Source organism: Strix uralensis, chromosome 31 (assembly GCF_047716275.1).
Source record: "Strix uralensis isolate ZFMK-TIS-50842 chromosome 31, bStrUra1, whole genome shotgun sequence".
NCBI lineage: Eukaryota > Metazoa > Chordata > Aves > Strigiformes > Strigidae > Strix > Strix uralensis.
Genome location: NC_134002.1, coordinates 165241 through 237007, shown reverse-complemented (window position 1 = coordinate 237007; position 71767 = coordinate 165241). Strand labels below are relative to the sequence as shown.

Below are 71767 nucleotides of genomic sequence, written 5' to 3'. Positions count from 1 at the left end.
AATACTTTTTTTTTTTTTTTAAAGACCAATCTGTATAGGTATAATTAAACATCTAGTTCATCACCTCAGTAGGCAGCAATTCCACTCGTGTTCTTGTCTCATTGCACTGTCTGGTGACACCTGGTTAACATGTCAGCTGGACATTTGATCTGGTCAGTGGTGAAGTTCCCAAGATTGCCAAGTTCCTGCACTGTTTATACGAATACCAGCAATCCAGTATTACACACAAGCCTATGCTTTTAGTCTTTTCTTGATACAGAGAAACAACTCTGCTTTGTTTTCTGTCTACTCATACTGAGAAACTTAGCTTGGAAACAGAATTTATTTTTTCTTGGCAGTTTAGATCTTGAAGGAATGGTAAATACTGTGATCAGAGCAGGAAGTCTGAATTCATCCAGGAAAAATAGTGAAGCTCCTTTAACACGAGTCTTGCATAGCTTTGGAAAGAACAAAACCCAGGTGTGTTTATGTGTAGTGCTGGGTGTAACAGAATTCTAAGTGTGTATTTCCTACATCAGAAACATCTTTGACTATTGCAGCTCTGATATTAATGTTGGAAAAATACCAAGTAGAACTTCTGTGAGTTGTTGGGATAGGGGATGGTGTGCTCTTTGTTTATGCCAGATCTTTTCCAGTAAGGAAGAGTAAGTCCAGTGTCTTAGCTGAGGGTGTGCAGGAGACTCCTGTCAGCAGGTTGTTTGGAATGTGGTGAGGATGGTTACTAAGCTTTCTGTGCAAACATGCTCATCCCTTGGAAGTGATGTTGATGGCACAGGGGCTAGAGGATTCTCTTCTAACCAGGTCAGAGGTTAAAATTACTGCGTGGTTGCCCCACTGGGACACAACCCAGCATTTGAACAGTAACAACTGTAATGCTGTAGGAGTTCATCTGCAGGAAGAAAGCCTGCCTGCCTTGGAGTGGCTCCTGTGACATCTGAATTCAGCATGAAGGAATTGCCACTTGGGGAAAATGAACTGGCTTTCAGAAGATGGGTACAGCTGGTAAAAACTCTGCCTAGCATTGGTCAGATCCGAATCTGTTACAGTAAAACTGCAATTTACAGTGAGGGAGGCAAGAACAAGGGTTTGAAAGATCTTGCTTAGCTTGTGCTTCGGGTGAAATCAAAATCAGATGATAACCCTTTCCTTTTCTTTTCCTCCTAAAGTATCTGCTATTGTGCTTTTCTTTAAAAGACACCAAAAAAAAATCAAGTGAAATTGTTGCTTGAAAATTGGCGTGAGGTTCTTTGTGTGTTATTTACACAGAAATAGGCTCCAAAAGGAAGCCTTGTGGCTTTCTACCAGGGAATTGTATTTCCTTGTATTTGGTAATTGTAATGTTGTTAATTTTAATAACCTTACTTAAAATACTTTGTGTGTGTGTAACAATCACAAACTTTATGCAATGGGCTATATTATATTTTGTTACATTTTGGCAAAATGGTGAGTATGGATTTATTTTTTTCACATTTTAGTGTATTTTTTAAACTTTTCCTACTGGTGAAGGTCACGTGGTTAGCTTAACGCTAACTAAGCTTAATGTGGCCAAATGGAGGAATCTTCTGGGTTTAATCCCCTGACATGCTTCAGGAAACTTCCAGAATATTTCCTGCTACCCTCAAGATATGGTGGGCCACGTTCCTCAGATTTCTGAAATAATCTCTGTGTGGCATAGCAGATGGAGAATAATTTGGGAATGGTTGAACAATCTCCTGGAAATGATGTCTTCTCCATAACCCTTCCTAATCTCCTGGGTGGTTAAATGCCGGCTACGGGGTTCCACCTCTCTCGGGCTATAACGCTTTATGACGACTGCAGTGTTGGAATAATTTTGATACTTTTCAGCCCGGAGAGCAATGGCAGTGAGTTTGCTGTGGGTGTCTCAGCTTTATTGAACTGAAGTGTGACTTAAGACAGGAATTTAGTGGGAAAGAGGGGGCTTCTTGTCATCTCTGCTGCACGTCTGAGGTGGTGTGGAGTGAGCAGTGGGTGAGAATGGCATTTCTGCTGATGTTACTGGTGAAAGGGGAGTGTGTGTAGTAGAAAACCTGTTCTGGGTTACATGCTTGGAGGAGAGAGCGAGGTTTTATGTGGCAGCTGCCATCCTGGCTTACACGTGAGTGAGTGAACTGTCCTGTGAGTTATTCAGTGTTAGAGGCAGAACTGTGTACCTGCAGTGGTGGCGGATCCCGTTGGTACTGATTATCAGTAGGGGATGGGACATTTTGACACTGGTTGGCTGCTTCTTCAGGGAAGGTGAGGTGTGATGTAGAGGCGCAGCCTTCCAACGTGTTTCTTCAGTTTCACGAGCAAAGGGATAAATAGTCGTATTTCAGAATGTGTTTTGATTTTAAAGATGTGCATTTCTGAGGGGAAGAAGCATCCGCATCATCTAACTTCAGTCACAGAACTTGGATTCTTGTGTTAGAAGTCTGTTTTTCCTCTATGGTTGGTGCAGACAGAGCGGCTTTTCTGTAAAGCAATTAAGAACATCTAAATTGAATTACTTCCCTGCTTTGCTCCCTGATGGAGCCCACTGTCCTTCATAGAAGGAGCTTAGGGAAGCTGGATTCATAATATACTCTTAAGTCAGATATGGTGGAACTCCTCTAACCAACTTAATTATATATATTTGCATTAAAAACCACCCAAAATTCAGTATTATGACACCAAGTCTTTCCTTTTCATTTTAGAAAAACTTTTCCATAAAACACTGGTGATCAGCAGCAAGTATTGCAATGACCATGTAATGGTGCTTTCAGAATTTCTCAGTGTAACGTTATTGAAAGTAACAAGCTCCAGATGCCTTTGAACATCTCATTCAGGATGGGATCATCAAATACACTATTGTGCTACACGCTTGAAAATATTTATTATGACAAGGGGGCAAAAAGAACCTAGTCAGTTGTAAGGAATATGTGATTGTGTCTCTGCAAAAATAGTCTTGATGTCGTCCCTGACGCAGGTATTTCATTTTTGGACGTTTTGCAGTTGAGAGGGAGTGATGGTCAGAGACACTTTTTGAAAAGATTATACCCATGCTTTTGTTTTTATATAAAATAACTAGTTGCCTGATTTCAGTAAAACTTCCCTAGTGTGTGGGCTTTAAGGATGTGTGTACAAGTGTTTGGGTTCGTCTGACTTACTAACACATTAAAATGGCACCATTTACAGTGGATGGGAGAAGTGCTGCTGTTGGATCTCCATCCCTGACCAGCAGAGTTGGCACACAATGTCAAGGATGATTGCAAGCCGCCAGGCTTTCTCCCTGGCTGACAGTTAAGCAGATTTTTTAATAGTTCTGTTGAGCTGTGTGGGATCACTTTGTGTACTTGAAGTTAATCATTGGCAAAATTCTCTGTTGGATCAGTCACTGGTTCACTTCCTTAAAGGATCCCACCTCTATTTATCATCATCTGGTTTTCAGTCTGTCTGTAATTTCCAATTGAAAGGGGGGCCTGTTTTGTTGGGTTTTGCTGTTAGGAAAAAACCAGACTGGAAGAGGTGACCTCAGTATCAGGCATTTGCTAATAATTCATTTGGGCTTGTTCCATGTTCCCTGCAGTCCCAGGGGAGGGTTCCTGGCGCAGGGGTCGCAGCCTGCCGGGAGGCGATGGGAGCAGGGCGGCAGCGTTCAGCTGGCCCGGCCGGGAAGGACCCAGCGGTGGCTGCAGGAGGTCACAGGGTGACCCCAGGTCACTCCGTGTGCATCCTGATTCAGTTAGCCCGCTGGGACAGGAGTTGCTCACTAAGCTGAAACAAAATGTGCTGAAATGTAAAAATACATTCTTGGAACTTCTTGCTTCAGTGATTTTCATATGAAATAAGAAATGTTAAAACTCAGTCCCAAGCTGACAGTGTTTATACCATCTGCTGCTCTTGTTCCTCGCAGTAGCATTTTCTTAGTGATCTTGATCCAACAGCGGGTGTTTTCATGCCAAAGAAGTGTGCCGTGGAGAGCAGCAGAATGGCCAGAGACACTCTGGCTGGCGTTGGACAACAGGATTAAATGAGAAAATGTCTGTGTAGTCTGTTTGGATTTATATCTCTTTATAATCCCATAATGAAAATAAAATCAAATATATGAATCAGAGTGGTACATTCAGCTGACAACTGTGGCTTGTCAGAAAGGACAGAAAATAAAAAATATTTTAATGAACTGTAACTCTTTCCTGGGAATATTTGGGTTTACAGTAGAGGCCAACATAAATAAAATATTCTTAGAGTAATTTACATGATGCTAAGCTAGTGAGCTCTGAGGGCTTTCAAGGCTTCATCCCTTTGGAGGATAATACATACATACATCTGGAGATAAAAATACTTACAGTGTCTGAATGACTGATCTTAGGAGCTGTCTCATTGTCAGAAGCACAAATCTGCAGAATTAAAGAATTCAAGCCAAGGAATCCACTGGCTAATTCAATATGGAGCTAACTATAGACTGCCCAGGCCCTGACTTTGTATTTTGCTTCCTCCCGATCTGTGAAATCCCTGACACCAAACCCCAAGGTGTGTGACACTGCAGAAGGGCCCGAGAGCTCCGGCAGGAGCTGCCCGTGACCTTTCGTGTCCCTGGAGCTGGCAGCAGCCCCGGCTGGGCAGTGGGGTCTGGCCTGGCCGTGGGGCTCAGCGAGGCCTCTGTGCCACTGCCAGCTCAGCACAGCCTCTGCCTGGAGCCGCTCGGGGCTGGGCTGGAGCTGGCACCTTTCTGGGCAGCGCGTCCTGCGCCTGCAGAGCAGCCCCTGGGGAAAGGGCCCAGAACGGCCTGAGCTGGGTGAGCAGAGACTGGGAACGCTGGGCACGGAACGCTGGGCGTTGGGAGCAGGGACAGGGTATCCTGGATCTCACCGGGGGGGGTGTCTGCTCTGAGACAGCAAAGCACTGACATTGTGCCTACGAATGGAGATAGTCGTGCTTGAAGGCTCCTGTGAGAGTAGAGATGTCAGCTCTGCTTGGTACAACACCCCGAGCTGTGGGTGGGTCAGGGTGGCCAATGACACCAATTCGATAGCCAGCTGGGGGAAGCACCACTACAATACTTTTATTTGTCTTGATACAGTTGAAAGGCAGATGTTTGAAAGCAAGATCCTTCCGTCCCCTGCAATGCTTTGGTGGGGTTAAACCAACTCTTTTTCAACTGGACAAGAAATGTCTTGGCGACAGGCACTTCAGTCATGGGCTAGAACCCTCCTTCAGAAAGAAGGGGAGTGTTAAAAATTAAAGGCCCTGCCACAGTAGGAACCGCTTTTCTGTACAAAGAGGGAGTCTGGGAGGCGGAGTGTTGTTCCTCTGCTATTTCAAACACTCCCTGTCATTGAGGCATATTTTCAAAGGCGTCCATGGGCCTTATTTCAGTATTCGACAGCTGGTGCCTCCTGCATCGTGTTCAAAGGAAAATGGCTTCAGATGGGATAAACTTCTGTCTTCTTAATGAGAGGGGTGAAAAGTAGCTTGTAAACAGGATTGAACATGCCAAAAGAAATGCTTATAAGAATCTTCCCTTTTACTGCAGCCCCACATGGGTGCCTCTGTGTGTGTGAGGAGAGGCTGGGGGGGTGTAGGATCCAGCCTGCTGATAATAAGCTGTAGTGCTGCCAGAACCAAGGCAGCTGTGGGTGTACTGCTGTGGGATTGGGGTGTGTTTGTTTATTTAAAGTCTCACGAACAGCAGCTTGTAGTTGGCACCACCTGTCAGCTTTTCAGTGACCAGTATAAAAGGAGCTGATGCTCCTGGTTTGTTTCTTTGGGTGGAGGTAAGTGTGTGGTGTTTGTTATCTCTGTTGGCATCTGCTCTTAATACCTGTTTAACAGAGCATCTTCTCTCAGGGACTTCTTTTCTAATGCATATTAGGGGATGATTGCTGGAGTTCTGTGTTGTTACTTCATATCAGACTAGTTGTCAGCAAAATCCTTTTGAATATTGGAGCATTTTTAAGAAAGAAAAGAATGTGGTAGAGTTCTTGTAGCTTTTTTCTTTTCTTCAAGCAATTGCAGTAGAAGCCCTAAAAGCATAGATCTAGAATAAAAAAAATAAAAAACTTGTGTAAAACACGAAAAAATAAAAGGCAAAGCATTGAAGAAGTGGTCATAGGATTTGGAACTGGCCTTGTTTTGTTTCTGTTCTGATTTACCGAAAATATTCTGAAAATAAGAATTCAAAGCAGTAAGTGGAAACATGCATATACTGATTGTCCTTAAAGATTCTGTAAAAGTGTAGGGGAATTTTATTATAGCTGTGCTCCTAGAACAGGAAGAGGAAGATGTATCCTCAGGATATTTTCCTGCAATTTTAGAGCGTTTTTGCAGACTTCCAACAGTGATGTGATAAAAGCTTCCAGACCTCTCTGTTTGGAAGAGCTCTGTCTTGGGTAATTTTCCTGCCATCCTCAGCATGGGCCAAGGGGAGCTGGGGGGGCTGAAGCTTTGGCAAGAGCATGTTTGGTTTTTTTCCCCTGCAACTTTCTCTGTCAAATGGCCCTCAAGAAAAATAGCCTTCACTTGTGCCTTAGACCCAGAGCCAGCACATGATTCACCAAATGCATCTGTTATCTAAGTGCAGTGAAAGGTGGGGAAGGAGGGAAGAAAACAGGTGAAAAAAACGGAGTTTGGGTTTTGTGGGTTTTTTGTTTGTTTTGGTGGTGGTGTGGTTTGTTTTGGTTTTTTTTATAACTAGTTAAGTTCTCTGATTTGATTTATCCTATGCCCAGATAGCACCCATGCCAGCAGGAAAGGGTGAGGGGACGGTGAGCCCCTGGGTGGGAGAGGAGGCCGGAGCCCACCTGGGGAGGCAGGAGGGGTTGAAGTGTCTCCCCACTGTTGGCTGGGGGATTTGGCAGGGCCTGACAGCAAACAAAAAGGAAAATCAATGTTGTGTTTTGTTTCTACCCTCAAGAAAGGAAATATTTTAAAAGGGAAGAAAAAAAATCAAGAAAAGTGATGAATGTATTTCTTTCAGTACTGAAAACAAGGAGCAGATTCATACTGCCAGATTCGGTCTGCAATCACCCTTCACTTTCTGAATATTATTGAGGTACACATGGTTATGACTGATGAGCTTCCTTAATGGAAAGCAGCATGTCTGGCAGCAGTGTGACAGCCGCAGGGATTTCCAGCTGGTGCCCCGGCTGAGTAGGTAAATGGCTTAGGACGCAGGTTGCACCCCTCTGCAGATGTTGTTCTGAGCCTCTTGCAGTTCCAGACTGCACTGCACTCTTCGTGCTGGTCTTAGAGCCCTTCCCTCAGCTGGGCTCATGTGAAGAATTGCAGCAGAGGAGTGGGGGCTGCATGGGAATGTCCTTTGCTGAGACATCAGGGCTGGTCTGACCTGTGCTGTTGTGTTTTAGGGCACTGCCAAGCACAGGAGTGTTCTTCTGCCTGGCTGGGCCATTCCTGCCAGGTAGGATTCCCATTTCTTAGTCTGAAGGACTCTGTTTCAACAACCCAGTGAAGTTGTGTAAGATGGATTTAAACAAGCCCTTGAGCTGGCTCATGTGTTTTTGCAGTTAATTTAGTACTTTACTAAGCGCAGCTACACTGTTGGTTTCTAAATCTGGTGCATTTGGTGTCTTTTTTGGCCATACAGCACATTTGAAAAGGGTTTTACTAATTGCAGTTCAGTAGGTCAGACCTGTTGTATGTTGAGATCACTAATTGCATTCTCAGGGCATGCATAGAGCTTGATGGTGACACTTGTGATTTTTTTTTTGTTGAAATTGCTGCTCCCATCTCATCCATGGAAATGCTTTCTGTCTGAAACACAGCCGCATTGTGATTTGCTGTGATAAATGTCAATTGATAAATGAGAGTCAGGGTCTCTTATTTGAACCTTATTACAGATTCCAAATTAAAACTCATAAAGCATTTTTCTGGATGCATGAATGGTACAAGGTGTGGGGAAGAACAGGTTTTGGAAAATATGTAGAAGATCCCACAACTGGACAGGCATCATGTTTTTAGCACGGACTGATTCTTGCATTAATCATTAAAGCGAACACTAAAGTGACTCCCATGCCAATGGATTAAAGCAATACACTTAACAATGTGTATTTCCTGCTCATTGATGTGTGAAAAATCTTTGTTTCCATCTTTTGTGCATATATCTAGGAAGGAGGTGATTGATGCTGCTGCTACTTGCAGTTTTATTGCAACTCAGAGCTGCAGCTGCCACAAGTTCAGCAAACAGAATCTCCAAGTAAAGATTAAAAGCAGTTTCCGTCTGTGGGAATACAGTAATTCCTGAACTGGGAGAGGTCTGGGGCCCAGTGCTGGTGACCAGATCTCAAAATCATTGCACTTCAGCCAGCAGTGGGAGCTCTCTGGAGCAGATTTCTGTTTGTGGTCATTTATTAGCTAATATGAGCAGCTTCATTTTGCATGGATGATGTAGCTGATGCATGTGAGGTCCACAGTGCCTCACAGTCAGGTCTTACATGTTTATCCGCATTAGGAACCTTGTGGTGGGAGTACAAATGCACCATGATCACTTTGAAGACTTAGGAAATGACACAGCAGCTCTGATCTGTCAGTCCAGTTCATGATTTCAGTCGTTGTCAGTGCAAGATCTGCTGGATTCATATAAAGGTGTATTTCAACACCAGGTTTGTTTAGAAAGGGTAGGAGAGTGAATTTGTACTGATGTATATTCAAACTGTCCTGGCACCAGACTCTTCGGTTGATTTAACTCACCTTAATGCCATAATTCATTAGAACCAACTCCATGGATACGTGTACAGTAAGTGATGCTTTGTAGTGAGCAGTGGAAAAGGGTGGTTTTCTGTTTCTTTAACATGTTACAGCACACACAGGTTTGCTAATCTAGTTCTATGTACATATGGATCTATCTTAAGGTTAATTTTTTTGTGAGATGAACACCTGTAGTTCTGCATAGTGGAGCCTGTGGACTTCAGAAAGTATAATTGCATGTGAAATTGTCACACAACCCTTTCCACTTAGTTCTGTTTAAGAATTTTGCAGTAAGCAGGGTGCTTTATCCCAGCCTGTGAGATAGCGATGTTGGTTTGAGTTTAATAGGAGTGTGTTTAGTGTATGTGTTCAGAATGTAATATGTGTGGTTTTGTGGATGTTGACAGTGCTTACGTGTTGTATAATGAGCGTTGTCTGTTTTAAAGATTGGATAGAGGATTGCTAGGTTTTAAGAATGAGGGGGAATTGTTTCTGTTACTATTTGGTGCATCAGTGTCCCTTCCTTATGCCTCTGCATTGTCTATGTTTCTCTGTTCTTACTCCATTTATTGTAGAATGTGCTTCTTCCAAAAATTGTGTTCAGAAGACCGCTTACAGTATGGAATGTAAGGGCATAGGAATGCAAGACTAATTAAAATGAATGGATTGTGAGGATGTGGCTTGGGCTGGAGGAGAAGGAATGGGCGTACGTGGCAGGTGAACAAGGAGGCGGTGGTTGATACGGAGCTGTGGATGAGGTTGTGCTGTTCTAATAATGCCTTCTGTGTCCTTATTGATCAAACTGCTGTGGATTTTAGAAGGTGACTCAGGCTTTGTTTCTGTGGTCTAGTCTGTACAGATGTACAAGTGCAGTGCTTGGTTAAATTTGTGCCAGCTCCATGTAGGTGCTGGGATCTGTCCATGGGCAGCTGACAGGAGGCGGATTGGAGATAGCTGAGCTTCAAACATAGAGTGAGGAAAACAGAATTCTGCCTCTGCACTGCTCTGCCAGCAGGAAGGCTTTTTCTCTCTCTCCAGTGCTGTAGTCTTTGTCTCTTCTGATATTCCTCACTCTCCTCTCTGTAAGATCACTTTTGTCTGTAAAACTTATTTTCCCTTATCATCATCTTTTTTTCCTCTTTTTTTTCTTCAATCCTTTTCCTCAGGGTTCTTGTAGGATTCTTAGCTGTAACCTTTCCTGCTACCTCTGCTGTTTTTGCTTGCTGTCTCGTGATTGATGACTGTGCTTCTGACCTTACTCTTTAATTTCTACAAACCTGTGTGGCACCCCCCAGAAGTGCCTTTGAGTGGCTGGAGCTGAAACCTGGATGAACAGTTCTTGCTGAACCTGTTTGCCTTCGGGTGGCCATCATGAAATCGTAGTTGGTGGAACTTGGTCAAGAAACTCTGGTTTTCATTGTAATAACACTAAATAATTAAGTGTGCACACCAATCTGTGTGGACCAGAAATGCAGCAGCATAGTTTTCCATACCCTACTGCTTCATTTATTTATATATTTTTAACTATATTTAAATTTAAAGCTCTGCTTCTAGGAATACTTTTTCCATTACTTTTTATATTCCAACTATACTAATTTATTTCTTCATATGCTGTCCTGTTCTGCTTAATTCTGTAGTAAAACCTATGACAGACAACTTGCGTAAGAACAATACAGGTAAGTCCGTGTAGTTCAAAAGTAGTTACTTGTTTGAAAAGAACTTGTAACTTGAATGAGTATCATCTGACAGTATGTACAGTAAAGCTTTAAGGTGGTTTGCTCTTTCTCTTGTTTGAAGTAGAATAAGATTTTGCTTTAGGAAATTGGCTTCTTTAGAGCAGTTGAGTACTTTCAGAAGTATTCAGTGTGCACATCTATATATTACTGAGAGTGAAGCAGCAATAGGAGATTTATCAGCTGGCTGATGCTGATTACAGACATCTCATTCTGCAAATAATTTGTTTATTTTCTTTCAGGTAAAAAATGACGATACAGTAATTTTTCACCTGGTTAAATCCACAGTGTATTAACTTTCTTTGCTGGTATGGATTTTCTGTATCAATACTGATTTTGAGAAGATAGACCTTCTATTTGCTCGTGGAAGAGGCCAAGCAGCACACACTGACCCATTCCCTCATTCAGACTGCAGCTGGAATTGGGTAGTGAGGCTTGTAAGGGACTAATGAGCTGTCTGAACTTTGCACTCCCTGAATAAGATCCAGCAAGCTTTTTCCTGGTTTTTAGAAGAAAGAAAATGCTGAAAATTGAGATCTTCATGTACTTTGCCGTACAAGAAGGAAATTTAACTGAGGAGATCCACACATAGAGATGTACACACAGTTGCTGGAGTTTTAATTTTAACAATGAATGAATCTGATTCTAAAAATTCCCAAGTTTGTGGGAAATCCCAAATTCTGAAGTTGGAAATGGCTTTAAACTCTGACGCTGTTTTGGTGTTTGACCATCGGCGAGAACCTTGTATAACTTTGTGTGAAGTTATCCTTCTGTAATGTCATTGTCTGTAGGGTGGGTGTGTGGCTCCGGTAACACCTACAAACCACCCAGGGCATTTGGATGGAAAAAATCTGAGAAGTCTTTGAATGATGATGACTTTACAAGGTAGTTTGTAAAATAGCACTTTGAGGTTTGAGTGTTGTGGGGTGTTTCTGTTTGTTTGCTTTTTCTTTGTCTCCTCTTGAAACATTGTTTAAAATGGTGATAAAATGCGTTCCTCTGGCCTTGTGCAGTTTTTCTAAGTGTAAGGGGTTTGGGGGGTTTTTTTGGTAATGGTCTTTATTGGAGGTTCTTTGTTGCTTGCAAAGTTCATTTGATATGTCAGTTGAACCTGAATTTAGTTGTAAAACATGAGGCCTTGGTTTGTTCCTGTAAATTGCTGGGTCATCTTGTTTGACTGTACTATGAACTCTAGTATTTGGTGAACTCTGTAAGATAACTCTGCTTCAGAACAAGTAGAGAGACAGTGTGGTGCCACTGGCTCCTTGTGGACAAGCCCTTTGGAAGCTGCACTTCTGCTTTAGTTCAGGGGGTGGTTAAAGTGCTGCAGAGGCTCAGACAAGGCAAAGGCCTCCCTCGTGTTCTGCCACACAGGTCACACGATCTGCTACGCGCGGGGTTCTCCATCGTGCAGTGATGCAGTGGGATACTCACATCGACAAGGCTTTATTAAAGTACTTGTCATTTGAATCCAAAGGTAACAGAAAGACAAGCTTCAGGTTTCTCAGGAAAAGCCTGTGTGGTCATTTTATTATCAATTTAACATAGTCTTCTAAACCCAGACTCTGTTGTGGATTTAGTTTTAAGTTGATCTCTACTCAGTAAAATATTTAAACCTATGGTAGATTTTTGCTGCAAACAGTGGCTTAGGTGAGACTTTCCTTTTTCATAGTTGTTCTCCATTATGAGAAAGTAGAGATGTAAAGGAAACCAGGGGTGGTTTATGTATTAAAGCATCCCTAACTGTCACACCACCCGGTGGGTCCCTTGTCTGCCTCCTGCAGTTCCAGGTTCTGAGGAGTGCCAGCCAATTTGGATGTTCACATCATCTTGTGTGGTAGGAAGGAGTACTTGAGTGTGTGTTTTATCTTTACCACTTACCTGGAGTGAAGCAAGGAATTTATTTTTTTTCCTGTTTGGGTTTATTTGAAGGAGTAATTCTAGTAGTGAATCAAAGGCAACTTTTTTACCCATCTCCTGAAGCCATAGTTATAGGCAAATAACACTGTTTTTATCTGAAGTGAGAACATGTGTACATTGTGAGTGGTCCTGGTACAATGGAGGGTTGATTTCAACTATTTCCCTTGTTCTGATTTCTGCTGGCATTTAGCTTGTGCCTTAAGTACTTGGGGAGCAGCCTTTGATTATCTTCTAAAAAAGGTACTGTTATACCCTTAGAGATGAAGCATTGCAAGTATTAAGTGATTGTGGATGTAGTGTCAGAGGATTAAAGCCCAGAGCTCACTTTCCCTGTGCAGATACAGTGGTTCCTTGTTCTGGTCAGTGTGATGCCGTGGAAGAGACTGATCACTGCAATATCTCCCTGCACAAACTGCCCTGAGATCCTGCTGATGGCCAGGCTGCAGCATCAGGCTTCAAGTCCCTTGATGTGAGTCCTTCTGTTTGAAACCCTCAGGGAAGAAGTGTACCTGTGATAGTGCCTGGAAGAGTTAACTTGTTCAGTTTTGAAATTAGGGCAATTTTTCTAATTGTGCTACTTCCAAGAGCTGTTCTGTTGTTGGTTTACCTTTCATATATGGGAGGTTCTGCTTTTGAGAGGCAAAAAAGTTCTCAAGGATTTAAAAAGATCCATGTTTTATAACACTGATTTCTGATCAGGTGTACATAGGGAGGTGGCCAAAGGTAATACCAGCAGTGGTGGCTCTGTAAAATCTTGGAGTAAACAAAAGCCTTGTTCACATTTTTTGTATTTGATTAAACAGCTTAGAAGGATTTCCTGGTACAGTTATTTGGGCACTAACAAATGGTCAGGCTATTGTAATATGTGTGTTAAGCTCTCTCCAATGTTCAGGTGTAATCAGGATCTTGAACCTGGTATTAGCCCTCTCACTGATTATATGGGCCGGGTGTATCGATGGAGTGACACTGAATGTCTGCAGGTGCCTGACTTGTCACTGTTTTGCTGATTAGGGATATCAATTAAACTCAGACACCAGAGTGAAAAGAGCAGGCATATTTTACTAGAAATAACTAAATAATATAACAGAATAATACAGAAAACATACAGTAAGGAAAGACAGAATAGTGCAGTTAAATAGGAAAATACAGGATAATGCATCAAATCATTACTAGTTGAGAGAGAGAATAGTGATTAAGAAAGATCCATCCCCACTTGCACCCGTTCCCACCATCCAGACCCGCAGGCGCTGGGCAGCCCCGGTTACAGCGAGGATTTGGAGAGCCTGTCCCGGCAAGTGGGAAATCCTACGCGGTGTGTCCACCCGTAGGTGAGGCTTCCAAAGTCGCTGTGAGCGGGCCCAGCCTTATATATCTAAAAATCAATAAGCCAGAATAGCTGGCACCTTTTGTTTTGAGCGGAAATATCTGGTTTCCATCTCACATTAGGTTCCCCCCAGAGCCTGGCCAGGGCTTAAGGGAGAAGCTAAGGGAGTTTCCCTGCTGGTCTAGTTAATTTATGAGCAAGGTCACAAGGCCAGACAACTGTTTCTGTGGCCCTGTTATCTTGCCCACACATAAAGAAAGATAAGGATACATTCAAGATAGACATGTTTTATGATGTTTAAGCTACATCTTCTATGCATATTTCACTAATGACTACATACGGAGTTAGCAGTTTCAGTTCAGGGCCTGTTGCTCAGGCTTCAGTATTCCCACCTTTTACATCAGAATAGGTGGTTTGCTATAACTTAGTATAATACCTATTAGCACAGTGGTTATCAGTTATAAAATGTACAGGATTCATCTATAGGTCAACTCTGGCTTGGGCTTATTGTCCAAGCGTTAGCACTTCAGTCACACACACACGGCATCTCTGGACATGCGAAGCAGGTGGAGTCTGCAGGTGTGCAAGGGTCAGCAGGTGTGTATTGTATGAAAAAGGACCCATCAGTCACACAGTGTGTTCCCTGGGTTTTGGTGAGAGCATTTCATGGGTAGAGCATTACACCAATGATCCTTCTCCCAGAGGCAGGGAAGGCGAAGCACCGGGACACTGGTACCTGCCTAAAGTCACCAGAGAGTCCGCTGGCAGGAGCTGCCTCTGCATCTCATAAATCTCTTGTCCATTTTATGTCCACACAACCACAAGGAGACATTCATATTGAATTATTTTCTAAAAAACTCTGGAAGTGCTGCTCTATTGTTACAGGCATTGTATTTCAGAATGCTTTCAGGTGTTTTTAAGCATTATAATTCTCCATGTTCAGAGAAAAGAGGAAAAACCCAGACCCCTTTTTTTCTTGCACCGAAAAAGGCTTTCACACCCAGATGCAAAATCCCATCCCAGAGCAGATTTTACAGCTCAGTTATTAACCCCTGGAAAAGAATTCACACTGGGAGTGCTGACAGTTCCCTAATTACAGTGATTCTAATAGAACCCCTAATAATAAGGTAGCACCCAAGTTCGCTGAGCTGCTGTGTCAGCTGGCGAACCCAAGCTCACAGAAATCTCTTTCTGAGTGGCAATGTGGGGTGATGCCATTCAGGGCTGGTTTGCATCTGCTGTTCTCGGTGAGCATGCCGGCTGATGTATGAAACGGTGTTTTCCTGCCGTTAGGGCTGCCTGGCCTGCTGCTGGAGGCGTGTCTGAACACAGCTGAGGTTATCTCTGCGCCTTTGAAACAAAACCCAGCGCATTCTTAGACTAGATAAACACCAGTGTTATTCTGGGCAATTGAGGAAGGATTAGCAGTGTTAAAAATGGTCGTTTTTCACTAGAAAGATCCTTAAGGCAGACTTCACTTTGAAGCAGCGGTATTTCAGTTACTGTGTGATAGTCTCCACAGCAACACTTGCCCACATGGGGTGGGAAACTGATACACCAGTGACCCAATTTTTCAAGGTCTGTCCACTTTCCATTCTGCTGTGTCATAAGCTAAAGATTTTTCCAACTTGTTTACTTTAGACTATAGAAACTAGTTAATGAAGTTGGACTTGATGAGAGCAAGGGCCTTGAAGGGGCATTGCATGTGCGGTGCTGGAAGTTCCCCTGCGGAACAAATCCTGTCCCAGGTGAGCTGCCGTCCAGAAGTGAGCACTGGGTCACGCTGGGTGCTGTGGGCAGACCACAGTCTCTAGGAGCAGCTGGTACTTGGACTTTTTTTCTGGGCTGTGAACACACTGCCATCACAACACTTGGTAGTGCCAAACCAAACATCTGAGCCTGGGTCCTTCTAAGAATTGACCTGATTGAGCTGTAACTGGTAGTCTGGTGTGCTGCGAGACTTCTGGAGTAGGAGGAAGATAGAAAGGGTTGCTGCTAAAAACAAACATCTTCTGTGCTTGATTTGTAAAACATACTTTCAATAGGGGATGAAAAAGTACATTTTTGGAGTAATTTTGTGTAGTAAACAGGGCATTTGAGATAATAGTGATGACAGTGTTGATGTGTCTCCAGGGAGCTAATCTTTAACATAACGGCTTCTCTGATGGCTGCTCAGACAATCACATTGATCACTGAGTGCTGCTGAGACACAGACTGTGCTTCCAGCATTGATCCATGACAGCATGAGAATACTTTGGGTAAGTAGTCATGTATAAAATTAACTTCAGTTTTATTTTTCAAGTGATGTAATGTCAGGAAAAATAAAGAAGCCTTCACCCATATAAAAAAAATCAGTTTTATTTCATATTTATTGAGTATAGTGTTTTAATCAGCATGACTTCATTTCTAAAAAATTAGCAAAATTGTGTTGCTTTCCTGAAAGTAAGCAGTTAAGTACTAACTGAAACATAGTTACATTTCTTTGGCTCTCTTAGAGATGGAAAGAACAAGTTGTTTTTGCAGGTGGATTCATAACCATGGCTGTAATATCTAATAATGCAAAGTCTCTTTTATGTTATAAATTAAGACAAATGCCAGGATCTGGTTTTGATGCTACTGGATGTCCTCTCCTGCTAACATTCATTTGGGGGAAAAACGGCTGGAAAATGCTGAATAAAGCTTGAAGGCCTGAAGCCATAGGCTGGGGCTCTCCCAGGCAGCTGCTGCTTCAGCTGCAGCCATTGAGAACCCTCCGCAGAGCCGCCTCGGAAGGGCCAGGCGCTGCCTTGGGCTGGCAGCCGTTTTCAGGCTGTTCTAAAAGCCGGTGGGAGAGCAGTGCTTACCCCTGGAGCCCAGGCTGGGAGCGCTGTGTGCAGGTCATTGCTGCTGACCTAAATCCCAGCCCTGGGCTTCAGTGCTGTGCAGTGTGTGTGCTGCACAGCTCAGGGGGCAGCAGGCAGTCACTGCTAGTGCTTTGGGACTGGGACCACCAAAACTGCAGGTCAGGGGGAGACACGAAGGGAAAAGCTCTGCTGTGCCCTGCAGCCACTTACAGCTGCTGTACAGTTTTCTTACTGTTTCTGTTTGCCATGTCCTGATGGCTGTGGTAGTATGGTGTGTGCTATTTAAAGCTGACTGATAAACCAGAGCCAACCCAAGGTGTCGCAGGATCCCACTTCTCTTGTCCCTTAATCAGCAGACAAGCCATCGCCGTACTGTGGTGGGACAAAATTTCTTGTCCTTTCATGCTGCATCCCAGCAAGAACAATGCAAGAATAGAGCTCTGTCAATTTTTTCAGTACTTCAAGCTAAAATATCTCAGTTATTTTAAAACGTTCATTTTGAGATGTCAGTGATGATCCTTGAGGCTGGGAAGATTCTTAATTTATGAAACCAGTTTGGCTGTCACATCTCACTTTTCAAACTTAATGGATTCAAATTCCAGGTTATTTTCCCCTTGCATTCTGAGTTGCTCATTTTATTTTGCTGATCTGTGATAGAGAAGGTGGCTGAAATAAAACGAGAAGAAAAATAGCAAAAATTATTAATGTCCAAGTGGTAAGGATATGTTCTTGCCCTTATCTCTTCTTCTCGACACCCCTCACCACCTTTAGCCTCGCTTCTTTCTGCTTTCCATGCTTCCAGTTTGAAACTGGGTTTTTTATCTTTTTGGCCTGCATTTTCTTCCTGTTGCTCTTTGCTGTGCTCAGATCCTGGTTCTAGAAGAGATGGTGAGTCTTATTTTCAGCACTCTGTAAAGAATATGGTGGTGATTCGTGTTAAAATATGATGACTTTGTTAAGAGTTTACCATGTACATAAGTTAAAGGAGATTTGTCATAGTTTTATTGTTAAAAGGGGTTTGGAGGTTTTTTTTCCCCTCAGTGACAGATGCTAAGCAGGTGGAAAATTACTGGCAGGACCCCTGTCAGAAGTCCCCAGCAACACCGGATTGCGCAGGTGAAATATGATTGGAGGAATCCCTGCCAGGAGCCCCAGCAACACCAGAAAGCCCGGGAAAGTTTGAGGGACCCTGCTGCGCATGTGAAGGAGGGACTATAAAAGAGAGTGACGTAGCACCACCCGGTGCTCGTCGGTGCGGAGTGGGAAGCCCCCCCTGCCCCCCCTGCCCCCCGGCGTGCCTAGTTTTTTTTTTGCTTGTTCTTATTGCAAATAAATTTATTAAAGATATTTTCGCCTCTGCCTCGGCATTTATAACGACTCGATGACTGACAGTGGAATTTCTTTGATGAGGCAGACTGTGCCTGTGGAGTCTGTTCTTTGGCTCTGGCACCAGTACAAGCTTTCCCGAGGGCTCGCTGCTGAATGTGATGCTCATCTCTAGTCTGGACAAAACCTTGGCACTTTGATTCATTTACTGTCTCTTTTACATTTCCTTCCCTGTATATCCAAACGCTGATATTGCTTGGAGTCATGTTTAGAACATTTAGTGCAAGCAATTAGAGAGCTTTTTGGCTGCTGTCTTTTTATTTTTAGAATCTCTGTGAGGCAGAGTGAGGGAGTTACCTCTGGGGAGTGCAGCCGTCAGCATGTGTTTTAGATTCCATCTGTGGCAGAACTGAATTTCTGCATGGCTCACCAGACCAACCTGCAGCCAGAGGACTGGCTCTAAAGAAATCCATGCTTTTGGTTCCTGAGGTCTTTGACTCAGTCCTGAGTATTCTGGCAGCCGCAGCCACTGTTACACTAGCAAGCGCTGGTTTGGGGTCAAAAGATGTTGATGCATTTTATTGTGTTCTGTGTAACAGAAAAATCCAAACTATTGGGTAATGAATCTGTGTTTCAGATGGAGTTCAGTGTGCCTGAACTTGTAAAGCATGGGCACGAAACAAAGCTTCTCCCCGTCCTGAAGTGCAGGTGATGTGATCACACATTAACCTGAAATGATGGGTAGCTGGGCAAGCAGGGTACAACTGGGTGTAACTCAGCCTCCCCTGTGTGAAGGGGTGAGTTGGGCACTCTGTTATTGTGTGTCCTGTCCTGCCTGAGGCAGTTCTGATTGTGAGTTGTGGGCTGTGTTTACAGATGAAGTTCCATACAACCCTTGGTGCTGAATCCTGTCAGGCTGACGTCGTTTCAGCTGGTGTCTGACATTACCTCCTTGTGGCACGGCTGGGGCCGTCCTCTCTTGGGGGTGTTGTAGCTGTGGGCACCGTGGTGCCATCACTGCACCTGGCCTGTTACGCTCAGACGCTTCTCGGCACAATAAATGTTTCCTCCTTTCCTCGTAGGGAGGTTGCATATATTCTCAGAAGTAGGGGTTGATTTGACCTTTTACTCACCAAATGAGTAACTATACCGTAATGAGTTCCACTTTCCATCTGGCTTTTCCCATGCAATTTAAAGAGAGGTGATCAGAACAGGAGCTTGTCTGTGGGTTTCTATTTCTCTCAAGTATTTCTACCTCCCTTAAATAAAGAGACAAAATAGTTCATGTAGGCCAAAACAGAGCATCAGGGAACTGTTGCCAGCTTCTCTTAGAGTTTTTGCCCTGGAAATGCTTCCTATTACATATTGTGTTCCTGTACAGTCCGCTGCTAAACGGGGGAATGACTCAAGTAAGCATTCCTGGCCAGCCTTACCAGCCTTACCCTCTCTCATTCAACAATATGAATTCACAGAATCACAGACTGGTTTGGGTTGGAAGGGACCTTAAAGACCAACCAGTTCTACCCCCCTGCCCTGGGCAGGTTGCCCAAAGCCCAGTTCCACTAGCCCAGGTTGCCCAAAGCCCCGTCCAACCTGGCCTTGAACCCTTCCAGGGAGGGGGCAGCCACAGCTTCTCTGGGCAACCTGTGCCAGGGCCTCCCCACCCTCACAGGGAAGAATTTCTTTGTTGTATCTAAGGCTTTAAAATTTTACACGTGAACTTAAAATATCCATTAGATTAAAATATTCCTGGTATCATGCATCATAATTCTCTAATAACGCAAGCAATACTTCCCTGCAACGTTCCATCTAGTGTCTCAAGCTGCTTTTAAACGACAAAACTACACTGCCTAAGTATGATCCCCATGTTAAATGAGAGGGACGGGTTCTCATGGGTCCCTTGGGCACAGAGCAGATCATTGCTAAGTATCTGGGTATTTATTTAGTACTTGAGGTAAATGGAAACTGTAATGTTCCATCTTTTTGTAACTTCTCTGTGTTGAACTTTGTTTTGGATCCTGACATTAACAGAAGTCTGTGTTGTTTTGTGACTACAAAGCTGTGAATTCCCAAAGAGTTGGTTCCTAAATCCAGAGGAAAGCAAATGAAATTAGGTGTTTATTTTTCTAGGACTCCTATGAACTTATATGCTTTTTTAATCTTGTGAGGCAGCTCTGAGTTTGCAGGCTGATTTCTTCTTTCCCTTTCTGTGCTTGCTTTGGGGGCTTCAGTTTCATGCTTGGACCTTCTCAACCTTCATTTTTCAAAACCAAATGCAGGTCTTTACTGTCTGTGTGTAAACTTCGTGTGTGTGGTTCTGGGCATTAGTGCTGTGGCACTTGATTTCCCTGGAGTGTGCTGTAGTCGTTGCTGCAGGAATGTGAGCCACCGTGTTTTGATGTTTGATTAACAACTCGCGATCAGAATTTGAGTATACGAATATATTCACTTGTCTTGAGTTTTCTTCTCTGTCATTGTTTTTATTAGTGGGAAGATAGAAATGAGTCTGATAAATCCAGAAATAATTCTATTTTCAATATAACAAAGGGGGAATTGCCTGAGCCTTTGCTAAGATTCATGGAAGTCTTAGGTAGAATGTGATTTAATGATTTGTGAATCATGATTTATTTCTAAATGCAGTATGATTGATCCCTAAAAATGTATTTTTCTTGTAAGTGGTGTCCATTGGAGTACATTAACATATAAAGGAACTGAAGCCGTTAGTTTGCAGTTAAAATAGTAAAATTAGGCAGTATTAGGGGTGGTAATTATGAATGTATTTAATATTGAGCCCCTCGAGGCACGCATCTGATGTGTGGTAAAACCTGCGGGGAACAGGAATCACGTGGGTCCCTTTCATTAGAGTTTAGTGAGCTGTGAGTACTTTGCCTGGAGCAGTCAGACAGGATTGTAAGTTCATTTTGCACCACCAGACTTCTTCCAAGGCGTGAGTTGGGAACTGTTGTTCTCTAATGATGAGCTTAGGGGAACTTGGAAGAGCCTCCTTGCTCCTGTGGCTGTTAATGATCTGTTATTTCGTGGTAACTAGTCAACAGCTGCTGCAGTGGTGTACTACAGTTACCTTATTATTAATCAAAGACCAGTCTGTAAATTAGTCTGCCCAACGTTAGGCACAGCTTTCACTGTTTGCTTTCATGAATGCTGTTAGACACATTGATTTATTTTATTTTATTTTAAAATCATTTCACTTCTCTGGCTCCCCCAGAAGAGTTTTCATTGCTCAGCCCTATTCACTGTGAGGATGTAAGGTGGCCGTGGTCCCTCTGTCTCAGTGCTCTGTGTTCAGCAGCAGCTCTAAGCAGACGGTTGGGGAGAAGCAGGAATGGAGCACGGGTATATGGATCTTCAGAGCTGCATGATTAATTTGTTAGGGTTTTATCAATTTTCATTATAATTCATTAAGGGATTTTGTACCTGGTCAGCATAAAAAAAGGTGCTAACAAAATCCTGCTTCCATCCACTTCAGTTGGGAGTCTCTGTACTAGGAGTGATTAGATCCTACACATCCAAGTGTTGCTTTTGCACGAGTTAAAGAAGAATTACAGGTGGGGGGACTGAGGCTTGTAGGGATGAAAGGCCAAATGGTTGAAATCAGCATGAGTCACTTCAGTGGAGCCCATGAGTTTACACCAGATGAGGATTTGGTCCATGTTAATGCAGTTAAGGTCACACATTCCGCCGGTGGCAGTGCTCAGTGACCCCAGCCCTTGTTGTCACTGTGGTTGCCATGCACACATCAGAAACAGGCAGCACTTGAGACTGAAAAGCAGCTGGAAAATGTGCAGGAAGCTTTAGCATAAAAAATAAATTGTTGATGACGTGAAGTTGTGATTCTGGAAGATAAGAGGAATAGACCCAGGAGAGCACAGGACAAGTACTCGCAGCTCTGCTGGGACCATGCAGTGCTGAGCCAGCTGTGAGATGGTGCCTGAAGTGAGCAGAGGGACGCGTTTGGGGTGCACTGAGAGAGAGATTTCTAGAAGGAGCACATTAAAGCAGAACTTGTATTTGCACTGGCTGTACAAATCAACTGGATCGTGCTTTAGAGCCACTTACGGTGTCTTGTGAGCCAGCAGGATATTTTAAGGAAGTTGTTTGGGGTTTTTTTGTGGGGGACCTGATAGAGATGCTTTGAATGCCTGTAGGAATTGTAGCCAATATTGGTGCTTTGCTTCATGCTACCAACACATTTTAAGCAGTGAACAGCACGCCGTGGGTCTGGAGCCAGGGCCGTGTTATTGCCTGTATTTTCCTCGTGAGAACACCAGCTGGATTCCTCAGCGGTGATCTGTTCCACTCCAATTCCAGAACAAATGACAGGCAAGGAGTCTCTATCTCTCAGTGTCCTGGGCTGAGGCAAATGCTAGATCTGCTGCTCTCCAGTGTGCAGATGAGTGAGTGCTCTAGTGGGCACGTTACACCTATTTTTCCTGCATAAAGAAAAAAGAAGATCCTTGAATACAGCTGAATGTAGAGTTGCTGTCTATAAATGAACACATCCCATATTTATGACTAAATTCTACTATTTAGTGTGAAGACCAAGCAATTATTTTCCTTAAAGCCTTAATTGAACGAGATTTTCTGCTGTCTCTAAGCATCATAAAAACACAACCATGTGCATCATGAGTGGGGGTGAGAGGAGAGGAAGATGTGAGGGGAGATGGATGCCATTTGATCCTATTGAGTCCTCCCCAGTCACCAGACTACCACCGCCGTGTCCACCAAAGATGTCTCAACATCAGTCAATGTCTTTTTGTCCCGTTATGATACAATTTCCACGTGCACTCAGGGACCTGCGAAAGTCCAATTTACCTGTTAAAAGTGAATAATTCATTGCTGAAGCACGTTTGGGAAAGGTAATCGGGAGTGGATGCCATGACATTTGAATCACAAAGCAAGCATATACTCTTGGGTACTTCTATTTCCAGGTTGTTATTTATACTTGCAACTGTTTCTAATTAAACTATGAGTGTTGTGAATAGCAGGTGTTGTAGAAATGCACTGTACACTTCTCCAGAATCTGGGTGAGTGATACAGGCGAGATACACGGTTTGTCCTCTGTTAAAAACCAACACAACCCACCAAAAACCAGTGACATGGACGTGACTGCTGCTTCACTGGGGTGTGGTCATTGCCCTGTCTCTGACCTGTTTGTGTCTGATTGGTGACTAGGTGAGAGCTCGTTATTTCTCTTCTTCACACAATCAGCTTTTTGCCAGTACAGGATCCCAGCTCTTACTGAAGAGTAACTGGCTGCTGGGTGTGTGTAAAGACTGCCAGGAAGTTTGGGTCACTCTGTCCTGGTATTTAGTACATTATACAGAAGTGCTTTGATAACCTTTGATACAGAGGCTTCTGAAGTAGGGAATGATTGTAATGTAGGTAGGGGAGAGCTGTGGCCTCTAGGTTTCTATAGATGAGTTTCCCTGGTTCTCTTTTAGTAAACCCACAGTTTACCTGGTACAAGTGATTGACAGCCGGCTGAACATGAGCCAGCAGTGTGCCCAGGTGGCCAAGAAGGCCAATGGCATCCTGGCTTGCATCAGAAATAGCGTGGCCAGCAGGGACAGGGAAGTGATCCTGCCCCTGTATTCGGCACTGGTAAGGCCGCACCTCGATGACTGTGTTCAGTTTTGGGCCCCTCACTACAAAAAGGACATTGAATCACTTGAGCGTGTCCAAAGAAGGGCAACGAAGCTGGTGAAGGGTCTGGAGCACAGGTCGTACAAGGAGCGGCTGAGGGAACTGGGGTTGTTTAGTCTAGAGAAGAGGAGACTGAGGGGAGACCTCATGGCCCTCTACAACTCCCTGAAAGGAGGGTGCAGAGAGCTGGGGGCGAGTCTCTTTAACCAAGTGACAAGTGATAGGACAAGAGGTAATGGCCTCAAATTGCGCCAGGGAAGGTTTAGACTGGATATTAGGAAGCATTTCTTTACAGAACGGGTAGTCAGGCGTTGGAATGGGCTGCCCAGGGAGGTGGTGGAGTCCCCATCCCTGGAGGTGTTTAAGAGTAAAGTTGACTTAGCGCTGAGGGATCTGGTGTAGTTGGGAACTGTCAGTGTTGGGTCAATGGTTGGACTGGATGATCTTCAAGGTCTTTTCCAACCTAGACGATTCTGTGAAGTGGGATAAATTTACACACCCAGTGATGATGACTGAAAGAACGAGTCGTGTGTGACCTGTCTCATGCTAACGTTCGTCTTCTGTCAAATCTAAGGCCGTGAATGTTCACAGGTCAGTTATTAGGAATAATCTCTATTATTATTTAGACACAGCCTTTGTATTTCCAGTGGAAGTTACAATATGCGCTTTTTGCTCAGTTTTCTGCTTCCTTCTGCTCTCAGCTCGGAGAATCTTGTAATTATAAACCCAGCTGGTTTGTTCTCCGGTGAACTGACAGTTGAGGTGTGGGTAGGAAGGGGAGTAATGGGAGCAAATGTTTTGTCTGAGCAGAAAATGCCTGTAGTGATTTAATGTATTTTCAACATATTTTGCTCATCTACGGCAGCTGTAAAACTGCATTCTAAAGTCTGTTTTTCAGCAGTCATGATGTCTCCTTAACATGCCAGGAAAAGCCCTCCCCGTCTGTGTGTAACCCTGCGGGGGGTGCATGTCCGTCCCTATCGGCACGCCTGCAGGTGTGCGGTCACACAGGCAAAAACCCGACACACCAGGTCTGGGAGTGGTGAAAGAACCATGAGGGTTTGTAGGGGAGGGTGGAGAAGGCTGCAGGAGGCTTCCCAAGGCCTGTTGTGGGCAGACTGAACTGTGGGCAGAGGAGGCAGCGGGTGCAGTGACCCCTGGGTGAGTTCCCAGGGCTCTGCTGCCCTGTGCCGCGGGCTCTGCTCCCGCTCTGGCAGCGGGTGGGTGCGAACTGCCCCAGGGCCAGGGCAGGGGAGCAGCTGCCGGGCATCAGCTCAGCTGCTGGGGGGGTTGTTCTGGGCACGCCGGGGGGTGCCTGGGCCAGCGCCTCTGGCCCACTCAGACTGAGCTCAGCTCGGGGGTTCAGTCGCAGGACCTGGGTGTGGGCTGGGTCGGGTTGGAGCTTGTTATCAGAGATCACCAGTGACTTCTAGGAATTAGTGGTTGTTCCCGAGCTGTTTCTCTCCTCTTAAACTGCAAAATTGCTTATTGATTCCTGGGGCTTGGGAATGTTGTGGCTGCTTGGCAGTGCATGTTCAGACTGGAGCTGTACCAGCTTTTTAACAAAAAAAATTACCCGTGTAGAAAGTACAGTCCCATGTCTAGTCAGAAATAGTCTCTGAACTTACTTGTTACCCTTTTTTCACAGTAATGTAACATCTATATAGTTTTATTACTCCTTAAATATTCTGTTCCCATTTTGATTTTTATGTATGTGTGTATATACACACCGTATAAATACATATATTGTTCATAGATACTTGTTGTAGCCACATCACACACATTAAATTGCTCATTAGATGAATGAATTTGGTTTTGCACTTGACGTACAAACATCGTTTAGATAAATGACCTGATTTTTGTTCCTATGTGCTGAACACTTGCAGCTCACGAAGCTGCGCTCTGGCATTGTACCTACAGCCTCTCCTGTTCTTGTGATTATATATCACATGTTTTTATTGCTCCCTCTGTGGTCCTGTCTCTCACAGCAATAGTTTACTATCATGAGAACAAGAAGGAGATAGAACTGGTATATATTTCATAAAGATGAATTTTCTTCTAGTACATCTGCTGTGCTGATGAAAATATTTATGAAAAATGCCCAGTGTCTGGGTATGAAACACTTTTCGCTACTTTCAAAAAGCTGCAAAAATAGCTAATTATAAGCAAGTAAGCTACAAGAGGATTTCAGAGAAGTGTTCAAATGAAACATTAAAGTTCAAATCTAGAAACATGGTCCCGTATTTGACAGTGAATTCCTAGAACTTATAGTTCCTTAGGAAGAAGTTTTGGTGGTGTGTATTTTAGCTGGACTGCAGTGCCAGCATTTTCCCTGCTGTAAGGTGACACATACAGCCTTTAGCAGGAACACAGAAAGGGATTAAAAATCCATCTGAAAGTTCAGTGAAGATTGGAAAATTTAAATCCCCTTTTTTCTTGCAAAAAATCTGAGTATTTAGGAACACAAAATAATGTTTTGTTCTACTCAGATCATGAAAAATCAAGTCTCTAAGAGAGCTTACGGTTTATAAGACTTGTCCCAAGAACTTACAAAAACAAGGACATTTGGGTGATACATTTGTGTATCTTTTGGCATGTAGATTTTATACTGTTACCCAGGGTCATCTCATTGTATAATATATCATACCTAATGCTGTATCTCTCATCTATAGAACGTTTTCAGACACATCTTTGCTCAGCTGCTGGGTTTTCAGCGCTGCCTATTGAACATCACTTTGAAATTCTAAAAATCTTCAGTAAACAACTTGCAACTGTACATAAAATTGATGTTGGCATCTCGTGTATTTAGGCTGACTTAAAGTCTGTTCAAGTGGACTTTGAGGCTGAATCATTTATATATAATTTTTTTTCTTTTCTTTTTTTCCATCCCAGATTAGTTTATTGGCTGTGAAGAGCCACGGACACTTTGTGCCCTGATGGGGGACTCAGGATCCAGATGATCGACTCTAGTATCTCGGTTGCCAATATTCAGGAGAAGTATGAGCTGGAGACACGACTCCCTCCCTTCCTCACCTTCTCTGCTGATGCCACTGGTGCCCACGCCCCCTTCCCATCCAGCACTAACTCCAGCTCAGGGAGCACAGGCAAGTGCCGGAGTATTTTCCGCACTCCTTCCATCAGCTTCCGTAACAGAGAGGGAGTGAGCAGAAGCCTGACTCGGCTGGTCAGAATGTCAACATCTCAAATGGTGCCCAGTCCTCTCGTGGCACTGTTCAAAACCTGAGCTTAGAGGAACACATTAAAAGCAGAGGAAGGCATTCCGTTGGCTTTGGCAGCTCACGTAGCAAGGAGATAACAAGGTCTTTGACAGAGGAGTTTGAAGAGGGAAGGAGCCCTCAGCTGATAAGAATGTCTTTATCAATTGCATAACTCTGGGAAGAATGAGGGTGGCGATCCAGGCTTTGCAGAGGCGCAGAGCCGGTACTCTGTCAAACAATCCACACGGAAACTTCTCCCTAAATCTTTTTGATCACACCACGGGTTTTCCAGACCAGATCCGGAGAGTCAATCCGTTCCCTCCGTGCAGCAATCCAGGCACTTGCTGGAGGTTAAATCGCACGCAGAAAGTGAACCTGTGATGGCCGAGGCCTCTTCTCCGTGCTCGGCTCAGATGACAGAGGGCGTGGGAAGCTCCTTGCAGCCCCCGCTGCTCTCGGGGGACCTCACGGCTGCCCAGGCCCCTCCAGCTTTGTCGCCCTGACAGAGGATTCTGTTTCGGATCTCGATGCTCTGCCCAGTGGCGGGACTGGGGTGCTGCTCACAGAGGGGTTTGGCCACAAGGGCTCTACCTCTCGATCTTCTTTAATCCTGCTGCTGCTCCTGTGAGGAAATGGAGATTGTGGACAGTGCTGGCCATTCTGCTGGTGCATCTCCCGTGAGTCGTGCAAGCTCCTGTAGTGTTGAGTCTAATACCTTATTCAAAACCCCAGCTGCTAATCAAACAGAAGTATTGTTGCAAGCCAGTGAACTACACGTGAGCGATGCCAGGCACATAGGAGAAATTAACTCGGGAAATGCATGTTCAGAAACCTTTGCGTAGAGAAGAACCAGGGACGCTGTCTTCAAAAGCACAGGGGTTGGGTGGGGGCAGAAATGAAAGCACGGCGTCCAGGCACACGAGAGAGACAGTTCCTGTAATGGAGCCTAAGATTATTCCATGTTCTGAACCCCAGTCCTGTAAAACACAACAGGGTTATGAAACAAACCCTTCTAAAGGTATGTTTTGTGGTCTTGTCATTGTGGGGTTTGGTGGGGGTTTTTTGCCTCAGTTCTTCTGTAAGAATTGTTTGGTCATAAAGTGCTTTTGTAGAGTTGCAAGTGCTAGCTAGGAAGTACAACGCGTAACTTTTGAGTCCTCCTCCCAAAATTACAGGAATTAAACAAAAAGTCTATGATTTTAAGCTCCTGTCTTACAGTTTGCTAACACCCCCCAGTGCTGTTCATAGCTTTGCTTTCCTGTGGTGGAAAATGAATTCAGAGAGAGCACTGCTGCTCGTCTCTTGTTGAGGGCTGGAGCTGGGACTTTTGGGGCATGCCTAGTTTGGACTTGAGCCAAATAGTTGCATTGTTTGAGATGGAAACCTTGCCAGAGAAATACACCTTCTTTTAGTCTGGTTATGAAAAATAACACAGTTATCTGTATTGATCTGGGTTTTGAAATTTCCTGACTCTTTCCTGCTCTATTGAACTGATGGTCTAGAATAGCTTGGAGTAGCTGTTTCTGTGGCAGAGTGTGAGACGTCCTGTTTCTGCTTCCATCTGAAATAACACTGTGCAAGTTCTCATTATGTCATCTGTGAAACGGAGAGAGTTAATTACCATCTAAATTTCACACTGGATCTTTAGCTTATGAAGAGAAATTTGGAAATATTAACAAGATTAAGTGGAAAGGCTTTGCCTAGAAATGAGATGCAGATGGACAAAGGCACCAGGCCCCTGAGTGAAGGACACATGTCAGAAGGCATTTATCTCTGACAGTTTATTTTCTCAAACCAACCTAAACACTGGTGCTTTCTTGCATAATTCTGAGGCTGTATCTGGTGGGCCAGAATTTGTGAGTTAACAAGACTTCATTTCTAGTGTTTGTATTAAGAGACGAAAGGGTGTAAACTCATATGAATTCATACCCATCTTTTTGCTTGGACATTTATCCAGACATGCAGATTATAAGCAATCAAAAGCCATCTTGCTTTTTGAATTGTTTGTCAGTGCAGGGCTTGGTTGGCTATCTTGTACATAAATGGCAATATAAAGTCAAATCAATCTACTAGCTTAGCTTTCACCAGAAGGGACCTCTTTCCCTCACAACCTTAGTCAAAACATTTCCCTTGGTGTCTGTTCACAGTCCTGAGCACTTGGTTGGCTTCCTTGCAGCATTGACTCATCTGTGGGTGAGCTCATCCTTTTGAACAGGAGTTACCAGAGGGTACTGCAGAGCAGCCAGGGAGCAGCTCGCAGCGATGGTTGGGAACACACCGGGCATTTGGAACTCCCCCATTGGCAATTGGATGTGCGCTCGGTGTTTTTGGAAGGCAGCTCACCGGAGTTGAAACTGTGACAGAGGGATTTTTGTAAATGGGATTCATGTTCACAGAAACACTAGAGCTAATACGTAATAGAGCTAATACGTAAAAGTTGATGATTAATTGTTATGGTTCTATAGTGCTGTTCAAAATGCATTTTTTTTTTTACTTGTGTGATGAAGAATGTATTTAAAATTAGAAACTGGCCAAGCATACAAAAGGACCATTGAAAAAAGATACAAAATCCTGCCATATGAAAAGAAACAAATGTAGGAAAAGCTTACATGGCATTTGGTAAGATACGGTTATAAGTAGTTTTATCTGTTACAAACAGACTGGCTTGGACATTTGGTATTGCTAAAATAGTATTTAAAAACAGATGTGAATGCAAAATATTTCTGTGCATTTTTTTTAAATAGATATTTTCTGTAGCAGGATTCATAGCTGATGTCATTCTAGATAGCATTGTGAATGTGACATTAATGTATGAGCAGGTTGATGTCCCACAGATTTCTTAGTGTGCCTTTATGTATTTTTCTGTGATACGGATTTTTTTGAAAAGCCTTAGAGAAAATGTCTGTTCTCTCTCAAAAGGCAGAAGATAAGATTTTCTGTGTTACATTTATTATGCTATTATGTTTTTCTCTTTCCCCATCTCTAAATTTGCCCTAATGCCTCCAAATGTAATTTTTCCTCTTCTTTTCTGCTGTGTTATTGTTTAACAGCAGTAATTGGGACTGGGATTCAGCCTGCTGGCTGCAGGCTGGGTTTGGAGGGTGCGGGTGCAGAGCTGAGCTAGGAAGGGCAAACAGAAACCAAAACCAATGTGCATCCCTGTCCTATGCAGTGATAACAAAGCTGTGGCCTGGCCCTACAAAACCTGGACTCGCCTCTGGACACAGGGTGGGGCAGGCTGGGTTGTGGCAGCAGTGGACCAAGCGATAGTTTCTCTCGTGGATTTTACTGGACAGCAGTTTGGAAATGTCCTGGAACGAGGGAAGAAAGGAAAGGATGGAGCAAGGGTCCCTCTGGATTCTGCAAGGAGCTGTGGACTTGGCTGTAGCGTGCCGAGTGTGCTGGTCACTGGGGGCTGAGCAGTGGCGTGGTGGCCCAGGGGACAGTTTTATCTGGGTGAGCAGGATCTGCTTTCTGCAGAACATGCTCTGTGCCATCGCCTCTCAGCGTAAGCATTTCAAGCAAAGCAGTGTTCCCAGCAAGAAAATATTTGTAGAGAGTAGTTCTTTTGTAATGATTGCTGGTTCCTTCTTTATTTCTGGTTGACCTTGCCAACAGCTTCAGTCCATACCGAGAAGGCAGATTTGTTGAGAAACGACTGAGATCCTCTTCAGAGGTACTGCTGGAGGCAGTCGGCTGCTCATAAAACCAAAGGATGGAAATGCAGAAGAGCTGAACAGCCTACGGAAGAGAGAGCAAGCTCACCCTCTTCAGAAATGAACAGCATGGTGAGTTTTATTTCCATATGCCTAAGGTTTTGTTTTTCTGTGATTGGTGTAACTAGAATGAGAAGCAGCAACTTTACAAGTAATGGATGATAATAAAGGGGGGGAAAAAAACAACGAGCTGTCTCAGGCTTCCAAAATATGATCCAGGCTCAGCTACAGATATTAAAAAGTATTTTTTTCAGGACATGATGTTGTGAAAAGGTTTTCATATTTTCTGTGAAGAGATTCTTGTCATGCTTTGCTGATCAGCCTGGGAGAGGGAGACTGCAGCAAAATTCAGTGTGACTATTTCTGAGGTTAAATACAGTGAACTACTGTGTGGCAACGCTTGGTTGTTACTGTGGTAGTTGCTTCATGAACTCATGTCTGGTATGAGGAAGATGAGATTTCGATCAGAAGTTGGATAGAGAGGAAGTGATCTGGAAGGAGGCTCGTTTGAAAGGTCTGAGCGATCCCTTTCGAAACTAGTGACAAGTTTGAATGCTTTCACTCTGAGCACAGGGTACGGAGGAGAGGAAAGGATCTCTTGGACCCTTGAGGGTCCCGAGGACTGGAACAGCTAAGAGAGATCAGATAACTGCAGGAGAGGACTTCTGAAACCTCTTCTAGTGAAGCAATAGTAGAAGGAACTGACTGACTGACAAGTTTGTGTGTTCCTATAGCCAGGGAGAATAAACATTTCAAGGTGAGTGTAATTTATACTTACGCATGTGCTCTCCAGTGAGTGAAGGAAAGGAAATAGTAAGATTGAACATCTGCAGCAGTGGCATCTGCTCTTTAGCTTATGGGAATCACTAAAACAACTTTTATGGACATCATTAGATCAAAATATTTTATTCATCGTGCTAGCTGAAAAAAGGATTCACTTTGTACTCATATCTGAAAACAGCTTTTCACAGAAAGCCAGAAGCTCCAAGTTTCTTACCTCTGCCTAGAGTTTCTAAACAGGTGTGTAAATAAAGGGGCTTTTCTGTTTCAGGTTTACGTAATAGCTGTTATGTTACGATGATGCAAGACCAAACACACCCCTGAGAGACTCAGATGTGAGCACAACTGCTCTTTTGAAGAGAGAGTTTTTTTCAGTTTTTCGGAGATGTGAAACTGATTGGTTCAAACTGATGTTGGATTTCCAGTTACGTGCGCTTTTGGTGGAGTTTTACAGGCTAATGCCAAAACTCAACAACTCAATCTGTTGCTTAGACAACTTTTATGAGTGTGTGCTGCTTTGACTGCCCCTAAACGTAGAATCTTCTCTCTCAGCCGAGAAGTCAAGGAAGGCTAAAATTGTCTTCCTTTGTGCGATTTGCCCGTACGAGTTCCTGGTTGGTCATTTAAAAATAGCTTCCCGGAGAAGGAGCTAATTTAGTGTGAAATGCCCTTACGGAACCTGTGGTGGGAAAACGGGGTTTGGAAGTTTCTCAAGAGGATGTGAAGTCTGTGTTTTGCCTCGGTGTATCTCACCCCTGAGTCTGAACGTGGCATCCAAATGTTCCTTTGTGGCTGGGCTCACAAGTGCTGCTGTGGATGGCAGGAGAAAATGACATCAGCACTGAGCACATTCTGACTGTGCACGGCCCATGCACAGCAGGTTTTTCAGTGTGCCAGTGTCCTGAAGCAGTGCTCACTGAAAACACTCACCTGACATGGAGTTACTTGATGTCTTTTACAGAAACGCTTGCCCGTACGCTCACTTTGTGTAACCTGGGCAGGTTGGATTACCTGCACTTCAGTGACAGGATTATTCTCCTCTTAGCAGTATCAGATTGTGCAGATTTATCAGTATTCACTGATGAATTTTATACTCCCTGAGAGGGCAGGAGGCCAATTAATTTTAGGAAGGAAGCCTTTCTGGTTTAGATTGTTGCTAACTTGTCAGATAAAGTAGTACAGTAATGCAACACTTACTTCAAAAAAACCCTTGATTTTTTAATATTAATTCACCGGATTAATACACCCAGAGATACAGCATAGAAATAAAGAGGTAGAATTGCTAAATAGTAGAAGAAACCTTTGCACTATTAAAGCATATAGGTATAGCATGTTTCTCTGTTTCTGCAGGAAGTTCACATCTAAGTATCAGCGAATAACATTTTTCAAAGCCAGAAAGAACATGATGACATTTGAAGATGCTGTTTCATGTAGGCATGCACAGTGCTGCGCAGGTGTAGTTCCTGCCCTAAAAAGCTGGTTAGCTGTGGCTCCAGCCTGTAAACCTGATTTGGGTTGTTAGACCCAAGCTGTTAGGCAGATCTGTGTTAATGTTAATACTAGGCTGGACTGATGCCATAGGGCTTCATTCTGTTCAGCCCTGTGTTAATGATGGGACAACACAGTAACAGCAGGAGGTCAGCAAAATGTGCATGGGGGTGGGTGGTGATTTGAGTCTCTTCATGTTTTGTGTATGAAATCCACAGGGGTTTTTCCAGTTCCATTAGCAAGATTGTCCACAAATTCACAAGTGCTTGCTCACGCTTATTGGTATTACAGTCACAGACCGAGAACTTTTATGTCAAGGTAACTGTGCATGCTTATGCGTGAAGGCAAAATATATCCCAATAGCTATGGATATCACCTTCTTATGTTAAGAAAAAATGCTAGATAAAAGCTTTTTTAGTAAAAAGTGAGGTATAAGAAGTAAACCAACCAAAACCAACACTACACTCCCTCACCCCCTTTCACACACGTGCCCTCCACGCCACCCCCATCCCCCCACCCCCAACCAGAAAGCAAAAGAATAAGCAGAGTTCCCTGGAATGAAAAGGAATTAAAACTGGAAGAAATTGAGTGTTTGTAATAATACGTATCTGAACAGTAAAAAGGCCCCTTCAAAATACTTCTCACAAGCAATGTTTAGCACCACAGTAACAGATTGTTACCAGTGAATGATCCTAATGAAGAATTGGGTAAAGAACTGGAGTTATTAAATGAAGTGTTATTAAAAAACCTTAACCCAGCTTTCTTGTGTACCTATAAAACCATTGGTCACTCCTCTGTGGCTACCCGTATTCATTTTGTTCACTTTTGAAAGGAGATGAACCCCCGGCATTCAAGGGCTGACGAGTTGATGGGAGGTGGCCGAGGCTCCCTGGCAGGGCAGCGCTGCTGTTCAGTTCTGCTCCCAGGCACCCAGGGAGGGGCAGGAGCTGTGGATGCTGGTTTCTGGCATCATCCAGACCTCATGTGAGGAGCTTTGTGGTGCAGAAGATACCCTTTCCTCACAAACTGAAGAAGGTCCTCCAAGACCCTGTTTGCTTTCTTCTCCTTGTTGGCCAGCGTTGTGGGCGGCTTCTGCTGAGGGGCTGGTGGGAGTAAGGAGCCAGAAGAACGGAGGGGTGCTGGGTTTTCACAGGAGGTGAGAAGAAGAAAAAGAAGATGAGCATCTGAGAAACTGTTCTTCCTCCTAAACAACTTGCTCAGCAGAATATTCTTGCATGATTGGCAGTGCTCTTTTTGAAGGCGATCGATAAAAGCTTGGCTGGGTGGATCTCCTAAATACTGAGAATGTGTATCAAACCTGCAAAGATGGTCACCACCTCCCCCAAGATTGACATTAACTCCTTGAGAGGTGTGGGAAGCAATGATAATCTGGGCAGGAGCAATGCTACTCATAAATGAGATTTAGGGAAATAAAAAAGTCTTTCAAAGTAACTCTGCAAACATGCCAATTCCGTAGTACTGTGAATAATGACCTGAAACAGCCCCTTGAGATGAACTGCTGAGGTTACTGCTGATGGGTGGTTTCCATCAGAATGGTGTCAAAGCCATCATTCCTGCAGTGACCGACTTCTGCCACAAGATGCCACCATTTCACTAAAAATGGTGTCAGACTGTAGCACTCCAGTTAACACAAGAGGTGAAAACTGAAGTTGAGGACAGGTTTTTGGGACAGTTTAATGTGGATTAGCCTGTGCAGTATAATAGACCCTTTTCAAATGAACATGGTTGGTACTGATGCAGTTTAAAGAGATTTATATTGCTGTAGAAACTCTGGTCATTCAAACGTTCCAACTATGAAGTCGTCAGTTACAACTTTAAAGATTTAGACATAACATATAGACTAGTTACCTGCGTCTCAGAAGATGGATGGCGGCTATGGCTGACCTCTCTGCTCTCCAGCCAGGTGGTGCTTTTTTCCCGATGTATAAGAGAGGGAAAATGAAAGAAGGAAAATGCAAAGCAGCATGGTGAAAGACCTGAATGACCTGAAATATGCAGCCCTACAAGACCAATGAAAAGAATGTAAATGTGGGTAGTTGAAATGTAGGAGAGAATTAGAATAACCACATTGAAAAAAATAGGATCTCACCCAGATCACGGTAAGTTCTGTAAGAGGATTAGGAGATGGAACAGCAGGGAAAAGAGTTGATGGGAAAGAGGAGAAATGGAGGTGTGTGTGAGCAACGAATTTATCCATCACTTCTCACAGTAGTGGCTAACATGGAAAGGTGACTATCCTAAATACACCCTTTACCAGCAGTAGAGAGGAAATGTTTTAAAAAAAAAAAATAAAAATAAAAATTGCTATTTTTTAAAAAAAAAAGTTGCTGATAGAGATTTTGAGATACTAACAAATTACAGTCATTAAAACCAGATAGCCATGAAGGATGATACAAATGAAAGTAGCTGTGTGTTACTACAAGTTAAAAAAAGTTCAGAGGGTTGTTGGAGCTCCTAGAGCACACTGCCCAGCCTCAGGACGTGAGCTGCCCTGTGCTGTGTGCACACGTGTGGTGTTACTCTGTCAGAAATACGGCTGCACACGTGCAGTGGAACAAGACTGCCCACTGACATTTGGCATCTCCAATGTGTCTTTCTGTCCCTCTGCAATTGTTTACATGGAAAATAACTGCCTGTGTTTGTGACTGCTCCCTTGCACACACCTGGCTATCAGCACATGTGCCATGTAACTAAAAGAAACCTTATTTTTCTGCTTTTTCCTGTCTCGGTGAACATGACTCCTGTCCTTTGTCCTGCAGGACTGCATTTCTCTGGGCACTCTCTTGAGCACAGGTCTTTCTTCAGATTCTCGTACTTGAATCTTCTCTAAATGTTGCCTGTTTTTAATTTCTTAAATTCAGCTACAAGTTTCCATCTTTGCAGGTAAGAATACTTATGTTTGCCTTCAGTGCTGCATCATCCTCTTCTTTTGCCTGGAGCAGGGCAGCCTGGCCTGCTTGTGTCAGTCCAATTAGAGCTGCACAACTGATTTTTCTGGATTGTTGCTCTGACTGTGCCCTTTCTTTCTTTGCATCTTTCCCACAGCTCCAGTACATGAGATGAAACTGCTTGTTGCCAGGTAAAGGACTTCCATGGCCTAAGGCCATCCTGGCTTTTTTCCCCTCAGCTTTAACAGTGATACAAGTCTTCCTTGCCTGCTTGTCAAACTGTCAAGTAGTTGCATTCCTGTTTTCTCCCGCACTGCCTGTCATGCACTAGCGTAATGGCAGTTACCACAAAAGTTTCTTCATTTGCTTTCTCAATTTTAATGTTTTTTTTTTTCACTTGCCCACAAGTAACAACCCAATACTGAACTAAGATAACTTTTCAAGATGCGTGCTGGTACTGTATTACTGAGGTTTTTTTGCTTATCCATCCCATGCTGACACTTGGGCAAAATCTCCTTTTCCTCATGCTTGTACTATGCTGCATATCTGGGGATGCTCTGAGTATCTAACATCTCAGTAAGTATATTTACAATATAAATTAAGAAAAGTATATGCAAACCGCTGTTGGAATGGAGGGTGATATTTCGTGGGCTACTGCAGGGTTCAATATCATAATGGGAGGGGTTGAATATGTTAGTTAAGCATGAAATTTGTAAAATTAATAGACTAGTTTAGTGTAGAGAGGGTTGTCTGAAACTGGGAAGACATAACAAAGGTAAATGCTTGACACAGAAACAGTGAGATGCTACAAAAGAGATATTAACTGTAAGTATTTGAGATTCCTGCTGTATCTCTGGAGGGTGCAGAAAGGCAAAACATAGGTCACTTGAATGGAAATGTGTTATGGCCCCTGCTTGGAATGTCTATTTATGATAATTATCTAATTAGCAGCTGGTGTCTAAATTTTACTTAGGTGTCCTGGATATTCTGTGTGAGCAGCTGTACCTGGGTTTTGATACCTCAGTGCTTTGGGGTGACTCAGCAATTAATAGTTGGGTTTCTGGTGTATTTCAGAAATTGTACTTGCAGTGATGGAACAGTTACGCAAACCACTGTGTCCAAATCTGTCCTTGTGTCTGATATTGTACATTATGAATCAGTGTCCAAGTCTGCAGCTCATGAAAGTGTGATCAGTGCTTATCAAAGATGACTTTACTTTGAATGTTTCCTGAGTAATCTTATTATCAAGCACCAGTTCTAGCCTGGCTGCTACATGATGAAAGAAACAACAGGATCCTGTGCCCCCATGGACTCCACTGAATGTACATGAAAAGGGCAAAAATGTTTTTTTATGTTCCTCTTCTCTATGCTGAATAGAATGATATCTTGCTGGTGTCTGATGAAGCACTGATCATGGGTACAACTGGGCTGACTGCTGGTCTAGAGAGGGTTGAAGTGATTTTCGTATTTGCTCCATGTTGCTTTAACATTATTTTCTTCTGCTCTTTTCTCCTTGAATATGGACTTGACCTTCTGCTTCATACCTTCTGACAGGCTGTGCTGAGACCATTTGAAGAGGAGATCTTTATGCAATCTGTGGCCAACACATTAGGTGGCAGATGTTATTGAACATACTTGGAGTTCCTAGAAGAACATCATCACCATCGTTCTGGTAAGTCAGATAAATATTGACTATCTTCAGCAAGGTATTATGATTCTAGAAATGTAATATAAATGTATTCAGTACAGTTACTTGGAAATAAAAAGGTCATTTCCTTGGACGGGAAAAGCAGTATGCATTTTGCAGTGTTGTTTCTCAATGCGTTTGCCATTTAACAGAAGGATACTCTTTATAGTGCATTGGGACTTCGTAGGGTCAGTTACGAAGTGAAGTGATTTTTACAGCTCCAGAAGAATTCCAGCACCAAGGGCAGACCCATCTGATTTTCTAGATACTTAATGACTGCTGCCTTCCCCAGGCAGTTACCAAAAAGACCACTGCTGATATAATTGTGATACCATTTTGTGTGTGCTGGAATAATATGCTTCGAATAAAAAGGGTTTGACTTGAGACATGAGTGTAACTTAATCCTTCCTCTCATGGTTGGTGAGGCACTGTGGCACTGCCTTGGTTAACAGCAGTAGCCAAGGTCAGCTCATGGTGTGTTCAGACTGATTTGATAACAGGATTCTGCAAGGTCTTGGTGAGTAGTGGCACCTGCAGTGGGGAATCCTGCCTTTCCTCTGGCCGTGCTGTGGGACAGCGCAGGCCTAGTCCGTGAGCAGGAGGAAGGTCCTGCTGCCTCCACAGGCTGTGGAGAGACTTCACGTGTGTGTGAGCTTTGTACTGGGTAACAGGGAGAGCTCGGATCTGTACTCTCTTGTGATACTCTGTTATGGCAGGGACGGGCTTTTAAGCAGGAGCAATTTTCACCCTCTCTTTTACCTGCTGTTTTCTGGCCCCTCTCTCTGCACTGCTGACGTGGGTCACCCTGGTGTGCGTTGGTGCACACACGTGTGGCAGTAGTGTCCGTGAGACGTGTGCTGCCGCTGTGCACCATCGCCAGGTCCCGTCCCTCCTTGGGGGCACATTTATCAACGGTTACGGAGGGACTGCTTGAATTGTGCTCCTGTTTCACATGTCCTGTGTGTGATAATTATCTGGTGGAACGCAAAGAGCCTTTAATCTTTGGTTTGCAGAGACCCCAGCAATATGGCCTCAACAAGAACCACACAAGAACCACCTGTCTAGTCTGGTCATTTCTCTACTTCCTCCTTGCTGCGTGCCTGGACTGCAGCATCCTCATTTCTCCCTCCTGTAAGACAGGGAAAATAAAAGCATTTTTCAGAATGCAGGGGAAATACTTTTCTTCTGCTTTCTAAAGAATCAGGAAGAATTTTCCGAAATTATCTCATGGTTGCTGCATTATATATGCAATGAAGCCTGCGTTTTCATGTAGTACATCTTCAAAATTTGTGATATTTTTTGCAAAAATGTGATTCTGCAAATCTGGAAGGAAGTATGTTTTACCATGATGCTTAAAAACACCATTTTATAGGATGTGTTTGTTAATTTCAAACATTCCCCAGACATCATACACATCTGTATATATTCAGTTTGCACTGGGAAATAGGAACTAGGGAGTGAACTTGCCTGTGAACTTTAAATGGAGAGGTTATGAAAGGAGAGAACAAAGAACTCACGTTTGCTTGTAAACACTGCACAAGACTGGAAAAAAACTTTCTGAAACAGCCAGTTTTGAATATGAAAATATAATTCAACTTCATATTAGTCACAAATGTTCGGAGTTTCCAACCTCTTCTTTTTTGTGGGAATTATGTTTCTCTGTAACTGCCAGTTAAAATGTCAGTTTTAGTCCAAATCTTGAAATGGAAAAAGGAAAGAGGATAAATACTGAAATACTGAAAAAGGAATTGGACATGTAATCTAATCAAGTTACTGTCACAAACAGTACTTCACCACTTGAAGGAGGATGCTTTTTTTCTTAATAGAAACAGAAAGATCTTTGATGATAAGAACCTAAATAAAAAATAACTGATATCACTTCTTCATACTGAAACGCATCAATGAGTCTTGACTTCCCAGAAGTTGATGTGGGGAAAGCATAAATATAAATAATAAACTCCCAAGCAGATGTTCAAAGCATCTAGAAGGGGCAATGGGAATTTATAAAGAAATGCAGTTTTAGTACAAGTGCTCTGCTATTACCGTCATTTAAGTCCGTTAGTGCAGAATGTATTTATTAAAGAAAAAGATTTTCAAAAAAGTCAAACCTTTTATGCAGACGTGATTAAGAAAATTCTTGAAGTAATTCTCAGTAGTGCAAAGAAAACAACTGGGAATGATGCTGCAGCTTTTACTTGCCAAAAAAGAGTAATAAAGGTCCACATGTGAAACCTGTGGGAAAAAATAAGGAACAGAAATGAAACGGAGAGTTAGTGTGGAAATTCTATATGTGTATGTTTAAATTCAGTTCTGGGGAGCTGTGAACACCTCTGCGTGCTTGGCTTTGTCCAAGAGAGCGATTCCGTTGTAGAACCACAGAGCACAGGCGCAGTCCTCCACTGCTGAAGCGTGGGGAATTCTGCCCTCGGTTTGAGCAGATGTTGTAAGCTGAAGCTGGATCTCTTCAGCAGCCACCCCGCCGTCAAGCTCTGCAGGCACACAGTGACCCTCAGCCCAGGGCGATGGCTTGGCTGTTTGTCGGGAAGAGGTGGCCACACTGCGTGACCCCCGGGGCAGGGAAGAGGTGGTAATGCCATAGTGGTGTTTCTGCACAAGCAGCCAATCTTCGCCTGTGGAGCAGGTTTCTGGAAGACCGACCCCCTGGGCCTGTCCAGCCCCAGCTCAGGCTGAGCCCCAGCTGCCCTGCTGCAACACACCCTGTCCCTCTGCACAGCCGAACTGCAGGCGAGGCAAGCTGGGAACAGGACGGAGGGGCGGTGCTTCAGGGAAACAGTCCTCCAGCCAAGGCAGAGAGCGGCCGCCTGCCTTTGGTCTGTCCGCGAGTAGGCAACCAAGGCTTGTTGAACAAAAGCTCCATTTCAAATATCTTACCACTATTTGTTATGTTTGAAAAATGCTAAAGAGCTGTTTTTGGAAGATTAGCGATATGTTAATCTCTCTGTAGAAAGAATTAAGTCTGTACACTCACGGGATGTCTATACAAACTACTGAAAGGAAGAATTCAACAAGGGGAAGAGCCTTAGGCTAAATTTTAAAAGATATTTAAATGCCATAACTAGTGTTCCTTGATGATTGTTAGTGGATCACAGAAGATAATAAAAGACAGCTGAAGTTCAATTTAAATGGCAGAGAAATGAAAAATTCTGTTGGCCTGGAATTCATTGATTTGATAATAACCTGAGACCCATTGGAAGTAAGACCTGAGATGGCAACAGATAAACCAGTCTAATCTCCGGAAGAGACTCTGAGAAATACACTCTCTGACAGATGAATCGGGGCTTCAGGACAAGCTGTGGTAGACACTGTGGAAGTTGCAGCAGCCTCGTGAGGGGGAAGGTGAGCACAGCACCAGGAGGAGGAGGAGGAAGCATCACGGGTGGCGACGACAGCAATGCCAGCCGCACAGTGTGTAAGGAGAGACTGAGACTTCTCATGCAGTTTTCATCGTTTTATTTTCCTTCTTTCATGATGAGGCTACTAACAAGTGCCTCCAAGTCCCCTTGGGGGCTGGCATGCACCCCAGCTGCTGGCCCGGCCCTGGTTTTGCCAGCTTCTGGCCACCCTAGTGGCGGCGGCGGCGTGGCCGCTTGCGGGCTGAAGAGTCCTGGGAGCAGTTGGCCTTCCTCTTGGGGCGTCGCCGGGGTCCCCTGGGTGAGCAGTCCGTACCCTGGCCAGCAGCGGAGGGACCTGCCACCGCCTGCCCCAGCTCCTCACGGGGCTCCTCCTGTGCTCTGGGGTCGGGGGCAGGAGTGTCCCTCAGGGCACCAGCGGGGCCAGGGGTGGCCACGGGGCTGTGCTCCTGCTCCTCGGCAGCCTGGGAGTCCCGGGGCTCCAGCTGCTGCATGAAGCGCCGCTCTGCCACGACGGTGACCAGCTGGTGCACAAACGTCACCGTCCGGTGCTGCAGGCAGGGCTGCAGATTCCGCACCAAGGCCTCCTCATCCGGCCCATAGTGGCACAGATGTGCGATGATGTCGGCCTGTGCCAAATCCACCATCCACCAGCACTCCCTGTACATCTCCAGGAGCTGCTGCCTCAGCCAGGGCATCAGGGGCTCCAGGATCTCCCTGCAGTCCCGGAAAAGGCGCGCCCAGACACGGGGCAGAAAGCCACCTACAGGCACTGGGTCCGCAGCCTGCTGCTCGTCCTGGTGGCCGGCAACCGATGGACGGGAGGGGCGCTGCTGGAAAGTCATCTCCAGACAATCTTCCTCTGCCCGCACAGAGTAGACGATGGACTGGACAGTCTGCCTGCAAAGGGGGCACGATGCTTTCCTCTTGGCCCACCGCACAATGCAGCCCAGGCAGAACTGGTGCAGACAGGGGGTCACGTAAGCGGCACCATCTCGGGTCTCACCGCAGATGGGGCAGCGCCATTCGCTCTCTTCAGCCATGTTGGCTTGTTGCGGCAGGCTGGGGAGAGCTGACGAGCAGGAGCTGCTCCCCCTCGCTGGCATCACACGCTGCAAAATGGAGACAGGCCCCGGTCACTCACTGTCCCGGCGAGGGGAGGAAGAAATGCCCAGGCCCCTGGCGAAGGACACCCTCTGGCTCGCCAAGCCCCTTCGCCCCACCCTGGGGGGACGCTCCCCCACACAGCTCACCTCCGCTGCTGCGAGCGCGCCCGTCGGTGCCCGGCTGCCTGACCCAGGCAGGGCCAGGGAAACACAGGGAATGGCTCCAGGACGGGCACCGAGAGCTGCCGCCGGCAGCCCCCAAAGCAGCACCCAGCACCCGGAGCAGCCTCGCTCAACCCTCCAGCCGTCGCAGACACGCTCGGCAGGAGTCCAGGCACGAGCCAGACTGGGCCGGGCTCTGCCGGCCCCCGAATATAAGCAGTGAGGGACGTGACGTCACAATCCATCGCTCGCTGACGTCACAGACCACCGCACGGTGATGTGACAGTGGGCCTCCTGTCTCCATGGCGCTTGCCCTTGTCGGGGCCTGGCTGGCACTGGCGCTTGTGCAGATGGAAAATGTAACCGTTCCCCTATTCCTTGGACGTAGAAATGAGCCGCTCTTCCATGGCTTGTACCAGTTCCATTGCAAGCACAAGTGGTCTAGAGAAGACATAGCTGAAGCGCGGCAGATGAGAAGAAGCCGTCAGTAATCCATGTGAGGAAGCTCGAAAGCAGAGGCACAGAAAATGCCCTGGTTATGGCCGAAACACAGTTCTCACTGTCAGAGATTTGTGGAGAGTTGCTCGTGACAGGGAACTGACACCCAAAAAGGTTTTCTCTGCGTTCCTTTCCCTCGTCATCACATACAGCTTAAGTTTGCAAGCGCCAAAGAACACTGCAGTATAGAGAATTTCCTTCTAGGTAATAAGGAAATAACAGAATAGTCTGCTAAAAGGACAGACATAAATGGTGATGAGCAGGAGAGAGCAGCCGTTATCAGTAAGACACAAGGAGAAGGTTGTGTGCAGAGAAGCAAAAGATTATTGTGTTTGTTGATAGCAAAAGAACATTGAACCAGGTAAAGGTAGCAAAGAACTAGGAAATTAATGAAGAATTCAAGAAAATATTACATTGTCCTTTGGGTTTTTATCTTTAAATTTAATTCCCTTTCATCTTTTTATTTTTTTTTTCTTTTTTTCCCAAGGCAGTGAATTCCTGGCCCCGTACAGACTCCAGGGTTAACAGACTGAAATACCTGCTCTTCCTGCCTGCATGACAGCAAGATCCAGTTTAAGGCTGGGAGGAAGTAGAGGGACTCTTCATTGACTCCTCTCCATGAAAAAGGGTATAATATTCTCCAAAAGATGGCAGATAGCACAGTATTTTCAAAACAAGCCAGTATGCCTATTATTAAAGGAATCAGCAAACCTGCTTAAATTTTTTTTTTTTTTACTCAAGGGGATTCATTTGCAATGTCCACATCAGTGACTGTTCCCTTAGCACATTACAGATCTTTCTGTGAAATCTTAATTAAGCCATCAGATTCTCTTTTCTGTTTCTCACAGAAAGACAGTGTTCCGCGTAACATACAATAAAATCCACTACTGGAGGAAGGTGCTTTTCTTTATCATCTAGCTGAGATTTATTTCCTCGCAGCCTCCTAGCCCAAGGAAGATGATCATCTCCAGGCCATGCAATCCAATTTAAAAATGTCTTCTCATGTTTTGCAACTGTGCATGAGAAACGATTCTCATGTTCATGAGAAGTATTCCAGATGGAGCTGGAACAATAATGTTTTTAAGGGCTTCATAGAAAGAGCTCTTTTAGCAGTTCAGAAGCTTCCCTTGCCAAAATGTCTGTACCAGGTTATCTTATGTCCTGAAGCAGTGGAGCAACGTTTCCCCCTGAGCTGCTGCCTCTTCCTACCACTGTGCCCGTTTGGAGCTCCTTAAGAGTATCCGTTGACTTACGAGGCACGACCAGAGAGCACTAAAAAACCCATCTTGGGTGTCAATGGAAAGTTTCCATCAACATATTCTTTCTATTCTGGAGCCTTCCTGAGCAACCCACCAGTACGAAGAGACTGAGGTATCTGCTAGACTGCTGCAAATCTCATTGTCTTTTCATCAGAGTTAAGTTTCTTACCACATTTTCCAACTTTTGTCTTTCCTTTCCTGTACCATCTGGAGCCATCTGAAAACCACGGATGATCCTTTCAAGTCAGGATCCAGCTTGTTAACCCTGTTACAGAGTTGCATTTTTTTTTAGTTAGGTTAGATTAACTAAAGAATATGTTTAGTACTTCAGATCCCGCATCCTATTGAAGGTTAAAATGCTATAGTTGATGCCATAACTGAAAATAATCTTATTCTACTCCCTTGTTTAATGGCACGGAAATCCTGCTCCGAGATGAATGTGGTATGTATCTGGCCACTCAAAGGTCATGTTTTTGTGTGCAGTTGTGTGCAATATTAAGCACATGTCTTTTATTTCTATTTTTTTCCCAGGTTTACCCTAATTTCCACATTAGGGAGAGTTGTGCTTCCCTTGAGTTAGGTATATTCACACAAAGAGCAGAAGGAATTTTCCACCTAAAAGGTACTACAGTCTGAAAAAAGCCACAGGGGCAATTAAGAAAATCCCTTTTGAGGCAAGAACCTGCTGAATGAGTCCTACAGGAACACGCACAACAAATTTGAAATAAGAAAAAGAGAAAATTAAAAGTTGTTTAGGAAAGTGCAATGCCTAGACTTCAGGTGAGCAGGGTTGGGCTTAGGCAGGGGGAGCAGGCAGGTGGGATCCATGGCAGGCTGCTCTGGAAGGTGCAGGAGCTGAGGAGAGCTGGCAGACCATTAAGGAGAGCATCCTCCAGGCATAAGAAGGGTCCACCCTGCTGGGAAGGCAGACAAGCAGGTCTGTTAGGACTTGGCTAAAAGGGACATTGTGGCAGAACTGCAGCGCAAACATGCAACACACGGGGGTGGGAGCAGGGACAGAGCGTGAAGGAGGAACTTAGAGAAGTTGCCTGGGCATGTAGGGCTGGTGTCATTCAAGCCAAAGCTCAGCTGGAGCTAAAAGGTTGTCAAGGGCAACACAAAGAGCTTCTACAGCTGCCTCAGCAATAAAAGGGTGAACAAGGAAAATGTGGGCGCGCTGCTGAAAGGGCTGGTGATTAGTGACAGCAGACACAGGTGGGGCTGTGACTGAACAAGGTTCAAGGGAAGGAGAAGGATCAGCAGTGGCTGAGGGCTGAGTCAAGGGTCACTTGTGAGAACTCGACCCACACAAGTCGATGTGTGCCACAGGCCATACCCAGTGCGCTGGGATCTGGCTGGTGTCCTGTAGTGACGCTCTCTATCGTCTTTGAAAGGTCGTGGAGGTTGGGGCAGGTTGTCAAGGGCCGGAAAAGGGCTGTTAATCGCACACAGCTGCCTTCAGCAAAGGCCAAAGGGATGGTCCAGAGAACTGGGGGCTGGAGAAGAGTCCTCTGCTTCTCATGTGTCAGGCTTCACCTGAGGGCTGTGTCCTGTCTGGGGCCCCAGGCAGAAGGTACATTGATAAAGCAAAGGAGTCGAGGGGAGGCCACCGGGCCCGTGGGGCTGGATCACTCGCCCTGCGAGGAGGGGCTGCAGGGCTGGGGCTGGCTTGGCCTGGAGCACAGACAGCATCAGGACACCGAGCAGGAGAATGGACCAAGGAGGCAGGGACAGGCTCCTTGCAGAGGCGCCTGGTGGGACGCTGTGGTCCAAGCGGTGATGGGGTCTGACAACCTGTTATGAAATTAAGCTTTCCTGAGGCAGGAGGAAAGAGGAGCACCAACACACCCACACGGCCACTCACCCCAACCCTGACAGCAAAGCCATCAGAAGCGATTCCACAGCGCCAGGGGACTCCCAGGGACACTTGGTGTCTGGGTCCTCCGGCAGCAACAGCCAGTCATGCAACTGCCATTTGAATGGCATCGTCTGGAGAGAAAGAAGAACTTTCTGGCCATGGAGACAGCCCAGGTGGTGCAGCAGATTGCCCAGAGGTGTTGTATCATCTCCATCTTTGGAGGTTTTCGAGCACCAGCTGGAAAAAGCCCTGAGCATCCCCGTCTGATCTCACTGCTGACCCTGCTTTGGGCAGCAGATTGTACTTCAGACCTCCTGAGATGGCTTCCAGCCTGAATTATCCCTGTGATCCTAAGTGCTCTTCCCCATGCACAGGAGGGAAAGGCAAAGGATATATGAGAAGGAACATGGCTGGCAGTGCCCACACAGCGCACGAACATCCATGTTTCTGATATTTCGTTTGTTCTGGATACATCTGTTAAGAACAAAGGTCACTGCAAAGGTTTACACGTATTTCCTGTCCCCCAGCAGAGGGGTTGATTCTAATGAGCTGACCAAGCAAACACAGAGCTGAAGTCCATAGAAAAAGGAGCAAATTTCTGAAAAATGGCCATGCAATTATTTACAAAATTAATAAAATTGAGCTTAAGTAAATGCAAAATGTATTGCAATTAAGGAAAAGTTTAGGTTCTAGGATAGGCTGGACTGTTTGCAAGAAACCTCTGCTTCACCAACGGAAACTCACCCACCCCAGAACAGTCACTGAGTCAATGGGATGACACGGAATTACAAATGACATTCTTTTTCAAACGAAAGCTCTGTATTTTCCTATTTTAAGCACAATATTTTGAAAGGATTAATATGGCAGTTTGCATTTTCCTACATTATTTTCGTTATAATATCTTTACACTGCATTGAAAGTTTTACCATTCTATTGAAACTGAACAGAAGATTTTGCTGAAGCTATGACAGGTAATTGAATTAAATTCTTTATTTCTTTTCTTTTTTTCTTTTTGTTTCAGCACAGGCAAGAAGTGGAAAGACTGAAAATTGTACTCTAGTAAGAAGCCCATCTTGAAACATTTTCTGCTTTCTTAAGGAGCCAGGGTTTGTTTCCTGAGAACTGATCTCAGTCTTGCAAATGAAGAAACAGAACTGAGCAGCAACATCACTGAGCAATACAGTCCCATAGTAGCAGCAGTAACATGTAACTTCATCATTACTCAGCCTTCCTTGCTGCTAATTACTCCTTTAGAATGGCAGGAAAAACATCTGCTACTGATGAAAACATGGACCAGCTCGAACAATCTAATTGTGCCTCCAGAGCGAACTGGAAGGCCGTGGTCAGGAGCCGGCCCCCTCGGGATTGCCCTGGTCATGTGTCTCATCTCAGAATCTGCTGCCTTCAGTAAAAACACAGGTATGATGATAGTGGTGCTCTTCATTGTATTCCATAAAATACAGTAGAGTTCCAATGTAACTTTTCAATCAAAGCCCCAGTAATTTAGAGGCTTGATCTCATGTCAGAAGTGACTAGGCCCGCTTTTGTCCCCCAGTCCCTTATTTTAACTGGATTTGGTGCCTTTAGCTCTCCAGCTGTCCTGACAACATGGCTCTGAGCTTTTGGCCTGTTGCATACAAATGAAGTTTAGGCTCAAAGTCACTTCTCACTTTAGACAATTCTTCACAAATATTTCAACTTTGCAGTTCATAAATGACAATAATCACTTCACAGAGATTTATTCTGAATAAGTGTCACTTGAGTTTTTCAAGCATATCAAATACCTCCGAAGTGTTAAATTATGCATCATGATTCCCAGTTGAATACCTCGATGTTTTCAAGACTTCAAGTCAGTTTTCAGTTCAAAGCTGTGGCTCGTTTATATAGTAAATTTTCAAAAGGTATCACAAGTCCACAAGTCACGTGCACCAACAGCTTAAATAAATCTTCTGTGGGATCACAATGAATGGGATGGAAACACAACGGTAATTCGACCTGCAAATGGGTAGGAGAGGAATCAAAGAAATACACGTCGTTCCCTAGGAAGGCATAAGTGCTTCAGGGAGCTGAGCCGAAATAGGAGCCTGCTCAAACACTCAGCGCATGAGGCGACACGGAGTGTTTCTGTATTTGGGGAAGTGCACTGGTTTTTCTCTCGTACTGACTGTGATAGAGCTGTACATCATGGGTGTTTGTGATGTTCATAACAATAATACTGTGGAATAACAGAGTATGTGATGCAGTAATAACTGTCCTTTAGGATGGGAGCCAAAGCCCAGTAAATTCATGAAGCAGACTAGATTTCCAGCCACTAGCTGCAGACCGTGAACTTTAATCAGAATCACAACACGGGTTTCGATGACTGTCCATCTCTACTAGAGACTAGAATATTTGTGGAAACTGACCTTAAAATGAGATGTTTGAATAAAGAAAATGCTCTCTGTTCCATAACTCCTAAGGGTGAAACTAGGCATAATAGACATGAATGTGAACACGGATGCATCTGAGCATGTCTTTGAATCTCAGTTTGATGCTCCCTGTGAGAGCCTGTGGCTTGGTGCCTCCTCTCCTGGAGTCGTGTGCTGGCACACGCCAGTGCGATGGCTGATGAAGCAAAGCTGCCCCTGCCGCTAGAACAATCTGGAGTGAAATGCAAGGCACCAAACTCTCCCAGACTTTGGTACAAAATTTGAAAATTCCCATGCAAGTACTATGCTTTAAAATCACTGTCTCACCTTTGCACGTATCTGCCTGAGATTGCACTGCACGTGGTATCAAATACAAAGTGAGGGTGGTTCTGTGGAAAAGGCAGCAGGGTCAGACTGAGCAAGCTTCCTCCTAGTCCCAGCTCAGGCAGGGGCTTCCAGTGAGAGCCCGTCCGTTCATTTAGTCCCACACGTCCACTCTCAGCTGCAGCCTGAGCATTCAGACACATTGCATTGCAGAAGCCCATAAACAATCTGCCTCCCGGATTAAAAACCTTTAGTTTTTAGTTAAGCCTAAAATGTAACTTTTTAGTTAAATCCAAATGCTCTAATTTTTACTTGGGTACATGTGGCAACTGAGGCACGGACTCCTGATGAAATCCAGAAAGAAAGAGAGTTTATTGTTACAACAGTACATACTTATGCTCTCGGATGCTGTCGGTAAAGCTCTTACTTCATAGTTAACAAATCAGCAATTAGACAGCTATCAACCTTTTCTCCTATCAGCATCAGACCACTCTAACACACACTGTGCAGACCAATCACCTCTCGTTCACGCGCTGTTCACGCGGCGGTAACTTCTCACAGTTCAGCACTTTCCCACAGCTCAGTGTTGCAGCTGGCCGTTGTTTTTCCCTGCCACTTTGGCACAACTCAGCAGTTTCTTATCTTTCTCCCAAGGCCTGTTTCTCATCAAAGCCTTGCTGCTTCTCAGGGGCTGCGCAGGGCTGACAGGCCGATGTCTCCCACATCTCCCCTTTCTTTGTTTTGCAGCTGCACCTGCAAGACTTGTTTTGAGACTTCTCAATTAAGGGTTAGGCAAACTTCAAAAATCACAGCATGCTCAAAATAGTTCCACAGAAGGCTAGAAACAATACAGCAGTTGCAGTTACTAATTAAAAAGAGTAGGCTAATTTCACTACCCATAACAAAGGGATATGACTAAATACGACAAAAATAAACAGTAAGGAAAATACGGAATAGGACATTTACTTAATGGGATACTAACATTCAGATCCGCAATTGCTGGGGAACCCTGGATGCAGCGAGAATTTAGAGTACCCTTCCTTGCAAAGCGGAAATCCTACACGATGCGTCCATCCGTAGGTGAGGCATCCAACATCACTGCAAGCAGGTCCAGCCTCTAAATCAACGGGCCAAAATAACTGGCAATTTTCTTTGAGCGGAAACATCTGATTTCATCCTCCTGTTGGGTTCTACCCAGAGCCTGGCCACCACTCAAGGGGGAAAACCAAGGGAGTTTCTAATAAGGTTATACCCAAGGCAGGGACTGTCTGCTGAACTCAAGAGCGGGACCAAAGAGCTGACCTGTAGCCTGTTAAAACAGAGTTTATAGAGGAAGAGAGTAAAGAGGGGGTGGGCGAGTTCAAAACAGTCAAGTAAGCAGAGAGGGTCAAGAAAACGGGTATTTCATCAGGCAGCATGCAAATACTGCACTCTCAAATGCAACACCTCAATGCAAACTGCTGAGACTGTCAGAAAAGACATCAAGTTAAATTTCAGAGAGGATACACCCAATAGCTTAGTCCTCAACTTCGGAATACTTGAGAATTACACCAAAAATCTTGTCCCAAGACACCTTTTTTCCTCCTGGCCTCTAAAAATGATCTCCAGCCAAAGTTTTGAAAGCATATAGCAACAGTCAAGGCTTCATCCAGGCTTATGGCATAAGATATTTCATGCAGACAGCAGATGGCTTCACCCCAAGTAAAAACCTGTGCCAGTGGGCTTGTCATTGGACTTTTAATTTGACTTTTTTTTTAATATATAAAAGTTACTTATTATCTTAAGAAAAAAATTTAAAATCTGAAATTTGAGTTTCAAGAAACAGAATTAGAAGAACCTGAATTAAATTAGCTTGCCTTATCTCACCTTTTTTGGGGGGTGTGGGGGTGAAATAGCCAGCAGAACAGAAAGCAGTGTGTTTCCAATTTTGAAAGTTCCTTTTAGCAAAGCAGAGTTCTCCAGCCCAGTATCTGGCAATAAGGTCATCCTGCAAAATTGTCTTTCATTTCTTCAGGTTTTGACATATCTTTGAGGTACAATGTACTGATTCTCCACGAGTTTTCTCTCTTGCAGAGAGATATTTTTGAGCATATCAAGTGATATCAAAAGCATTCATAAAGCATTAATGTTTTCTTTGCAGTAAAAACCTTAGTCTGAATAACAAAGTGAATTTTCAGGAACTTGTAAAAAGTTTTATTCAAAGCAAAGATGCCACCACTGGCTACAGAACACCACGGTTCCCTCTGTTCCTGTAAAAACCAAGCTATGAAAGTTGGCCAAGTGATGAAATGCCTAACAACTGCATCTTTATCACCATTGAAGATTGGTTTCCTTACTTGTCCTGGTTTCGACCAGGATGGAGTTAACTTTCATTGCAGTGTTTCACATCATGGGATGCCATGCCCAGGGATACAGGTGGCCGGGCTCTCTTGGGCGGGCGCGGGATTTCGGGTCCGGCCCGGGAGTGTGTTGCTGTGGGGGCGGTCGCTGCACTCGGTAAGCCACTGCTGCATTTGACCCGTTTCTTTTTAGACTCACTATTGTTACTGTTGTTCTCTTGTTGTACTTAGTAAATTCTTTCTTTTTTTATTCAACCTACGAATTCTCTTCTTTTTTTGTCCCTCCCCTATTTCACCAGCAAGGGGGAGGAGAGGAGGTGAACAGCCGGCCACATGGCGTCTGGCTGCTGGCTGAGTTCAAACCTCAACAGTTTTCAGCGCCCAACGTGAGGCACTGAGGTTTTTTTTGTTTGAGATAACAACAAAATGGGTAAAATGTGGATTGCTTGGCTCCTTCAGATCTTATCACCTCATTTGCAATACGTGTTTCCCATGCTGTTGCTCACCTTCCGTGAGAGTTGGGTTAAGATTTTGTTTCTGTTGTACTATGTGATGCTCATCTATGATAGCGTGCAGTCATCGGCCCTGGGGCTATTTACAGTTGTGTTTGAGAAATTTGGGGAGTTCAAATATTTTTGTAATGGCGCCAGAGGAAGAGGTAGCACGTGCTGAAGAGGCCCCACCATATACTAAACTACTGGATAAGGAGAAGCCATGTGCCCTGTTTACCGACGGGTCCTGTCGCATTGTGGGGAAACATTGAAGGTGGAAAGCAGCTGTGTGGAGCCCCACACGACGGGTCACTGAAGCTGCTGAAGGAGAAGGCGAATCGAGTTAGTTCGCAGAGGTGAAAGCCGTCCAGCTGGTCTTGGCTATCGCTGAGCGAGAAAAGTGGCCGGTGCTCTACCTCTATAGTGACTCATGGATGGTGGCAACTGCGCTGTAGGGGTGGTTACAGCAGTGGAAACGGAGCAACTGGCAGCTCAGAGGCAAACCCGTCTGGGCTGCTGAAGTATGGAGAGAGATTGCTGCTGGGGTAGAGAACCTGGCTGTGAAAGTACACCATGTAGACGCTCACATACCGAAGAGCTGGGCCACTGAAGAACATCAGAACAAGCAGCAGGTGGATCAAGCTGCTAAGATTAAGGTGGCTCAAGTAGATCTGGACTGGCAACATAAGCGTGAACAATTTATGGCTCGCTGGGCCCATGACTCCTCAGGCCATCAGGGAAGAGTTGCAACATATAGATGGGCTTGTGACCCAGGAGTGGACTTAACCATGGATGCTATTGCACAGGTGATCCATGAATGTGAGACATGTGCTGCAATCAAGCGACCAAACAGTTAAAGCCCATTTGGTATGGAGGACAATGGTCAAAATATAAATATGGGGAGGCCTGGCAGATTGATCATATCACGCTCCCACAAACTCGTCATGGCAAACTCTATGTGCTTATAATGGTGGAAGCAGCCACAGGTTGGTTGGAAACTCATGCCGTGCCCCATGCTACTGCCCGGAACACCATTTTAGGCCTTGAGGAGAAAGTCTGATGGCAGCATGGCATGCCAGAAAGGATTGAGTCAGATAATGGGACACATTTCTGAAACAATCTCATAGACGCCTGGGCCAAAGAACACGTCGTTGAGTGGATATATCACATTCCCTACCATGCACCAGCCTCTGGGAAGATTGAGCGATACAATGGATTGCTGAAAACTACACTGAGAGCAATGGGGGGTGGAATTTTCAAACACTGGGACGTGCATTTAGCAAAAGCCACCTGGTTAGTCAATCCCAGAGGATCTGCCAAGCAGGCTGGCCCTGCTCAGTCAAACCTCCTACGTACCGTGGATGGGGATAAAGTCCCCGTAGTGCACATGAAAGTGGGGAAGGCCGTCTGGGTTACTCCTGCATCGGGTAAAGGTAAACCCATGCATGGGATTACTTTCGCCCAAGGACCTGGGTGCACCTGGTGGATAATGCAGGAGGACGGAGAAGACTGATGCGTGCCTCAAGGAGATTTAATTCTGGGTGAAAATAGCCAATGAATTGAACTGTCAAATAACCCTATTATTGCAATTGGTGCCTCACAACATCCTCCTGCCACATCCAAAGCCTCCTGCTCCACCGACTGCGCTAGCTCCACCTCATTCCTCCAGCCTTAAAGACTGCCATGACAGATGGAACCTGAAATTATGGGCTAAATGAACTCAGCAGACATTCTGGAAGGATGGCCCATAGACTGAGGGAATGCTATCTGTGAGACCTCAAAAAAAAAGGAAAAAAAAAAAAAAAAAAGGGGTGGTGATTCCTTAGAATGTATTTGGAACCTGATCATGACATCAATGGTATGGAATAAGGGGTGGAGACTGTCCTGGTGTTGTCCAGGATTGAGTTAACTTTCCATGGGCTGAGAGGGAGCACAGCTGAAGGGCTGGGTCCTGATTGATCACTGGACCATTCCATGTCCTGTGACATCAAAGCTCAGCATATAGGCGGGTGGGTGCTCTCTCACTGGTGTTGTTTGTTTTGGTTTCAGTTTCCGGGTCGGCGGGGCGGGCTTCTCTGGTGGGTCAAGATCACTGCTGGGGACGAGCTCTGTACCAGTTGCCATTTGGTGAGCCACTACTGCATTTTATCGGTTTTGGACTACTATCATTACTGTTGTTCTTTTGCTAAGTAAATTTTTGTTATTTAAACTACAAATTTTTTTTTTTCTGTCCCTCCCCTATTTCACTGGTGGGGTGGGGGGGTGGGGGGAAGCAAACAACTGGCCACGTGGCAGTTTGCTACCGGCTGAGTTCAAACCACAACAATGCATCCCATTAAACACTGGTGTTAGTGATTGGTAACTCAGAGTATCTGTATGTAAAGCACTTCAGCGTTAACACTGAATTTGAAACTGAGTCAATCCTGTTAAACAAAAGTGTGAGCTGGGTTTGCCAGATTGTCTCTCAAGAGTTGTCAGCTTCTGTAACAACAGCTAATGTATTTGCAAAGTACATTTAGGCTTATTCCATTTAGCCTTGTTCAAGGAGATGTAAATTAATATTTTCTTCCCTTTCAGCTAATTGATGACTAGACTTTTCTTACAAACAGTTTATCTAAAAGTCACCGCATTACCTGGCATAGGCACTTGTTGGCAACTAAAGCATCAGGAGAAACACCTGCCTGATGACACGCTGGGCATGTACATTCCTCAGATTCCAGTAATGCTGTTCTAATACCTGGGTATAATCAGAATCATCAAAACAGGTTTTAGCCAAACTAAGGACATTGTTGGGGTTCTATTCAGTTATAAAAGCCTGTAGACGGTTAATGGGTGAATACGGTCCTGAATGAGAGCATGAAGCTATAAATGTTCAGCAGTGTAAAAAATTTCTAGCATGCAGGAAACAGCTGCCCAGTTTTGATATTTCACTGTTGTAACATTTCAAGACGTAGAGTTGGCCGTGTCTTGATGTTTTGACTAGTCTTTCCTCCGCTGTCCAGCACAGTGAGAAGTCACCAACCTCAAGGTTAATGAATAAGACACATCTCCAAAAACCATTAGTAGGTTCAAGTTCTGATGGTTTTAACGAACTCTCCCGTGGAGAAGAATGTGGATTAAATGCCTAACAAGCCATTTGCTGCAGACCACAGTAAGTCACCAGCGTTGGCTCTATAGTTTTGTATGAGAGAAAGGACTGTGCACAAACTAAATGCATTTGATAACTGTAAGGAACTGTGTTAGACATTGTTTGTCTCAACATTGCTGCTCCGCGACCACCACTTCCCACCCCCAGCATCCTGTTGTTCTAAAGGAGTACGCTACAGAGTCCCCGACAAAACCACGACGTCCGCTCAAAGTGAGAACAACGACAGCCTTGGCAGTGCCTGCCAAGCTGTACCTGCGCGCAAGCTGGGTGCGGGGCAAAGGGACCGCAGGTCGACACCCCCCCCCCCCCCCGCCAGCACGGCCACCATGAACACCTGGGCATGCGCGTACGGAGGACCACGGGGCGGCACATATTACAATGAGCTCCGTGGAAATGGGCGGACTCTTCGGGGAAATCGTGGGGACTAAAGGACTGCGTACTCCTCTCTTGGTGCCACTGTTTTTGCAACCTGCTTCGACACCTGTTACCTGGAGCTGGGACCTCGGCGGAGCTTGGAGCACCACCACCTGCACCGAGGCCAAGTCTACGGAACATCATTGGATCCCTGGTGGTGGCGGTAATTAGCTGCATCTCTACCGTTTTCTGGCTTAGGGATTCTGGCTTTCTCTTTCCTTTTCTCTCTGTCCTATCACTATTACTAATTGTTACGGGAAATAAAGTTCACAAGGTTATACAGCATCTGACCTCGTTTGTGTCTTAATCTCGCTCTTGGGATCGTTTAAGAACCTGCCCCGATATTGGATCGGGACAATAACTAATACTGTAATCAGCTGCAGCATTACGCACTCTTCTCATACTCATCCTTCCGCATGGAAAGAGGATTTAACTAGATGTATAAAAAGGGAAAAAAGCCTTCTGCCTTTTTTTTTTATTCCTTTCTACAAGAAGAGTCCTTTCCTATTTGGGGTATACTTAAGTATTAAACAGAGCTGGTAACAAAGGAATTTTATGATCTTTCTTCTTTCACAAGAGCAGGTGTGATGTTTTAAATTAACAAACATGGGAGTAACACTTACATTCATCACAATAACTGTTTCCACGTCAGGGAATAATAACTGCATCGGTCATGATTTCTTTACAAATGAAACATAAGAGCTCCTCTGGAATAGGATCATCTGAGGAGGAGGAAGAGGATGGCTCCTCTGGTAAAAAGGGAGGCTTTTCCATCTTTCCTCTGAGATTTTGTGCTTGGCAGCTGATGGCTTCTGTGCTGGAGCTCCAGCAAGGCTGCCTGAGCTGCTGCTGTACAGTTGAGGGCCCCCCCCTAACCAGCTCCAGAGCATGCCATAAGGAGTCAGGGTCCTGGAGGACAGCATCACTGCACTGCATGGAGCAGATGACCACGTAGGAAGCCCTCCACTGCAGGACTGCATCAAGCCAGCTCCATGCTGTACTGAGCCCTTCCAGTGCTTGCTGTTGTATTAAATTTAATAAGTTGCATTATATTGTAATAAAGTTGTAGTAAGCTGTATTAAGTTATCACGGCCAAAATAATTCACACGTCACAATGTTTTTCTTTCTGCAGGGCAGGGGCTGTTTATTTTCTTTAATATCTCTTTTTTGCTTCTTACATTAATAAATACTCATACAATAATACAGACTTTTGCTCTCATCAAGCTCTTACTTCATAATAAGCAAATCAGCAACTAGACAGTCATCAACACTCTTATCCCACAAACAGTTCCGTACCACGCAGGCAGTCTCAGTGTTGCCATTTTCTTCACCACACTAGCACAGCCTGGTATCTCTCTTCAGAGGCCTGCTTCTCCTCCAGACCTTGCTGCTTCTCCAGGCCTACGCAGTTCTTCCCTGAGCAGAGCTCTCCACCTTCACCAAGCTCCCCAAAGCTGAGCTCTCTGACTGAGCTCCCCAAAAGCTGACCAGCCATTGTCCATTTGGCTCTTAAGTACTGAATCTCCCCCAGCTGACAGGCCAATGCCCACTTGCCTCTTAATCATTTACCAGTAACACATGATTTGACTCTTATCATATTGAATCTCCCACAGCTGCACAGAGCTGACACTCCCACGTGCTGTGGCCCGGGGCAGAGACAAGAAAAGAGCCCGAGATGTCCGAGAGGAAGGGAGAGCCCGTGCCTGGTGGTTGCATCTTTGTGTCACCCTCCTTTGCCAGCTGTGCATGCTCTTGTCATCAGCATTCAGGGTGGGAAGAGCTTCATCCCCTTCCACTTGCTTCTCACAGCATCCACCTGAGGGAAACCTGTGACTAAAAGGAGTGGGATTTCCACCCCTCCACATCTGCTTGTTAGCAGCAGACGAAATAGGCAGGGATCACAAAACCGCAGTGTGTTCCTAATGGGAAACATTATTACTTGGGTAAGGAATGGGAGCTGCAGCCTCCAGGATGAGCCCAGGGTGGCTCTGTCATGTGGCCAGATGACTTCAAGAGGAGAAGGTCCTTGCCTGAGTCCGGATCGGCCTCTGCAGGATGGGGGAGCACAGGCTGGGTCTTCAGCCCAGAGATCACAGCTCAGGCTTCTCAACCCCCACCAGCACTGACAGCACCAAAGACTTAAACACAGCTGGAATGTCAGCCCAGGTGACGGAAGTGTTTTACCAACTGCTTGGGACCAAAGGCACCAACAGGATACGGGCATACTCTGCGTACTGTGTTTGCAGCCTGTTTTTTCATATTTTTCTGATAGCTGTTTTCTCTAACGTAAGTCTAGGTACATTTAAAGGCAACACAGAGCACTGGAGATACTGTGATCACAGTCTTAAGGGATTTTTCTACTCTCATCTTCAAGGAACTTTACAGCATTCTTCCTCTACTGTTTGGCTGCTTTGTTACAGACACAACATCTAAAAAATCTGTAGCAGCAATTTATCCTGGGTTATACAGTGGTAGAAACGTATGTGATAAAATGCTTTTAGGCAAACAATTGGAGGAGAAAGTAACTTGGCATTTGTAGTGGCCATGACGTAATAAAGGCATTATTATACATTAATATCTCTGATACGTGAGTATCAAGAGAAAGCTTTCCTGCAGCTGACTTTCCCATAGTGCTAGCGGCTGAACTGCAGGGTCAGAAGCGTCACAACTATTTTTTGGACTGCTTACGTGCTGCCCAGTACCCAGTTTTTCTGTATGCAAGCCCATAGATTTCTGTATGCAAGCCCAAGACCCCCAGATCTCCATCTCCATCATAATCCAGTTTAGAACTCTGTAGTTCTGTTTCTAGACTGTTTTAATTTACACACGCTACCCCCAATACAAGAAGAGCAACTGCAGGAATTTTGGTCCTCAGGGAGGGAGTGACGTGTCAAGATCCCCTACGGTGAATCCAGGCTTCTGGAATCCCCTGGGGGACCCTGTTGTCCAGATCTGTGGGATGTCCAGGTGTCACTGAGGCCTAGGATGCTCCAGCATTGCCAGGTGGCCCTGGGAGGCAGAAGGAGGAATGGAGAAAGAGGAGGTGAAATGGAGAAATCTGGGGTGGGGGGAATCACCGGGCATGGGGGGGGGGGGGGAAAGGGGCAACTGATGGGTCTAAGGGTGAAAGTACGGGACTCTGGGGGCAACTGGGTCAACTGACTGTAACTGCAGCCCCAAAGGGACAGTGAGGGTTCTGGGGAAAAGGGGTGAAAAGTGGCAGGGTCTCAGGGGCAGTTAGGGAATTTGGGGGAAGCAAGGCAGCCTGGTGTTGTCCTGGGTACAAGGGAGGGGTCCTGGAATGGGCCAGAGGACAATGGGAGTCCCAGGGGAAAGAGGGGGCCTTGTTCATTTAGGAGTCCTGGCAGTCTATGCACCACCTTGGACACCTGGGTCCCCTTGCATCTGTAGGGAATCCCGAGGGATCGAGGGTCCAGGGGGTTTGGGAGTCCCATGCAGGGAGCCCCAGAAGCACGGGGATTACAGGGTAAGGTTCACCAGGTCAGGAGGACTCACCAGCAGCAGCACGAGCGCCATGAAGCCAAGTGCCAGCCCCATCCCCAGTGATGCCATGTGGTGCAGGGGAGTCCTGCCTTCGGGCCAGCGCAGCACAGCTCTGAACTGAGCCTGGAGGCCCTGCTCTGCCTCCACGCTTCCCCCTGATACTGTGGGGACCAAGGCACCTTGGGTCACGGGGCACTGCCCTCCAGGGACCAGGTGTGCCTGCAGCACCTGCTCCAGCCACAGACCTCCCTGCCCCCAGGGACCCAGGTGTCCGGGGGCCCCTGCGCCACCCCACGTGCCCCACTGTCCCCAGAGGAGCCAGGCATCAGGGACCACCTGCTCCACTCCACCTGTGGTGTCCTGGCACCCTGCTCACACCCCCATGCACCCCCCTCCCATGGACCCAGGTGTTTGGGGTCCTGCTCCACCCTCCACTGCTCATTGCCCCCAGGGCACGCAGCTGTGTGGGCACACCGTTGAGGTAGAAGTACTTGCGGCCAAGGGCTCAGAGAGGACTCCCAGGCAACAAGCGACGGTTCCTGGAACGGGGCCCTGGAGGGTCAGACTGAGAGGTCCCTCCACACTCTCCTGCAGCTCATCAAACACTGCCAGATCATGTGTGCGCAGCTGGGGACGGGGGAACACATCACTGCAGCCTGGTCCACCAGGTACACCAGACAGCATACATGTGCAGGACGCACATGCCCATCATGCCCCCTTCATCCTTCCTGTACCCTTTGCTCATGCACACGCATGCACCTTGTGTCCCACACGTGCTCCTTGTGCCCTGTGTGTGTGCACACAGGGCTGCACAAGCAGAGCACAGGGAAAAGTCACTTCCTTCACACACAAGTGCACATGAATCTGCAAAACACACGGGTGACCTGCCTCCTGCTTGAGTGCACCCTTCACGTGGGCGGGCACTTGCTTGCATCCTGTGCGTGCTTACACTCACGCTGCTGACAGCACACGTATCTCCTGTATAAGCAATACCCGTATCTATCGATAGTCCTCACACCAAGCGCATGGCTGTGTGCACGCAGGCCTTGTTACCCATGCCCAGTCCTCTCATGAATGTTTACGTACACCCTTGCCCACGGCTTTGCAACTCACATCCTTGGCAAACACCCAGGTAAGGGGCAGGTTGGAGGGGGTGGCAAAGGGCACGTCACAGTGCAGTGTGATGGCTTCACCCGCGCGGGCCCACGTGTCCTGCACTGGGAGCATGGACAGGCACGTGAGCTCCCACCTGCTCAGTCACTGACAGAAATGACCACGCTCCTGGGTGACCGCACATGCTCCGGGGCTCACAGGGGGGGTGGCTGGGCACGCACCTTGGCACTCATGGTGGGCCCTGCCCGCATGCCCATGTGTGCAGAATGAGGGTCGCCCCCGAGCCCGGGAGGCACCCAGCTCCAGGATGGGGCTGTGGATGCCTGGGCCCCCCCACGGCCCCGTACCTGGGCAGTCCAGGGGAAACTGGCAGTCCACGGGGCGGCAGGTAGCACACTGGAAGACACAGGTGGCTGGCTGGTACCCTGGGAGGAGAGAGTGAGTGGTCCCAGGGAGAAGGGACATGTGCTGAGGGACAGGGGGTGGCAAGACAGCGGGATGGGCACTCACCACAGGGGGGGACGCAGGCTGGAGCTGGTGGGGAGGAAGCAGCATTAGACTGGGGATCAGTGGGGATCCACATCCCTGTGACGAGCTGTCAGGGCTCAGCCCTTGTCCAGCCCAGGTGGGGTCCCTGGGGGTTTCTCCAGGATGGGGATGCCCAGGGTGAGGGTCCATGGGGTATAGATGTGCAGGGTGGGGATGTCTGTGACAGTCCCTTGAGTGGGGGTCCCAGGGCTCAGGGGTTCCCCAGGGTGGGAGTCCTGGCTGGGTGTCCCAACCGGTCCCATACCTTCCTCCAGCTGGCTCAGCTTCGCCCAGATTGTGTTGACAGCTTCCTGCAGAGACGCCTCAAAAGGGTCTGGGGTGTCGCACATGTCCAGGTGAGACAATGTGCGCTCCTCCCAATCCCCATAAACCCTCCCTGGACCCCACAGATCCCCTGTACGACTCAGCTTGACCCCATATATCCATCCTGGAGTCCCATATATCCCCAAATACCCCCTCAAAACCCCCCAGAAGCTGGATAACTTGAAGGCCATATACCCTCAGATTCCCCAAATATCCCCTTAGAGCCCCCAGACCTCCACATAGCCTGTATTTCACCACCCTCCCCATTCAAGACCTCCACGTCCCATCCCCCGTGCCCCATGTCCTGGCCCTACCCCCTCACATGTCCCACGTCCCCTGCTCACTCATGTTCCTCTGCTTCTCCAGAAAATGCAGGGCATCCATGATGATCTCCCAAAGGGCCTCACGCTGCCTCAACCCTGGGACCAGTAAGAACTGGGGGTTTCCAGGGGTTCCTGGAGTCCTGATCAGGGCTTAGGGATACTGGGAAGGGTCAGGTATCCTGGAGATTCCTGAGGTCTTAGGTAGGACCAGAGGGTCCCAGGAAGTCCCCAGGGTGTCCCTGGCCAGGGCTGGGTGATTCTCAGAGTCTCAGGAAAGGCTGGGATTCACAGAGGTCCCTGGGGTCCAGGTTAGGAGAGGGGAGATGGTGGTGTGGTTGGGAGTCCCTAGGGTGTTTGTCTGGGGTGGTTCCCTGGGGTCCCTGTTTAGGAAAGGGGTCCCCAACTGCCTGGAATCCTGGCTGGCATCAGTATGAGGGCCTTGGCTGAAGTGGGGAACCCCAGAGGGTTCTCGGGGTCCTGTTCAAGGTGGGAGACTCTTGGGATGGATGTCCCTGGTGGGATGGAGGTGCCAGTCAGGATGGGGCTCCTTGGGCAGGGTCCCCATTAGGTTGGGTGTCCCTGGGGTTCCATGATGCACCCACGGTGACAGAGGCAAGTGGCACAGCAGCCTGGACAAGGGCCTCAAGGCACTGTCGATGTCGGGGGTCGTTGACGGGGGCCCCAGTAATGTCCTTGCAGAGCCGTGCCCGCTGAATGGCGGGCCCAAAGCAGAACAGGCAGGTGTGCACCCCAGGGAGCCAGGGGGCCAGCACCAGCATCAGGGGCACCCACCACACCATGGCCCCCAAGCCTAGCACCCAGATGCCTGGGAGTCCAGGCAACAGCAGGGTTCCTAGGCAGAGCCTGGGCACCGGGGTTCCAGGGGACAGTAGGGTTCCTAGGCTGGTCCCTGATGCCTGGGTCCCCTCCTGAGAGGAGTGGGGATACGCAGGCACACTAAATATGAGGGAGCTAGGACACTACACAAAACAGATACTTATTTCAGCTTCTTCCTCCGTTAAAAACCTTCATTCAAACTGCCTTCAAGCACTACATTCATTTTTCTTTGTTTCTCCATCTCCCTAGCCTTTTCCCTGCACCTTTCTTCCTCCTTCTGCTCCTCAGTCTTCTCTCTCATCTTATTTTCCTGTTTCTAGTCCTCTGCCCTTCTCCCCATCAGCTTAGCCCAAATGCCCAGGTGTCCCTGTGCTCTGGTATTTACCTAGCACTGCCCTAGGGAAGATCCGTGGCTTTAGGACTAGGGATCATTTGGGAGCTGATCTCCTTATGTAGATGGCAGAGCGAGGTGCAGCTAGAGCAGAGGTTGTTCCCAGCTGGTGCTCTATGCATCTTGTTGAAACCGCAGGCTGCGGATCTTGTTTTGAAGCGAGGTTTCTTATTCTGTGCTTATTGCTCCCAGGGAGGCTGCACAGGAGTGGTGTTGGGGGCTGGAGGGACAGATGGGGCCTGCTGTGATTCCTTGTAAATATGAACTGAACTTGTCCTAATGCACTCGAATGAAGCCAGACTGACTGCATGATGTCTGACAAAAAGAGCAACAAGTCAAGGCACTTGTAGCTGGCTTTTTCAGGCAGTCTTCATAGGGAGCTTTTGATATTGATTGATTTCTGGAAGGCAAGACAGCAGTGGGGAAAGAAAACTGCAGCTTGTCTAAATGATTTCTTCACTGTAGGAAGGGTCCAGGCCACCTGCTAACCAGGTCCTTACTACAGTTTATGAACACAGAAAATGAGCTATCTGTAAGGAAAGTTTCAGTAGAAGTAAGGCTAAATTTGCACCTCTGTATCTGATGAGATGAGGAGCTAGGAAATTAAAATAGGATATAGAAATAAGGCACTGTGGTGGTTTGACCTTGGCTAAATGCCAGGTACCCACCAAGTCGCTCTATCACTTCCCCCCCCTTCCCCTTTTTTCTCAACAGGGCAAAGAGGGGAAAGAATATAAGATAGCCAACCCTTGTGGGTAAAACAAAAGCAGTTTTAATATAAGCAAAGCGAAGTAAAGGTCCGCGCGCGGAAGCAAAAAAAAAGAAAACAGATTTATTCTCTACTTCCCATGAACAGGCGATGTCGGGCCTTCTCAGGAAGCAGGGCTCCGATACACGTAGTGGTTGCCTCGGAGGACCAAGGGTGACCCCACCCCCTTCCTCCTTTCTCCCAGCTTTATATTGAGCAGACGTCATATGGTCTGGAATATCCCTTTGGTCAGTTCGGGTCAGCTGTCCTGGTTGTGTCCCCTCCCAAGATCTTGCCCACCCCGTCCCACTGTGGGGGGGGAAAATGTTGGAAAGAGCCTTGGTGCTGTGTAAGCACTACTCAGCAGTAGCCGCAACACCAGTGTGCTATCAACACCCTGCCAGCTCCCAACATAAAACACAGCACCATGAGGGCTGCTACAGGGGAAAACCAATTCCGGCTCAGCCAGACCCGGTACAGTCTCCACCCCTTATTCCATACCATTTACGTCATGCCCAAGTCCCACATAACACTCATTTATCCATTCCGTAAGCTTTCTTCACTCCTCCAGATGTTCAGTGACTTGGCTCCCATCTGTCAGGATGGATGTTCAGGACAGGAGCAGTATGTTTGACTGTTGGACTCCAGCACCGGCTAGGTTTGGGTCATCATCGCACGTATCTGGTTCACTCTTCGTCATTCCTACTTCCTCCATCACTTCCTGTAACATACAACTCAACCCACAGATTATTTCCCCCCCAAGGTTAAATCTCCTTGAGGCACACACTGAGTAGCCCCATCCTCCCGCATTACCCACCAAGTACATCCAGGTCCCTGAGCAAAAACAATACCACGAGTGGGCTTGCCTTTTCCCAAGGGAGGAGCAATCCACACTGCCTTCCCCAGCCATTGCCCTGTGTGTACTACAGGGACCTTAACTCCTCCCACAGTATGAAGGGGTTTGGTTTGGGCAGGACCAGGATGGTTAACAGATCCTCTAGTGTTAATTAGCCAAGTGGCTTCTGCTAAATTTATATCCCAGTGCTTCCATCCCCCATTGTCCAATGCTCTCAACATAGTCTTCAACAGTCCATTGTATCTTTCAATCTTCCCAGACGCTTGTGGGTAATAAGGGATGTGATACACCCACTCAATGCTGTGTTTCTTTGCCCAGGAGTTTATAAGATTATTTCGAAAATGGGTCCTGTTGTCTGATTCGATTCTTTCAGGAGTACCATGTCGCCATAAAATTTGCCTTTCAAGACCTAAGATGGTATTTCGGGCAGTGGCATGATTTACAGGGTACGTCTCAAGCCAACCAGTAGTTGCTTCCACCATGGTGAGTATGTAGCGCTTGCCTTGGCGTGTTCGTGGCAATGGTCCAATATAGTCAATTTGCCAGGCCTCACCACATCGAAAACTCTGCCATCGCCCTCTGTTCCAGGAAGACTTTACTCGTGTGGCTCGCTTGATTGCAGCACATGTTTCGCATTCATGAGTGACCTGTGAGATGGCCTCCATGGTCAGGTCCACCCCTCGATCACGAGCCCATCTGTACGTTGCATCTCTCCCGAGATGCCCGGATGTTTCATGGGCCCATCGAGCTACAAATAGCTCACCCTTGCGCTCCCAGTCCAGGTCCAGCCGAGCTACTTCGATTTTGGCAGCCTTGTCTACTTGCTCATTGTTTTGATGTTCTTCGGTGGCACGGCTTTTGGGCACGTGAGCACCTACATGACGTACGTTTAGAGCCACGTTTTCCACTCGGGCAGCGATGTCCTGCCACAGTGCAGCAGCCCAGATGGGTTTACCTCTGTGCTGCCAATTGGTCTTCTTCCACTCCTGTAGCCACCCCCACAGGGCATTAGCCACCATCCAGGAGTCAGTCTAGAGATACAGTACTGGCCACTTCTCTCGTTCAGCAACCTTTAGGGCTAGTTGGATCGCTTTTACTTCTGCAAACTGACTTGACTCACCCTCTCCCTCAGTGGCCTCAATGACTTGTCTTGTGGGACTCCACACAGCAGCTTTCCACTTTCGATGGTTTCCTACCACACGACAGGATCCATCAGTAAACAGAGCATACCGCCTTTCATCTTCTGGTAACTCGTTATATGGCGGTGCCTCTTGGGCACGAGCCACCTCCTCAGGCAGTGCTCCAAAATCTCTACCTTCTGGCCAGTCCATGATCTCTTCCAGGATCCCTGGACGGTTGGGTTTTCCCAGTCGAGCTCGTTGTGCGATTAATGCTACCCATTTACTCCAGGTAGCACTGGTTGCATGGTGTGTAGAAGGGATGTTTCCTTTGAACATCCAATGTAGTACAGGCAATCGCGTGCCAAGAGGAGCTGTGCTTCTGCACCAACAACTTCTGAAGCGGCTCGAATCCCCTCATACGCTGCTGGTATCTCCTTTTCAGTTGGAGTGTAGTGGGCTTCTGATCCTCGATATCCCCGGCTCCAAAATCCTAATGGTCGACCCCGAGTTTCACCTGGTATCTTCTGCCAAAGGCTCCATGTGAGGCCATGCTCCCCAGTTGATGTGTAAAGTACATTTTGCACATCTGGTCCTGACCGAACAGGCCCAAGAGCTACCGCCCGAGCTATCTCCTGTTTGATGTGCTCAAAGGCTTGTTGTTGCTCAAGACCCCACTCAAAATTGTTCTTCTTTTGGGTTACTTGATAGAGAGGGCTCACCAGCTGACTGTAACCTGGAATATGCATCCTCCAAAATCCCACAAGTCCTAAGAAAGGTTGTGTTTCCTTTTTGTTGGTCGGTGGAGACATAGTTGCTATCTTGTTGACAACCTCCATAGGCACATGGCGGCGTCCATCTTGCCATTTTATGCCCAAGAACTGAATCTCTTGTGCTGGTCCCTTGACCTTGCTTTTCTTTATGGCAAACCCAGCTCTCAGAAGAATCTCAATTACTTTTTGTCCTTTCTTGAACACTTCTTCTGCCTTGTTGCCCCACACAATGATGTCATCGATGTACTGTAGATGTTCAGGGGCATCACCCTTTTCCAGTGCAGTTTAAATTAGTCCATGACAAATAGTGGGGCTGTGCTTCCACCCCTGGGGCAGTCGATTCCAGGTATACTGGACACCCCTCCACATGAAAGCAAACTGTGGCCTGCACTCTTCTGCCAAAGGAATTGAAAAGAATGCATTGGCAATGTCGATTGTGGCGTACCACTTGGCTGCCTTTGACTCCAGTTCATATTGGAGCTCTAACGTATCTGGTACAGCAGCACTCAGTGGTGGCGTCACTTCGTTCAGGCCACGATAGTCTACTGTCAACCTCCACCCTCCGTCAGACTTTCGCACTGGCCATATTGGGCTATTAAAAGGCGAATGTGTCTTACTGATGACACCTTGGGTCTCCAGTTGATGGATCAGTTCTTGGATGGGAGCCAGAGAGTCTTGGTTTGTGCAATACTGCTGTCAGTGCACGGTCCTCGTAGCAATTGGCACCTGTTGTTCTTCAACTCACAGCAGTCCCACAACAAAAGGATCTTCCAAGAGGCCAGGCAGATTAGACAACTGTTTGACCTTCTCTGTGTTCACACTGGCCACACCAAAAGCCCATCGGTATCCTTTTGGGTCTTTGAAGTACCCCCTCTTGAGGTAGTCAATGCCCAAGATACAAGGGGCCAGTTACAATGGGATGTTTTTCCCACTTGTCCCCGGTCAAGCTAACCTCGGCCTCCAGTACTGACAGTTCTTGACATCCACCTGTCACTCCTGAGATCCAGGTAGGTTCTGCCCCTCTATAACCTGATGGCATTAATGTACACTGTGCCCCGATGTCGATTAAAGCCTGGTACTTCTGTGGATTTGATGTGCCAGCCCATCGAATCCACACTGTCCAATACACCCGATCATCCCTTTCCTCCTCCTGGCTGGAGGCAGGGGCCCTCTATTCCTGTTCTTGGTCAGAGTATTCACTGTCTGACCCTTGCCGTGCCAGGCTGGAGACTCCTTCATCAGGGCCAAGGGAGGTGATCTCAGTCTTCCTGTACCTGGGAGATCGCTGATTACTTTCTTGTGGTTTCACACCAGCTACATTAACAGCCTTCTTGGATGTCTTCTTCTTGGCAGGGGTCTTTCCTCGCAATTCATGTACACGAGCTTCCAACTTGAAGGTGGGTTGACCATCCCACTTCCTCATGTCCTCCCCCTGGTCACGCAGGAAGAACCAAAGTTCGCCACATGTCATGCGCCTGGGTTTCCCTTTCCCTCTGACTGGGGTGGAAGAGAACTGATTTCTTAGGGTGCTCCTGACATCTAAGGCACTCGCCCGTAGAGATGAGGAGGTACCAAGACTCTCTTCAAAGTTCTGAAGCCAGGAAGAGACTGCCTCCACAGTTGACGTACATCTTAGTCCTTCTCCCACATCCATTTCTGGATAGTACATCACAGCCAAGCCGGCAGAATACGAGGATGGCGCACCTTTAATCACCTTCCTCCACATGGCCCGTGTGCACAGGACATCCTCTGGATTTTTAGGGGCTTCATCATTATCTGGATCACCATAGATGACTTCCAGCACAGCTAATTCCCTCAGGTAGTGGACACCTTCATCCGCAGTAGCCCACTTCCCTGGGGAGTTGTCCGTAAGATCTTCCTTGAAAGGATATCTTGCTTTAACACTTGAAAGGAGCCATCTCCACAGACTGCAAATTTCTGTTTCTTTTCCAATTCCCCTTTCAATTCCTCGATGTCTGGGCTTCCTTACCTTCCAGCTGTTGAGCACCAGCCCCATTATCCCAGCATCGAAGCAGCCAGGCAGCAATCCGCTCACCCGGCTGGCGGCTATAGTCTTTCTGCAGATCTCGCAGTTCTGATGACATCAGGGACCGGGTCATTTCTGCCTCCTGTTTGAGTTCTGTTATTCCCTCTTCTGACCCCTTTGCTTCTTCCTCTTCTTTCTCCTCCCTTATTAATCGAGGGTATGGGCCCATTGTTCTCCTTGTCCACTGTTTGTTTTTTACTACTGGGACAATCTCTGCTGTTGTTGTTGTTGTTTGAGTTCCCACCTCCACCACAGTTCTTTGAGAGCACTGAACTGCAGCTCGATAAGCACAGGCCAGGCCCCAGTACAGCGCTAGGAGTTGCTGATTTTCATCAGGATAGACAAGGCACCCTTCTATCAGGTGTTGTGTCAATTTTGCGGGGTTGCTTGCCTGTTCAGGGGTAAGATCCCAGGCTACAGGAGGTGATAACCGTCCTAGGAATCTGCCCAAATCCTTCCACTCCCCCTGCCACCCAGGGACAGGCCGCCTCAGGGCACATTTTGGTATTGGCTCACGCAAAATTTGCCTTCTCTTACACCAAAAACCTACCGAGCTCCACACAGCCCACAATAGGTGAATAGCATTAATGAACAGTATCAAAGAGCTAACATAAGGATGAATAAGTACTTCGGGAGCCTGCAGAATAAAGCCACTCATGATGTTCCAAATTTCTTCCAGCATGTTCCCGAGCTTAACAAAATAAAGATAAGCAGAGCAATCAACAAACCCGTGACCAGGACAAGAGCTTGTCACTTAATAACTGCTATAGCTATAGCACAATTAATATAAAACTGCCATTGTCGTGCACCACGTTGGGCGCCAAAAAAGACTGTGGTGGCTTGAACTTGGCTAAATGCCAGGTACCCACCAAGTCGCTCTATCACTTCCCCCCCCTTCCTCTTTTTTCTCAACAGGGCAAAGAGGGAAAGAATATGATAGGAAAATAAAACAACCAACCCTTGTGGGTAAAACAAAAGCAGTTTTAATATACGCAAAGTGAAGCAAAGGTCCTCATGTGGAAGCAAAAAAAAGAAAAGAGATTTATTCTCTACTTCCCATGAACAGGCGATGTCGGGCCTTCTCAGGAAGCAGGGCTCTGATACACTTAGTGGTTGCCTCGGAGGACCAAGGGTGACCCCACCCCCTTCCTCTTTTCTCCCAGCTTTATATTGAGCAGACGTCATATGGTCTGGAATATCCCTTTGGTCAGTTCGGGTCAGCTGTCCTGGTTGTGTCCCCTCCCAAGATCTTGCCCACCCCGTCCCACTGGGGCGGGGAAATGTTGGAAAGAGCCTTGGTGCTGTATAAGCACTAATCAGCAGTAGCCGCAACACCAGTGTGCTATCAACACCCTGCCAGCTCCCAACATAAAACACAGCACCATGAGGGCTGCTACAGGGGAAAACCAATTCCGGCTCAGCCAGACCCAGCACACTGAGTTATATAGTTTAGGATGATAGATTATTTCCTTTAGAATTGAGGCCATTTCTTTCATGTGGTTTCCACGTCTCTGATTTCTTGTTCTTCAAAATATGATTAAAGACTCAGCAGACCTACACAGCTAATGACATAGTGGGAAGTTCAATATTTTAATGACTTAGAGGCATGAAGCCCCCCCCTCCATGTTTATTTCTTCATTAAAAATGTTATTTAATAATCTATGCTAATGAAATACGACAGAAATGAAACCACAAAATACAGCATCTGTGGCAAAGCTGAAGCTCGGCTGTCCAGGCCATTGCAACTCCAGGGTGTGTTCACAGGCTGTGCTTTGTGCATCAGCTGAACTGCCGGGATGCTGTAACAGGCTGTAGTGGGAGCTCTGGCTCTGACTGAGAGCTGGGCATAAGCGTTGGGGTGGGGGTGCCCTGTTCTAAGGACTGTCCTTGTTTCTGTCCAGTCAGCTGTAGCAGACGAATTCCCGGACTGGTTTGGATCAACCGCTTCAATACCATGTTCCAGTTGGGTTACAGCAAAAGATACGAGGGATCCTCAGGACACGGGTGGTGCCCATATCAGAAATGGAAACGTGCCCTCAGGGAAAACGTGGACGAGGAGTGGTAGAGGTAGGGAGGGACAGCAGTGAGGGCTTGTGAGGAGGGAATGGGGAAATCTGGTGTCAAGGAGAGAGTGATGTGCAGGGTGTGTGCCGGGAGGAGCTTGGCAGTGTGTCAGAGGATGGCAGCTGGACTGCTGACCTTGGGTGATGCTCCGTTTGCCATCTGACAGCTGGACAGCTGCAGCTCTTTGCAGTGCCCTGTTCGGCCGGGGACCAGGAGAGGCTTTCAGAGAAAAGGCAGCAGCACCACTGTTAGATGGACAGTCTGACAGTGAATGCTGCTTCGCTGCTTTTTTGTTCTGAAAAAGTTTCTGAGCAAATGTGACGTACGCTGTGTTTGTGCATATATGCTGTGCAAAACGTACATATTTACATCAGCTTCCATCCTTCTGTGTACATGATTTCTATGATAAAGGTGTTTGCTACTGCCTGGTGAAAATACTTGTATGACCCCTTTGACTAAATGTTGCTTTTGGCAAGAGATTTCTGCAGTAATGATGGCCTTAAAAATTGGTTTAAATTTCTTTGTTGTTTTTTTTTTTTTAATTTCTATTTCCCTGTGAACTACAGTGTAAGTAAAAGTAAGGTGGATTAAAATTTAAGACCAAATATCTGCTCTGCTATAAGAATATGTAATGCTTTATTAAAACCAATAGCATATATTTTTCAACTACTTCAAAACCATTTCTATCTCCTTACTATAGCAGTAAGTGCTTACACAGTGCTTGACCTTTCCAAAAATACTTTACAGATATTAATTAATTGTTTTCTGAGGTTGGAAAAGCCACCCAGTGCAGAACGTGGGCAGGAGCGATGGGGACAGCCAGGCCAGGAGAGCAGAGTGGGCCTTGCTACACCTCGTTATTTCGTGTTGTAAAGACTATTGTCAGAGGTGCCAGCTGCCTGTCATCGTCCTTCCCTCCTGATAGCTCTTACCTTGAGGAGTCACCCTGCGTATTTCTTAACAAATCTCTGACAGTACACCATGAAGTTTTGCCTCCTGTGTACTTTTAGGCCCTCTGAGGTTTTCACTGGAAAACAGCTGATATAGCTATGTTCTCTTAGTATGCCTCAGATGAGGAGTGATTAGCATTTGTGTGGTACCTGCCAAAGAGTGATCTCAAGGAGTCTAACAAAGTTGGCATGTCCTCATTTTGCAGATGTATAAAAAATTAAAGCTCAGAGAAGACAGAATTGGAAATAGCGTATTGGTCTCCTGGCAAATAGCTTCTCCTTAAGTGAATGAATAAGATTGTCTTAATATGGAAAGCAGAAATGCTTTGAATTATGAAAAGGAACAAGATTACAGGACTTCAGAGGTGCAATATATTTCACACCCTATGCTTAAGTCAGAGGAAAGGAAGAGCAAATATCCATGCATGTCAAATTGGGTTCACAGCAAGAGAGTGCATACACCTGGGAATTGGTGTAGAGAAACAATTGCTACCATTGTTATTTAATGTCATTAGCAGATTGATTAGCAATGGCCAAGTGAGCTGAGTACCAACATCAAAAAATATTGTCAGACCACACCACCACCATTGCTTCCTGCGCTTTAGTAGACCTTTGTTAATCTTTGCCAGCAGAGGACCTGGCACAAATCTCTGCTTCAATCCCAGTTCTGTCCCCAAGCCCATTAACGTATGTTCCTCCCGAGCGCTTTAGGAGCACTCAGACACTTCTTCCCAGCGCTTCTTTCGCTGGGACGTCAGAATCAGGGCTGCTGCTGTGACAGATTCTCCTCACCTCCAGCTGCCAGCTGTGGGCACAGCTTTGGTGTTTGCTCCTCTGCCTTTGGTGTGGGGCAGGATAATCCTGTGTGCCCGGGGCTCCTGCAGCCTCTGAGCTTCTGCAGCAGCTGCCTGGACCGCGGCTTTGCCAAGTTCAAGGGCACTTCTTGTGTGTCTTGGCCCATCCTGTCCAAGGAGAATAGGATGTCACTTCCAGTGATCCCACAGGGGCTTGGGGTTGAAAAATCCTGTAGGAAAAAGAAGAAGGTGTCAAGTAAGGGGGAAAAAGGCTGATCAAATCGGGAAAGAAGATTCATGTTCAAACGTCTCAGACTTTTTTTTCCTTAACCTGGTATGAGTTTTTTGTCGAGCAATGTTTGCTACAGTTTCAGGAAATGGTATTGGCATTTAAATATTAAAAAAAAAGATTGCTTTTTATTTAAAGTATTTTTTTTTACCTTCCAGAAACAGAAACTTGATTAGCAGATGATTATGATAAATGATTATTTCCTGAGAAGTCAAATGGACTCAGCTGAGATGATAATTTTCTTTACTGTCTTTGTCAGATGAGAATAATCAGTCCAAGATGTCGTTGCCTCTTTGCTGTCTCTCACTGCACAACTTAGTGAAGGTTTGGACTTTCTATCGGGCATTTTGCAAAGCAGGAACACAGATGTGGCTGAAATAGAGCAGTCTGTGGGCTGTTCATTCTCGTGTCCTGCCTCGCGCTGTAAAGAGTGGCAAGGG

At 46.0% G+C, this 71767-nt stretch overlaps 1 long non-coding RNA gene and 2 pseudogenes across 1 annotated transcript; 1 reads left to right on the top strand and 2 right to left on the bottom strand.

The window, feature by feature from the left end:
• The first annotated feature begins 26428 nt into the window (after positions 1-26428).
• On the top strand, positions 26429-30581 carry LOC141936030 (serine-rich coiled-coil domain-containing protein 1 pseudogene; annotated as a pseudogene).
• Positions 30582-48631: 18050 nt separating this feature from the next.
• Positions 48632-49500, bottom strand: LOC141936119 (uncharacterized). The gene is made up of 2 exons (XR_012626690.1): positions 49243-49500; positions 48632-49037 (listed from the first exon to the last, which is right to left on the bottom strand). It is a non-coding gene; the product is annotated as an uncharacterized LOC141936119 (long non-coding RNA).
• Positions 49501-57785: 8285 nt separating this feature from the next.
• LOC141936029 (sperm acrosome membrane-associated protein 6-like) lies at positions 57786-61260 on the bottom strand (annotated as a pseudogene).
• Between the last annotated feature and the right edge of the window lie 10507 nt (positions 61261-71767).